This window comes from Dendropsophus ebraccatus, chromosome 1 (genome assembly GCF_027789765.1).
Source record: "Dendropsophus ebraccatus isolate aDenEbr1 chromosome 1, aDenEbr1.pat, whole genome shotgun sequence".
NCBI classification, from domain to species: Eukaryota; Metazoa; Chordata; class Amphibia; order Anura; family Hylidae; genus Dendropsophus; species Dendropsophus ebraccatus.
In genome coordinates, this window is record NC_091454.1 from 146,712,236 (window position 1) to 146,784,324 (window position 72,089).

At 44.5% G+C, this 72,089-nt stretch overlaps 1 protein-coding gene across 1 annotated transcript; it reads right to left on the bottom strand.

Annotated features, from left to right (window-relative positions):
- Positions 1-1,882: 1,882 nt before the first annotated feature.
- ARID3B (AT-rich interaction domain 3B) lies at positions 1,883-54,010 on the bottom strand. Its single transcript, XM_069981539.1, has 9 exons — positions 53,858-54,010; positions 50,186-50,737; positions 24,256-24,321; positions 22,442-22,514; positions 14,588-14,771; positions 13,330-13,574; positions 7,121-7,378; positions 6,931-7,014; positions 1,883-5,145 (listed from the first exon to the last, which is right to left on the bottom strand). The coding sequence occupies exons 1-9, from the start codon at positions 53,891-53,893 to the stop codon at positions 4,991-4,993; spliced, it is 1,653 nt and encodes a 550-aa protein (XP_069837640.1). The 5' UTR covers positions 53,894-54,010; the 3' UTR covers positions 1,883-4,990.
- Between the last annotated feature and the right edge of the window lie 18,079 nt (positions 54,011-72,089).

Consider the following 72,089-nt stretch of genomic DNA (forward strand, 5'->3'; position numbering starts at 1 on the left):
GCTTTTTAGTTTGTGTTATGTTTTTTCCTTAGCTCCCAGAGCTTATGTGGCGACATCATTTCTGTTGTCTATGCCTGAAATGGCTTTGCGCTATGTTCCTGTTTATGACACTGATATACTCTTTCTTTATAATTTTTTGTTTCTATATTTTCTTTATGACAAAATTTCAATAAAACCTTTGAAGAAGAAAAATAAATAAATAAAAACAGAAAAAAGCAGCTATTTTTACCTCACTACACTCACCGGGTGTCCTCAGGGCCCCCACTGCCACTTCAGAGACAGACTTGTCTCAGCAGCGACAGCCCGCTCAGCCAAACACTGGCAGAAGGGACAGTGCCACTGCCATTGATTGGCTGAGCGGGCTGTTACTGCCAAGACGAGTCTACCTCGGGGAAGTGGCAGCTGGATTGTTCAGTAGGGAACCCAAAGACTCTGCAGGAGGCATTGGTGAGGTAAAAATAGCATGTTTATTATGTTCTATGCAAAAACAGCATTATAAAGAAAGTTTTCCATGGCTGGAGTATATCTTTAAAACACTTGTAAGAAGAATTTAAATGTGAGTGTATTAGAAATTCAAAACCGGGTGCTACAAAACATGCTCAAACAAACTTGATATCGAAAAAAGAAAAAGGAGGGCATGTATAATTAAATGTGCACACCGAAATACTAAGACCGACCAACACAATTTATTAGATAGCACAAAAAACAAAAACAAATCAGTGCATCACTCTCTGGTACAGAGTGTGCACTCCACTGGGCAAGGATACAATAAATCCACAAAGCAAGGTCCAGGTGCAATGATGCATGTAAAAAAAGGATAGTAAAGTAATGAATGAAGCACAATGCATGAAATAAAAAGTAGTATATCTACTGTACAACCTATATACTATCGGGCCCGGTAGTACATAGGTTGTACGGTATGTATACCACTTTGTATTTCTTGCATTGAGCCTCATTCATTGCTTTATTGTTACTATAATTTTTTACATGTATCAGTGCACGAGAGTGTGACGCGCTAATTGTTTTTAGTGCCGTCTAACATTTTGTATTGGCCTCAGTATTTTGGTGTGCACATTCATTTTTACATGCCCTCCTTTTTCTGTATTGGGTTATATACCTTTAGTACAAGTGTGCAATATTTGTGATTGACGTACCATTCTTTGTACCCTTGCATTTTTCTTCATTTTTGCTCAATTCTTAAATATTGTGCAAACTGCCCTTTAAAGCTTACCTGTCATTAGTTAGTTTAACCAGATCTGCACGCAATCTGCTTGCTCCTGCTGCCAGCAAATTGGATAACCTTGGATATGACCACACCAGATTACATGAACGAAGCCTATTCTGATTCAATAGGGCTTGTGCATTGAAATGAACCATTATGATCATATCCAACGTTAATCAGGATGCAGTTGCTCTTGCCTTTAAAAGATTGAGACGAGTAAAACTGCAAAATGACAGGTACACTTTAAGATTCTCTTACATTTTTATAATGTGAGCTGCTGTGCAACTCTCTCCACCTCAAAGAGTGCAGAAAACCCAACTGACTTATTCTCAGTAGCAGCTGAACAGTAGGAAATTTCTAATGAAGACACTTTTTTGCTGCATGTTTGATACTTTGCCACAATTTTCACAATATTTTGCTGCAAATTTCACAATTGCAGTAAAATCGTACCAGTAAAAATGTGTGAACACAACCTTAGAAAGTTTCTATTTACAGGTACGCATTTAGGTATACTGCGCTCAGTAGTCTATAGGCACTTCCTGTAATTATATCCACGTACATCAAAATATTGTTTATTAAAATCCTGGTGGTGGCATTAGTAAAGAAATTAGAAAAATAAACATATGTATTTTGGGGTGGACAAATAAAGACACAAAGCAGTTGAACTTTTTTTCTTGTTTAATAGTGACTTTACTGCAAAAAAAAAAAAATCATTAAAAATTTCCTGAACAAATGTTATCTTTGTACCAGCGGCAAATTTTCCCTCCCTTTATTCCCACCCTCCCTCTCTTTCTGACGCCAGTGCATGCCTGGAATTCAGACTTTACTTCTAAGGCTGCAAATAGTGATTAAAACACATACCCCCCTTTCCCCGAGGTTCTTTGGTTCAACAATAAAAAATATACACACAGGAAAAAAAAAAATACACAAGACCACACAAATATTACAAAAAATAATCCTATTTAAAACCAGAGTGATGTCTCTTCTCTATCTCTGGCACTTAAAAGGCTGAAATATTTAAAACAATTTAAAAATAGAATAAAACTTTTTTTTGCTGAGGTAATGATTTCGGTTTGCAAGTCAGGCCTACAGAATAAGGATTGTGTCCATGGCTCAAGACTTCCAATGGACGATCTACACCCATTTTCCTTTTATTTTGGGACGATAGGCCTCACTGCAGCTCTTCTGGATAATTCAGTGTCTCATCTTCATGACTGAGAGAAGATGGTATTTGAGGTATGTTTAGTATATATATAAAAAAATAAAAATAAAAAAAAAGCACCATTTGCTCAAAATGCTTTATATATTTCACACAAATCGCTGTTTTAAATCACATTACCCAATTCTTCACTGCCCTGTACGACAGGATAATGGCTACAGCAGGTTTTAATTTTTTATTTTTGTAACACCCCTGTTTCAATAGGGTACCAATCCTCAGAGAAGATAAAAAGGGAATTCTTCTGAAAGGGAGTTCTTAGCAAAAGTAACATTTCAAGCTCCTGGTGCTTCAAGTATTCTTAAACACAAAATGAAATAAAACAAAATCTACACTTCAGAGGTAAAATAAAACATTTCCAAAAAGTTAAAATATGCATAAGCCAGAAAGAGTAGATTTCTCTGTAGAACTACACAACAACTGCTGGTGTCTGTCACTATTTTACATTCCTAAAATTAGCAGCAGAAAAGTGAACGTCTGTACCTGTTACAGAGGAACTAAGATCATTCTATGGTAACTGAAGCAACAGGAAAATCATCTTCTGTACACCAGAGGACAGCTAGTGTGCTGACACTTGAGGTAGACACACTATGGATAACAGTGACAGTACTGAGTGGACAGTGGAGAACACCCATTGACTGGGAGGCCTTCATGTAGTCTTTGGAACAAATTCACCACCCATGAATTTCAGATAAAAGTTTATCTTTTCAAGTTACTTTTCAGGGAAAAAGGCAGAAGATAATGTGGAAAGAGACGACTAAGGGGAGAAGTTACATAACGGGCACATTTCTGATACCCAGAGCCTCAAAGAACCAATTCATAAAGAGCTGCCACATGCATCTCTAGTAGGACTGAAGCACAAAGACTCTTATCATGGCTGATTGTGGAAAACATACCCGTTCGGCCAACCTTTCCATATAATCACCTGCCCACACCCCTTGTTAATTCTTTTCTTACATGTTCATTAGTAGGTTAACAAAACACAATAAATGACGTAAAATGTTCATAAACATGATTGAAGATGCAAGTGCCTTGTCAGGCAACAGGATTGTCATAAAGATGGCATCTGTGAGAATGTGCTATCCAAAACCCCCATTCCCCCCACAGTGCTTTCTGGGACCACTTGGGCATTGTATACATGCAGTGTATAGATCTGGCTTACCCAACATAATACTAACTTCAAACTAAACCGCCAGCTGATCATACACATGGGACCCATATTTTGGAAATCTAGCAAATATATCTTTCACATAAAAAAGCTAAAACTTTTTTTTTTCTTTTTTCTTTTTTTTTTTACTTCTAGCATATATATCTACATTGTTTGAACTGCTGCATTGAATATTTTGATATCAAATAATAATCCGGAATAGATTTGAACGGTATTGTGCGTGTTAAATAAACATGAAATCTATAAATATAACGTATACAGTAGGATTCCTGAGTGTGCGTAAAACCAGTATGCAAGTCAACATTAATCTAGAGCAAAATGATCCAGTCTATTTACTTTACTTCAAATATGGCGAGTGCGGCCAGACCCCATGCCCAATTTGAGCCAAGCAGAAAGGGTCACTATCAAGTCATGAATCTCACTGATATACAGTAGGATCAAATTGTCTGCCATTCTATCTTTAACACAGTGCCAAGTAAAATTTGGTGGTCGATATTTTTTTAAATGTTATCTTGTAATGCAAAAACAAAAGCTCAGCTCTGAAAGCATATATCTGGGCTGATATACAACATTTTCAGGATTTAGTGCCATCTGTAATATAGTTAAGCACACAGGAGGGACATAAAAAATATCACTTATATTCATCATTGTCATAAAATGTCAGCTCCTGCACAGACCTTCAAGTTGACTATATATGTAATTTTCTATTACTGAAAATGTAACATAGGAAACATGATTTAACTAAAGCTATAGTGTCAAACCAACACTACATCACATCAGAAGATACCAGGCATTAAAACATGAGCACTCTTAAAGACAGAGGATAGTTTAAAACTTTCTTTTGAACACAAGATCGAACTACGCTAAAACCCAACACGTCTTAGCCAGTTTTCCTAAAAAATGTCTACTGTCAAGCACTTGTCAGATTGTGCACCAACAACTGAGGGACATGGACCCTGGTGCTTAAATTAGAGAGAGGGCAGGGGCATAACAAATGTCCCCTGAGCCCCCATAGTGAATGCACAGTGGATTGCTGCCACTGATCAAACGGCAGGTATAGGTTACCTCTTATTTTAACAAAACATGGGAAAGGGACAGAAAATGATGCAGGTCTACTGCTCATATGTATGCTCCCAAAATGCCACACAGTAGGTAAGAGCTGACGATCAAAGGCAGGTTAATCACCAGGTCTTTGCCTAGTATTCCTCCTGCCCATTGATGAATTTATGTAATGCCATCACAGAATGAGGTAAAAATCGGTTGTGAAACCTTTTGTTAAGGTGAGGTAAGCGGAGTTGAAGTCTTCCTGCAAGCTGAGGTAGGTACGGTTGTGTAACGCTTTCTCGCAGAGGAGGTAAGTAGTATCATGCTTATTCCCTCCTATTCAGAGGGACCAGCTAGTAGAGGGCTCAGCTCCTGGGGTTCCCCTGGAAGAATTGGGGCTCTGAGATGCTTGGGAGGTATTGCTGCTGCCACTTCCCCCGCTTTGCCCAGTGTAACCAGCAATTAAAGGAACAGGCTTCTGAGCATACAGAATACCTACAAGAGAAAAGATGTATAGAAAAGATTTACAACACATATGCAAAGAGTATTTTATTAACACTTTCATTACAAAAGGTACAAGCTACAGGAAAACTGGAACAGCCTCAAATTATGCAAAAGCTGCCTTAAAATACAGATCAGTTAATACGTTGCATAGCATTTTTATTTTGTATAAAACATCAAAACTTGCCCAAACCACAGTTTTTCTTGGCAGCCCCAGATGGACCTGACTGGTAAAAACCTTGGTCGGGAAAAGGGTTTTGATACAACGCAAAAATGCTTTTTAGCTTTATTCCCATCTACTTATTTACAAAGTGTGCACTGCATTAAATCCTCTTTCAGCCTTAAAAAAAATACTGGATGGAAGACCGCAAACCTGGCAGTATGGCAAGCCTGAACCCAAGTACTAGTATCTGTAAATACCTTTTTCTATGTACAGTGGCAAGGTTTCTACTACTATATGCTTCTTTTGTAGGTTTCTAACTTTATGAGCGATGACAGATGAGCACACCGAACAGGAAAACAGGAAATGCTGCAGTGTGAACAATCTAAGGAGAGGGTCTAAGAAATAGACTTTTCCCTCAACATATGCTTGTACATGTTCTTTTGGACTTTACTATGTATAATATTTAATATATTATAATATTATAATATATAATTTTTTAGCAAATCTGACTATGGGTTTTAAACAGAAAATCAAAATGCAGGAGGAGATCAACATTATCAGTTCATCACTGGAGGAATATTTAGTGGGAGAAAAGTGACCCCTTTAAGGCAGGTCCTGTACACACAGAAAATTCTACAGACAGAAGCAATTTTACAGGGTGGTTGACATGTAACAAGTTGGCATCAGATACTCGGTATCATTATAGTCTATGACCCTGTACTCTCGCAGCCGATTTTCATTTTGCTGCACAAATGTAGTGATAGCCAAAATTTACCAGCTGCTAGTAATAATTATAAACAGCCCATCCTAACCTGCCCGGGCTCCTGATTGAGTCTCCGGGTCCCTGCATGCTGACAGCCCACTTAGCCAATCAGTAAGCCGTCCCACTACAGCCAGTGATTAACTGCGTCAGCAAGCAGGGACACAGACTCAATCAGGAGCGTGACAAGGAAGCATGGGCAGGTAAGCAGTTGCTGTTTAATACTTTTACTGGCAGCTAGTTAGTTAAATATAGCGGTCACCACACTCTTGCAGTGATATGAAAATCCGCTGTGAGAATGCAGAGCCATAGACTATTGAGTGTAACGTAGCAGGTTTGGTGTGAATTCGTACATGTGAGTGCACCCTGAGGCTGGGTTCACACTACGTATATTTCAGGCAGTATTTGGTCCTCTTGTCAGGTCCTCATAGCAACCAAAACCAGGAGTGGATTGAAAACACAGAAAGGCTCTGTTCACACAATGTTGAAATTGAGTGGATGGCCGCCATATAACAGTAAATAACGGCCATTATTTCAATATAACAGCCGTTGTTTTAAAATAACAGCAAATATTTGCATTAAATGGCGGCCATCCACTCAATTACAACATTATGTAAACAGATCCTTTCTGTGTTTTCAATCCACTCCTGGTTTTGGTTGCTATACAGCCTCAAATATACGTAGTCTGAACCCAGTAATCTGTAATTTAACAGCAGTAAGATGCACACACTTTACTGGGAAAATGTCTTTGAGATCAATGTCAAAATGTCTCTATGTAAATGACTCCACCATTGTAAAGCATTAACAACATGAATTTTTAAAAATCCCTTAAAATACACAGAAGACTGCAACTCACCTGTGTACATTGTGCCATTTATTTCAATGGACATGTTGATGCTGCCAGTGCCCAGGTTGAGTGAGGTGTCCTGTCGATCCTGTGCTGCTTACAAAATGGTGAATGTTTAACATTAGTCTATTAAGTCTATTAATTTGGCAAAAAAAAAAAAAACTTGAGCAATCAAACCTAGACAGGAAGTGAAACTCACCCTTCCCATTGATCTTTAACTTCATTGGTATCTGCCGGGCCATGCTCAGTAGGTTGTGCTGAAAAGCTTGCTGCATGAGTCTCTGCTGCTCTTCTATAGAGGTCCGAGATGCCCGCTTCTCTGGAGGCTCACCAGATTCCAGCCTTTCCTTCAGTTGTTCCACTGATGGGGTCCGCACTCCAGTAGGGGTCTGTTGCACACTCAAAGCTCCAGAGGCCATAGTTAGGCGGTTTGGCAACAAGCCTGCAGGGCTATCACCTACAATTAAAAAAAAAAAAAAAAACTAGTTACCAGTTATATATTTTGGGTTGCGACTGTTATCCTCTAATACAAATCAAACAAAATCAATTGTTGGTGGTGGTGGTGATAAATAAAAAAAATATAAAATAAAAATAAAATAATAAAAATAATAAAAAAATTACACCTTTTCACAATTTAAAGAGGACCTGTCACCGGGGGTGACAGGCTCCTGATCCCCCGTTAGAGCCCCCTATACTCACGTGATCCCGCCGGGTACCGCTTCTGGAGATGGTCGGGTCACGGAGATATCGGCGCCAGAAGCCCGGCGCGCGCGCTCCTCAGATGAGTCCAACACTCATAGAGAATGACAGGAGAGTCCAGCGCTCCGTCATTCTCTATGAGGGATGGACTCATCTCTCAGGTCACGCGCCAGGCTGCAGCGGCTGAGATCTCCGTGAACCTACCATCTCCAGAAGCGGGACCCGGCGGGATTAGGTGAGTATAGGGGGCTCTAACGGGGGGTGACAGGTTCCCTTTAATGATAAGCCTGTAACACATAATGAACAATGAGGAATCTTTCATTGAATCATCATTTATTTCCTGTAGTAAAATAAGCGGGTTGAAATCTTGGCGCTCGTGTTATTTTTTAACCTGAGTGCACTGTAAAGTACGTGTATTATATGCAACATAAGTGTAATACCTGACACCACCTTTTAGACGCACCAATCTTTGTTGCTGGTTTGCGGATGGCCAATCATCAAGATTGACGCTTGTTTGCAATGCCTTCAACGGACAAGGTTATGCAAGGAAGCTACAATGTTAAGCTATCATGTCATTATGTCGCCATTAGAAAATAAATAGAGTGGGTGGGTATAGCTGGTAATATCACTTGCCAGCTCATACACAACCCACTCCTTTTGGATGCAAAATTCCTAAGAAGCCAGAAACAGAGGCAAGGATTTTTTTTCTCTTTTTTGAGGCTAAAAGGGCAGAAAGGAAAACAAAATAAAACAGATGCTGTATACCAAGACCACATTTTTATGTACAATAAAATTAAACAAACTTAAGTTTAACAGAGTAACACAGTGCAAACCCAGCCTTATGCATCTTCAGTACTAACGTAAATATCCTTTTAAAAGGAACCGGTCACTAAATTCATGCTGCCAGAAGCACAGACATTATGAAACACTAGCAGCCTTCCCTATCAGCATGACATATGATTCATTCTAAACACCTGCAGAGTTTCAAAATAGCAATTGTAAGATCTTTTGAAATTGATGGGACTTCCAGCTCAAAAGAATGTGTGAGGCAAGAAAACTTGTCCTGCTGTTCTCCTTCTCAGCAGTAGAGGGAGCCAACATAAAGGATAAAAAAAAAAACAACAACACACACTTACTATAATGCCAGAAAATTAAAGGACACACAAACTTGATGTCTGTGTGAGCAAGATGGCCCCAAAACACTTGCATTACACAACACAGCAGAGAGAGACCTCCAATCCAGACGGATAAAAACTTTTGATATGTGTCAAACTTCTAATGACAGATGCCATTTAAAGTGACACTGTCACCCCCTTTTTGCATTTTGACTGTTCTCCACAGGTGTAAAGGGTAAATGTTACAGCTTTCATTACTTATTTTATATCACGGCTCATGTTGCTTGTTCTGGTAAAAAGTCGTTTTTATCTCCTGTGGATTGGTATATGTGGGCGGGGCCTCACTGCCTTTGTGCCACCCCCCACCCCAGCTCCACTTAGCCCTGCCCCCATCCGTGACGCCATTGTAGCATAGGCCCCACCCCATCAGCAGACATTGGAAGGGCCAGCCTAAAGCTCAAGGCCCCACCCCCCTAGATTGTCCTACACCAATGGCTGCTGAGGGTGCGGTGCCTATGCGGCAATGACGTCACGGATGGGGCGGGGCTAAGTGGCGCTAGGGGCGAAGCGATGTGGCACATAGGCAGTGAGGCCCCGCCTACATATACCAATCCACAGGTGATAAAAAGAACTTTACCAGAACAAGCACCATGAGGTGTGATATAAAATAAGTAATGAAAGCTGTAACATTTACCCTTTACACCTGTGGAGAGCAGTCAAAATGCAAATAGGGGGTGACAGAGTCACTTAAAGTTATTTTTTAAACTGTATACAGCTCTTCATATAATCACTTCTATTGCGAACCTAAAAGACAATAGGTCATGCAGATCATTTTTTCTTAGAGCCAGTTCACACGTGTCATACAGGCAGTGTATGGGAGGGCTTGCACGCCTCATTTCTCCTCTTGGAAGGAGTTGGGAGCATTGGCCCGTCCCCCAAAACGCTGATCTGGCCCGCTCCATTGATTATCATTAGAAGGGGCAGGCCTCCTAATGATTAAAGGACAACTCCCACAAAAATTTTTTTTTGCTCATTTAACACACATTACAAAGTTATATAACTTTGTAATGTGGTTAAATACCCGGCCTGGCCCCCTTCCCCCACTTTCGGACCCCCGACCCCCCACCCCGGAAGTTAAGGAATGTATACATTACCTATTACGATCGTCACGGTCCTCTTCTCCGGGGCGGCATCTGGTGACGACGACGTCAGAGCCGAGGGGCGGTCCGGGTCTTCTTCCTCCTCGGCGTCTTCATGCAAAGTGAATGGGGATGAAAAGGCTGCTGGTGCACATGCGCACCAGCAGCCTTTTCATTGGCTGGAGCGCATCACATGGCTTCCAGCTTGCTCAGCCCTGATTGGCTGAGCTTGCTGGAAGCCATGTGATGCGCTCCAGCCAATGAAAAGGCTGCCGGTGCGCAAGCGCACTGGCAGCCTTTTCCATCCCCTGGACCCGGAAGTTGGAGACATCGCTGGATGGCGGAAGGCGGCGACGGAGAGGCGGACGGCGGGCGAATCGAGTGGCGATCGTCACCGGAGAGATGGTGAGTATGGTGTCTGTGTGTGTCTGTGTTTTTTTTTTTTTTTGGGGTCCCGCGGGAGTTGTCCTTTAAGTGGACAAAAGCGGCACTAAGGATGAAGGTAAGAGACATACCTTCATCCTCGGCGTGTGCAATAGGGACATATCAGCAGGCTAGACTTATCCAACATACAGATAGTATCTTGTTGGCATTCTTAAACTATAAATTCATGGTCTAAGGCAGGGGTGGGGAAGCTCCTGCCCGCGGGCTGCATCTGGCCCCTGAGACCTCTCGATGCGGCCCGCGGCCCCCGTGACACGCGCCGCATTGGAGGGGAAGGAGCCGGCGCACACAGCATCCTCCGGTGTCTGTGATAGCTGCCAGGAGGATGCTGTCTGTGCCGGCTCCTTCCCCACTAGAGCGGCACACATCTTCCGTCTCCTGCGGGCCGCGCGCGATGACGTCATTTCATCGCGCACCGCCTGCAGGAGAAGACGGGTACAGGCTAGAGGGTAGAGAAGAGGACCTGGACAGCGTGGGAGCGGAGGAAAGGTGAGTGGTATGTTTATTTTTTTTATTTGGGGGTTAACTAGGCAACAGGGACATGACTGATGGGGGTTAACTAGGCAACAGGGACATGACTGATGGGGGTTAACTAGGCTACCAGGGGCATGACTGATGGGGGTTAACTAGACAACAGGGACATGACTGATTGGGGTTAACTAGGCTCCCAGGGACATGACTGGGGGGGGGGGGGGGGGTTAACTAGGCTACCAGAGACATGACTGGGGGGGGGGGGGGGGGGGGGGGGGGGGGGGGTTAATTAAGCTACCAGGGACATGACTGGGGGGGTAACTAAGCTACCAGGGACATGACTGGGGGGGGTTAACTAGGCTACCAGGGACATGACTGGGGGGGTTAATTAAGCTACCAGGGACATGCCTGGGAGGTTAATTAAGCTACCAGGGACATGCCTACCAGAGGCATGACCGGGGGGGTTAACTAGACTACAAGGGACAGGCACTGGGGGTTAACTACAATAGAAGGGGTACTAGGGGAACAATACTTTGCCTTGCCCCGGGTGCTGCAAACATGCTACTAACTGTCGCGCATGGCATGCGGCCCTCGAATGATTTTATTAATGCCCGACCGGCCCTCGATATGGAAAAGGTTCCCCACCCCTGGTCTAGAACAAGGCAATGTTTCATTACCACCGATAAATGATTGCAAACGAGAGCTTTTGGGAATGACCTGAAATCATTCACCACAACACACAGACCTATAGTTGTTTGTATACACTAGTGTACAACGACTATAATTACGAGGGAACGATGTGTACATGTACCCAACGATTAATGATGATTTTATGGTCAGCTCAAAAGATGCAATCAATTTCCGTTAAGTGTTTCATCATTGCCTGCATATACACAAAAAGATTACAGCTTAAAGAGGTTGTCCAACATTTTTCTCTCATTGGGAATAATGTGCAATCTGTCCCTTTCCCTTAGTCGTTTTCTCTAACCTTTTCTCGCCTCTGTCCCCCCGGGCCTCCTCCTCTTTTGCTGCTTTTTGAATTTGTGTGTGTTTACATAAAGAACTTCCAGGTCACAGGGGTCAGCAGTGACATCACAGCTCTGCAAGCCAATAGCCCCACCCCCTCTCTGAATCTAGCTCCGCCTACTCTACTCATAGGCAGGGAAATGTCTGTATTACAACAAGTGCTTTTTAAGCAGCATGATGGCTTAGTGTCTGCCAATTACTTATTTTATCAAACTAGTTTTCTGAATCTTATCCGTTGTAAAACTACAACCCACATACATGTGGAGTCCTGGATTACATATACACTACAGTAGCCATCCTACAGATGGGTGGGGTTTAATGAGACAGGATTCTATTACCTCAGCAAGAAATAGATAGAGTAGTGACTGACATGAGGTAAAGTCTCCTCTCTCCTCTCCATATTACAGACAGCAGAAGCACTGCCCTAACACTGTAAATCTTTACAGTACAACAACAATATTGTTCCTTTATTTATATAGCTTAAACCTATTCTGCAGTGCTGTACAGAGATTGTAGTCACTCATCTTGGCCCCTGTCCCAAATGGGGCTCACAATATTTTGGAGGGTGTAATAAAATCCATGCAAACATGGGGGGACATACATGCAGTTGTTATCCTTGGTGGCGTTTAATTCCAGGATTCAAACACTACAAAGCAACATGGCTAACCTCTGTGCCCCCACAACATGGCTATCAGCTCCTGGTCTTCTCCATGTCATGCTGCCCTTACTGCTGCAGTTTCTACTGGGCTCAGATCTTTGCCCCTCCAACAGGGGTGTGGCTAAATCAATGTGGATGCATAACCCCGCCCACCTGATGACTCACTGTTCCCTCACTGGCAGGAGCAGGAAACAGAAAGGGAACGTGACATCACAAAGTAAAGAAAACACAGACATATAAATAAAAATTAGTGTATGTAGAATATGCAAAACCCACAGAAGTCAATTCAATGCTATTTTAGTAAAAAAAAAATCCCGGACAACCCCTTGAATTTGAACGCTATATCGATTTTTCGCACAATAATCTTTCCGTGTGACAGGGTCCTCAGAATTGTGGAGAACTAAACAGAATACAAACGAAAACTTATGGTGGTGCACAACGAACGACACCAACAAGTCGGTGAAAGGAAATCATCTGGCTTCACATCCCTTAAGTTGTTCTGGAAGTTGAGTGTCAGATCCACGGCGCTCACTGGGGACCATATGAACCAGAACAACGGCGCTTCACGGCTTGAGAGTAGATATGGCATAACAAAATAATTTATTGGTCTTATAAAACAACGTGTTTCTGGGCAATATACCCCTTTGTCAAGTAAAAGAGAGACATCTTAGTTGTTCTGACACTTAAAATGGTGGTTTTACATGCTATCTACATTTGTTACCAGCAGATGATGCTTTCTTACCACAGTATACCTAGTTTATCTTGACTTTTAAAAAAGGACTATTTTAGCATAGCACCAACTGATGTTATATTATATAGGACTTTTTTCTGTAAGTTATGAGGAAATGGCACTGACCTTTTTTCAGCGGGTTAACTGGTGACATGCGTGATGTTGGGTGCACACCAAGCAAGGGCACAGGAACTTTCTGAGCGCCCATGAGAGAAGTGGGCCCTACTGGAGTTGGGGAGTAGTTAAAAGAGGTAGTGCCGTAGCTAGGACGTCTGCCTTCTCTTCGGTTTCCATCTATTGCAGCTTGTAACTCTGCAGGAGAGCTGAGTGATTTCTTCTCACACTCATACAGATAAAGGTACTTCATGTATCTGACAAGACAAGCAGAAAGAATGAGTGCACCACGTGTGCAAAGATCCTCCTCCACATCTCACTCATATGCAAGTATGCAAATTGTTCGAAACGAATACACTTTATCAGATCTGATTAGATTTGAAAAAAGTGACAGGGAACTGTCATCTGTAAAGCATATTTATTAGTCATAAGCTACCAAACAGAAAGACCCTAAAACCACAGAGCAATTAAAAGTACCAATTCGCTTACCTTATTTTTTCCTACACTACGTGGTCGGCGCTAAGGCGGAGATCCGGGCAGAGCAGTCAGTTTTTCAAAATGCCGCCCAGTTCTTGCCATTTGGACCGTTTTTTTTTTTTCATGTGCACTTGGACCTGCTCTATGCACGGAAGGCAGGCCCAATGCCCCCAGTGTATCAATATCCCCTGCCCCAAGAATGCAGCCAGACTTTATTCTAATGAAGGCACGTCACAGGGGGAAGGGGATACAGTTACACTGGGGTTACTTTACCTGCCTCCCATGTATACAGCAGGCCAAAGTGCACATGAAGAAAGCAGCACCGACTATGGGAACCAGGTGGCAATTTGAAAAATGGACCGCTCCATTGGGATCTCTGTGCTGGCACTGGCCAGGTAGTGTAAGAAAAATGTTAAAAAATGTGTAATTCAATTGGTACATTCGCATAAAGAAGAAGTCTACCCGTTTTAAAAAATCTGGCAGCCAGCAGGTGCAAAGGGAAATTTGATCAGGGGGTGTCATGGCTGATGGAGAGCCCCCTCAGCCAATCAGTGACTGGAGTGGCGTCCCGCCCCAGTCGTTGAGTGGCCAGTCCATCAGCTGGGTCGTGACGTGTCAGTGCCTGAGATCCCGGAGCAGGTCCCTCCACTCACAGGGACACGAGGAGAGGCAAATTCATACTCCTGATCAAATTCCCCCCTGCCAGATTTTTTAAATGGCCAGACTTCTCTTTTAAGCATGTATCTTTTGTGTAGAGAAATATAGGCTATAAGGCATGTATCATTGTACTCACTGTGTACGCAAGGTGAAGGCAGCACTGGTAATGGAGGTTGGTAAGTTCAGTCCCTTTGTGATCTCTCTCCATATTTTCTTATTGATCACCTCAACAAGGCCTCCCTTTTCAGTTACGAGTTTGTACAGCATATACAGGTCCAACAACTGCTTGGCCATTATGGGTATACGGCTGATAGGGGTGCCTGGTTTAAAAGAAAGAAAAGGAAAACACGACTGTTAGACATGAATTCTGAATACCAATTAAATAATTACCTGCATTAGTTACATCAGGTGGAAACTACATGGAGCCCTTACGTGTGCTTTTTCATATTGAATGAAAGCTGCACTAAACATTAGGAGAAGACACTAATGGTTATTTCATGCTGTAAACAAGGCTGTGGAGTCGGCAAGCTGCAGCTCTGACTCCAATTTGGACTCCTGAATTTTATCAGAGACAGACACCCGACTCTAGTTCCTTCATAAATGGCCAGTCACCAATGACACCAGTGGCGTTTATCAAACTGGTGTAAAGTATAACTGGCTCAGCAGCTTTTTTTATAATGTCCTACGTAATCCTGGAGCGACTTTTGAGTAAATAAGGAACGATATAAAGAAGCTTCTCCTGTGTGTGCAGTGGATGCAGCCAGTCTCCATGTCCTGAACTACTCACAACTAGACTAGATGGAGCAGGTGGTGTTTTCCTGCTGACAGTCTTCTATTTTTCTAACTAAATATTCACCACACACAAAGAAACACCGCTAACAATGCGAGATCACTGTGATTTAGAGGTCAGCCATAGGCCCAAATTTATCAGCTCTTGGTCAGCGACTGCGCTTCTGAATTATTGCAGCCCCAGGGGAACTACCTGCTCACTCACCAATTGCCCGAGTGGGGCCGTGACATCACAGGATTGGGAGCCCGGTGGGGGACCATGAGCCGTGATGCAGCACTGTAGGGGCACGAAGAGGGGTAAAAAGGACTTCTTTATTATCATCCCATAACCCCCTGTGCCCCTGAATTTTTCACTGTTGCACAGAATACCCCTTTAATTTTTGCCTCTCTCTCAAACACCCACGCAGCCTGCTGCAGCCACTGCACATACACGCGCAGCCTGCTGCAGCCACTGCACATACACGCGCAGCCTGCTGCAGCCACTGCACATACACGCGCAGCCTGCTGCAGCCACTGCACATACACGCGCAGCCTGCTGCAGCCACTGCACATACACGCGCAGCCTGCTGCAGCCACTGCACATACACGCGCAGCCTGCTGCAGCCACTGCACATACACGCGCAGCCTGCTGCAGCCACTGCACATACACGCGCAGCCTGCTGCAGCCACTGCACATACACGCGCAGCCTGCTGCAGCCACTGCACATACACGCGCAGCCTGCTGCAGCCACTGCACATACACGCGCAGCCTGCTGCAGCCACTGCACATACACGCGCAGCCTGCTGCAGCCACTGCACATACACGCGCAGCCTGCTGCAGCCACTGCACATACACGCGCAGCCTGCTGCAGCCACTGCACATACACACACAGCCTGCTGCAGCCACTGCACATACACACGCAGCCTGCTGCAGCCACTGCACATACACACGCAGCCTGCTGAAGCCACTGCACATACACACGCAGCCTGCTGAAGCCACTGCACATACACACGCAGCCTGCTGCAGCCACTGCACATACACACACAGCCTGCTGCAGCCATGGCACACACATACAACCTGCTGAAGCCATAGTGCGCGCACACACACAGCCTATGAAACGGGGGCTAGCGGTATTCCGCAGGTTTTACTGTGTGTGAACTGCCCTTACACAGGATATCTTCATATTACACTGCTGCTCATATACAGTCATCCAGCATTCAGGAACAGAACATTACAGATCTCCCTACACACAATGGACTCTTCCAGCTCAGAAACAGACTGCCAAATAGTGACCAACAACTTTTTTTACTGATACATGGAGAAAACTAAATGTATGGGAGAAAGTTTTTTTTTTTTTTTTTTTAATAAAGAGCCTTAGATTGATAGAACATAAATATATTGATGAGAAACAACAAAATTCATATGAAAATTCAATCATAAAAAGTGTTTTGCTTTGTTTTTTTTTTTTTTTTTTTTTTTTTTTATAGCTGGAGTCCGAACATTTTTTCAGACTCCAGCCAAAACTAGCTGCGACTCCACAGCTCTGGCTGTAAAATCTATAAAGTTTTACATTAAAAACTTAAAATAGATTCTAACAAAATAATCAGTCTTGCCTAGTCGGACACTTGGCTAGTCCCTTGATTGTGTTTCTGAACAGAAGATGGTCCCAATGTAATAGCACTGTGCATAAAAGGCAGATGCTAAAACGTGTCTAATCTAAGCATTTATAAAGCTTTAAATATGCATACTGACATCTGTCACAAAGATCACTCCATTTTATTACTATGTGTAACTATCACATTCTCTAGGTCCCCAGAAGTCCCTTGTGTAATGAACCTATGTGACCCCAGTGACACTAATCATGGGGAGTGTCCTATGACAGTCATCAATCATTGAGGTGATAGCAAGTCATTCCTGCAGTAAAGATGGGAGGGTCTGGAGAGGGATTCATGGACTCCCTTATGTCTCTTCTGTCCCTCATTATTTCCAGACCCGAGGCTTGCGGGGGAGGGGAGTGTGTGTGACAATCACAGCTGTGCTTGGCGTCACTAGGCATATCTAGCTTGGTGATGCCTATATATGCTACACTGTCCATTTAGACATGACATTAGTAGTAGTAAAAACATGATTGGATACATTACTTAACTTGAACATACATGGGGGTGGGGGGGGGGGCAAAAAACTGATTCCATTAGCTCTGACAGCAGCAAAAGCAATCAAACTAGGGGCGGCTGCATTTTGTCGTCCCTTGTGATATGAGGCGGGAATCTCTCTTGTAATTATGGGATATATGGTTCATTTCCCTTGAGGAGAGGATACTCCACAGGGTTAGAGTAAGTATCAAAAGCAAACTGTCCAAACATCAAGTTAACTCCATAAGGATGAATTCACATTCACACTTTTGTGCTGTCCTTAGTTTGCTTAAAACCTGCATGCATACGCAAAAAGGGGGGAAAAAAAACACACATGGAAAAACCTGAATGAGCTTTCAACCTAATAAATTTCCCAAACCCTAAGCCATGCTGTTTACATTACTTTTACAAGGTCATCCAAACAGATGTTTAACATACTGCTACTGCATGCAACAAAGAAAATATACATCTTTGGGTGATGCAATGGCAGTGTTCTCTCTTATGTGATATCCATGAATGTTATTACTGACCAGTGAATGTAGTATGTAGTTATATTACCCAACGCTGTACCAATACGTGCATCAATTTCGGTACAACAACTTAGGCTCTGCGCATATTGAGTTAGTTCTCTTCTGTCCCGCCTCCAAGACTTCTCTCATGCTGCACCAGTTCTGTGGAACACTTTGCCAAAAGACCTCAGACTTATTTTAAACATCCAGTTTCAAGCGTCCCCTGAAGACTCATATCTTTAAGTGCACTTATAACATTTCCTAATCTAGTCTCTCTCTGCTATCCCTTTCTCCATCCTCTTCAGTGCCATCTACTTTCTACCTAAACTCAGAAAATGGCGTGTGACTGGCTCGCCCAATAACCTAAAGGCACTTTGAGACTTTATGTACAATGGAACATCGGCAAATAAAGCAATTGTTGCCTCTCTTGGCACCCCCAGTCCTTCTAGTCTGTACGCTCTCGCAAGCAGGTCTCTAATTCTGTATTGTTTTTATTTAAATTTATTGTATATTTTTATACAAATATAAACTGTATTGTACATATATATTTTTTTAAAAAGCACTACGGAATCTGTTGGCACTATACCAACAAACATTAATATTATTCTGTCAAGTTTGTTGCTATTCTATATCGTAAAAGCTGTCAGTCCAACCCAAGACTTCATGCACATGTTCCGTATGCAGTCTACAATTGGACCCATTCATTTAAATGGGCCCATTTACACATCTGTTTTCTCTTTTGAATACGTTCATGCATTGTGAACTACCCACGGATGCACTTCTGTAGGCTGTCTGTATCTACGGGTAAGCGCTGCAGACAGCCTACTCATAAGGAGATGTTACATCGAGGATTTAAAACTGTGCTGTAAAATCACACTAAAATTGAAGACAAAAATGATATGGTTTCAGAAAGAAAGTAGTCAAAGCTTGGATAACCCCTTCAATATAGCCCTCCTGTACACCATTTCTTAGAAACATCCATTTTATTGATATTCTGATCAGGTGGTTCTGTGCAGGGGGTATTACTTAGCCTCTAGGTGCACTGATAGGGCCATCCACCTGCTCCTCTACCACCACCTCATTAATACTGAGCCACCCCTCTGCAGTCTCCTTCAGTTACCTTACTGCAGAGTAGTATTCATCAGACATCTCACCCAGCTAGCAAGTACCTGGTCTATATGGAAAAAAACTCCAAAAACAGCATCTCTGCTCTGACTGATATACCTTGACATTTCAAGGCTCTTCAATAGGATGGGCACATGCAGACTAGCCCATCAGAGGATCCTCCAGTGGATCCAACTATGACACATTAATGTATAGAGGCCCAAATGTCATTCAGAAGAAAAATTCTCATACACTTTATTATGCTGACCGACTCTGCCATGACTGGCGGGTTTGTCTGATCAAAGTCTAACGTGTATGGGGATCTTAAAGGGGTAGTGTGGCGGTAAAGAATAATTCACAGAACCACACACATTACAAAGCTATACAACTTTGTAATGTATGTCATGTCTGTGAATGGCCCCCTTCCCCGTGTCCCACCACCCCCACCCGTGTACCCGGAAGTGTGGTGCGCTATACTCACCTGTCACGTGCCGACTCGTCTCCAATCTTCAGTCAGCGATGTCTTCTTCGGCCGAATCCCTCCGAGCGTCCTGAGTGCCGGCCGCCCTCTTCAGCGTCATCAGATGCTCAGCCGCGATTGGCTGAGCACAGTTACGCTCAGCCAATCGCGGCTGAGCAGCAGATGACGCGGCAGAGGGCGGCCGGCACTTAGGACGCTCGGAGGGATTCGGCCGAAGCCGACATCGCTGACTGAAGATCGGAGACGAGTCGGCGCGTGACAGGTGAGTATAGCGCACCACACTTCCGGGTACACGGGTGGGGGGTGGGGGGGGTGCACGGGGAAGGGGGCCATTCACAGAAATAACATACATTACAAAGTTGTATAACTTTGTAATGTGTGTTATTCTGTGAATAATTCTTTACCGCCGCACTACCCCTTTAAAGTGACACTGTCAGCCTCTTTTTGCATTATGCATCTCTACACAGGTGTAAAGGGTAAATTTAGCAGTTTTCATACCTTATTTTATACCATATGTCATGGTGCTTGTCCCAGTAAAAAGTGATCTTTATAATCTGCGGATTGTTCTATCTCGGCGGGGCTTCCCGTCCGAAGTGCCACTTAGCCCTGCTCATAACACCACCCCGTGACATCATTGGTGTATAGGCCCCACCCCTTGACGGCCATTGGAACAGAACAGCTTAAAAGTCTAGGCCCCACCCCCTCTAGGTCAGCCCATACCAATGGCCACTGAGGGGGCGTGACCTATGAGTAGATGACATCACTGGGTGTGGGGTTAACAGAGACATTTTGGGTGAGGCTAAGTAGCGCTTCGCCCATGAACCCCCCGACCAGATAGCACAATCCGCAGATGATAAAAGATTACTTTTACTGGAACAAGCACCATAACGAATGATATTAAATAAGGTATGAAAACTGCTAAATTTCCCCTTTATACCTGTGTAGAGAAGTCATACTTCAAAAAGAGGGTGACAGTGTCACTTTAAGCTCTTTGCCCCAAATCTTGCTGCAGGAAAAAAAAAAAACCCTCAATAATTTTACTAAAAAAAAGTACAATCTCCTGCAGCAAGACAGGGAGAGACGAGTGATACTCCCTGCTTGCGCTAGAGGTCACCCACACTATGACCGATCAGAATTTATTTATTTATTTTTTTTTTTTTTTTAATGACTGATATTTTGAAGGGAATTTCAGACCAAGGCTGATTGGGTTTTGACTGGTTTACTTACAGGGTAGCTAACTATTGGCAGAGCTTTCATCATTCTGGAGGGAGAGAATTTGTGTCCACAAAAGGAGACACATCCAGTATATATATATATATATATATATATATATATATATATATATATATATATATATATATATATATATATATATATATATATATATATATATATATATATATATATATATATATATATATATATAGAGGGGGGGAAAAAAGCGGATCACAACAGATTAAATCATTATATCCGTAACTAATCCAGTAAAAACAGAAGCCACGATGCTATAGACTCAGAGTATAAGCGCAGATCAGGCCAGAATGAACAAGAACTTATCGTAACTACTTAAAACAATTACTTAATAAAAAAAAAAAAAAAAACACACACACACACACTAAACCATAGCATTATAGAAAGACGACCTGAAAATGGGTCAGCGCCAAGGGCACTGCATGATCTTGACTAAAATGTACATGGGTAAAAAATCTTTGTGGATATGTTTCAGGTATACAACACTATATTAACTTTACCAGAGTACAAGAATATGTACAAGTTTGTACCAAGTAAAACTCTTCAACAGTAGCTCATACACAGGAGAGAATCTAAAGCAAACTAATACAAGTAAACCTTGTGTAACTGGATTATTTTAAGTGACTGCACTGCAGCCCTGTACAGTATACCTTCATCAATTTCCGGGGAGGAAATCAAAGCTCAGATGCATATCACAGCCAACAGGAGCTAATGGCTTCATTAATCACATTCCAATGACAGATTCCACCCCCTATCTTTAACTCACCAAATCCTGCTAGCTTCATATGGCATCTCCCCTCCCCCAAGCACAAACAGTTTCCTCAATAAATGATAGTGACAGCTCCTTTAAGACTTATCAGATTTCAAGATCAGTTAAGGAGGGAGGGGGAAGCAATGGTAGCAGAATGGGCAACTCAACTCATTTAGAGGTCAATAAACATCTAAGGATGAGCCCATTTTCTGAGAACCAGAATCAGAAGAGATCAAGCATATTACGAGATTTTGATGGAAACAAAAACCAAACATTCCTCATCTTTGTAAACATCTGGCAAAAGAACAAACTTGAAAAAAATAGAGTAAATCCTGCTGCTTCAACGTTTTTACCAAAGTTGGGACACATTGCGCAACGATTTGTCAGCTCTATATCAGAGAGATAGACGATTTTCATAATGGGTGTTCACAGTGCCAAGGACCACTGCATCGTGTAAGCAATTTCCCCCAGTAGTAGGAAGGAAGTATGTTATCAAAATGGTCTTGAATCCAAATCAATATAGGTCATGCAAAACACATCTATAAGGCTTCTTTATAGACTTTACTGCATTGCTGCTAACAGTTTGGGTCATTAGGCCTGCAGTCAGGCCCAGACTTGCATCTGAAATGCATAGGAGGACTGGTTGGTGCTGGATAACTATAGTGAAACTGGTGTCAAAAAGGTATAGCTTTGCAGAAGATGAAAACCTGGCTGGCTGGACACTGCAGGACTACTCTCTAGAGCACTTAGTGTGAGCAGTAGTGTTCTGCCCCCTCTTAGGGATTGTCATCTCTGTAATGTATGTCTCTGTATAGAAAAGTACATCAAATTATGCCTTCATTAACAGAAACGTTGATAAATACGGGCCTTGTCGGATTAACTCTTGGCATATGCAGAGTGCATGCTGCAAAGATCAGTTAAACGGTGTGCTGCAGCATAGGAGTTTAGAGACAAATAAAAGAAATCCAAGAATACTGGCTGCCTTTAGCTCACCTTTCTTTTGCATAAACACAAAGAGGTCATCGAGAAATTCCTTCCGTTTTGGATCACTGTCTAGCTCATAAAGCTGCAAAGTAAAAAAAACAAGTACAGAAATTAACAAATGCCTTTCCACAAAGCTAGAAACTAAAAAAGGTAACAATGATGTGGATCTGTTATGAAAAAACCCTTAGGCTCCGTTCCCACTGAGCAAAGGTAGCGGAATTCCACGACGGAATTGTCCGCCGCGGAATGCCGTTAGCCTCCCGCTCATAATGGGACTCTATGGGAGGCGCGCGCTCCTGCCCTGTCCGCGCTGAAGAATGAACATGTTCATTCTTCAGCGCGTACAGAGCAGCAGCGCGCGCCTCCCATAGACTCCCATTATGAGCGGGAGGCTAACGGCATTCCGCGGCGGACAATTCCGTCACGGAATTCCGCTAGCTTTGCTCAGTGGGAACGGGGCCTTACCTTAAAGTGTCACTGTTGTTATAACTTTCAAACTCTAAACCAAAACTAAATGTGATATAAAGCAAGTTTGCAATTTACATTTATTATTTTTCTTTTAGTTATTACGGAAAACACAGCACTTCCTGTTCTCTGACTTTTTCTCAACAAACAGGAAACAGTCAGAACACAGGAAGTCCAGTGTTTCCCAGGCCATCTGAGCGCTCACAGAGAAGGCAGTCATGTGATTGACACATTGAGCCGTGCCTCTCTGTACTGGCCGAAATTCCTGTGTTGAGGCTGGGTTCTCACTATGTATATTTCAGTTAGTATTGTGGTCCTCATATTGCAACCAAAACCAGGAGTGGATTAAAAACACAGAAAGGCTCTGTTGACACAATGTTGAAATTGAGTGGATGGCCGCCATTTAATGGCAAATATTTGCTGTTATTTTAAAACAACGGCACATATCAGCCGGGAGTAGTGCCGTTCAAAGCGGGGTCCCGGTGGGACCCCTATCTGAACTCCCCCTTGCAGCACCATGACGTACCAGGTACGTCATGGGTGGCTAAGGGGTTAAAGAAGAAGTCCGGCAAAAATTTTTTATTAAAGTATTTTACTACCCTCCAAAAGATATACAAATCCACAATATATACTTGTTACGGAAAAAGCACATAAAGTGCTTTTATCCCTGCACTTACTACTACATCAAGGCTTCACTTCCTGGACAAAATGGTGATGTCACGACCCGACTCCCAAAGCTGTGCGGGCTGTGGCTACTGAAGAGGATGATGGCAGAGGGAAGCTCCGTGTCCCTCCAGTGTCCTGTGTCCCTCAGTGTCTCCCTGCCATCATCCTCTCCAGCAGCCGCAGCCAGCACAGTTTTGCGAGTCTGGTCGTGACATCACCATGTTATCCAGGAAGTGAAGCCTTGATACAGTAGTAAGTGCAGGGAAAAAAAGCACTTTATAAGCATTTCCCGTAATGAGTGTTTATTGGTGATTTGTATAACTTTTGGGGGGGGGGGGCAATACAAAACTTTAATAAAGAATTTTCAACTGACTTCTCCTTTAAAGTGTTGGCATCATTTATAGAAAAAAAAAAACTTGACATCTCATTACAAATGTGATCAATGATGAATTGAATTTTGAATTGAATTATGAATTGAATTATGAATTTTCCTTCGTCCTTTAATCATTTCCACAATTACACCAGAAAATTAGGTCAAACGATTTCACAATTTTTTGCACGATAATTGGCCTGTGTAAAAGGCCCTTTATATGCAGCCAGCACACTGCTCCCCACTGTAAAATGTCAGCATGTGAAAAGCAAAATACTTTAAAAAAAGGATAATTCCGGCTTCATCACAGAAGTAAAACTACCTTTGCAAAGTCCCGAGATGCTTCTCTGCTATGTCCATCTCCATGCTCAGACCAAGAGGCATTTTCCTGGGGAAACAAAAAAAGAGGGGGGAGGGACATTTAAACATATCATTCAAATAACAAATTGGGCTAAAGAGCAGTTACGTATAAATGACAACACACAAAAGATGATTTACATATCAAGCAGGATACATCATTCTTAGTAAATCATCATGTAATATCTTAGAAGAAAAAGTGACTTTTTAGGCATCAGTAGGCACGAGTCTGGTATGTGCCAAAAAAAATCAATATTAAATATTAGGCACAGACTTCTTTGGGTTTTTACATTGTCTAATCCCATAAATGTGGGTATTTCTTTTTTTTATAGGTTTATATATTTACCATTATAAATACGCAATATCTTTGGTAATTTATTTCGATTTTGTAAGTTTTCTGTAAAATGGTTAAAGCGCTAAAAACCACCCTGACTGGAAGCCGTAATGATGTATAAAACTCATTATCAGACCTCGACCTATAGAAAGCAGTTAAGAGTTGTTCAATTAGGATTCCCATTATATCACAAAGTTGCCGCCAGACTTGAGAAGGGATCAGCTTTAAATTGCAGCTACTAATCCTCTTTTAGCTCTAGTGCCGGTCAATGGACTGCTGTGTCTACTAAACATTTTGTTCAGCATTCACCAGTCACTTCCCTTCAGGCATTAACAAACAATTTTATTAGCCCAGTAAAAGAGATGGGGGTTGGGAGGCTTGACCAAATTTCAATGCTTGTTTACAGCCTGAAGGAAATGGGGAAATAAAATCACTCCCTGCACTCCCTATATGGCTGGAAATTCTAGTGTGAACAAAGGCTGGACCCTGCCAGCTATAAATCTTATATTACATATTTCAACTTCTTAAGATTCTCTTGCTAGGATGACTCTTTGAATAAAAAGCTTTTACTTGTAAAACAGGTATGAACTGAGCCCAAGATAAATCAAGGGCAAGTTAACCTTCTTTAGAGACTTTGATTCATCACTGTGGAATTATTAAAGCCGCAAGACTGTGGGGGCTGGGCAAGAACCCTGCAGCTCCAAAGTCTATGGCAGCTAGAAGGTCCACAGACTGATCAGAGCAGTATTGCCAAGACTCAGCACCTTGTTCCAGCAACTGGTGAGGGTCCCAGTAAGGGCCCTATTACACAGGACGATTATCGGGCAAAAAATTGTTATATAATTTGAATTTAAACAATAATCGTTCTGTGTAATTGCAGGCACCGATCGAAAAAAATCGATCGTTTGTTGTTGATTTAGATCTGAACCTTAAATTATCGTTAATCGTTCGCTGTAATTCAACATTCATTCGCTCAAGTTCCGCAGTTGTGCAATTACACTGAATGATTAGTGAACATTGTTCATTGTTTTGCTGGGATCAGAAGGTATAAACAAGCATAGTAATGATCGTAACTAACAACCATTGTTCTGTGTAACATGGTGAACAATTTTAGGTTAACTATAAACAATCTCGTTTGCGATAGTTTTTCGTTAGTTGTTATTCGGTAAAAAGGTAAAAATCGCCCTAACCCAGCATTTATAATTAGGTGGACTGGTGAAAAAGGTTTCTGGCCAAACTGCCCTTTTCAAGGCTTCATGAACATGGCAGCATTATGGTTATTGGAACAGAGCTGTAATAGGAACTAACTCTATATTGGCGCACTGTGTACCTGTTTGCATCAGCCTTCACATGAAGAAATTATTTTCTGTAGCATTGGACTCCATATACAAGGAGGGTCATATCTATGAGCCCATAGCTTCTAAAAGAATTCCTGCAGATCCTAGCACATCCCTGTCCTTAGAGGTTTCCAGGACCTAAAGTCATATTCTTTCCAAAATCCCATTCCATAACACTGATGACTGGGACTAGTGATGGAAGGGGACAGTATTTGCTTACTAACACATCCATGGATGAGGAATATGTACAGATGGCAATGTGTGAATCACACATTAGTGGGCAAGCATATGTATACTAACCCTGCCCCCTTCCTGCAATTACCCCCTTCCAGGACTGAGACTATAAAGTATCAGTCAGAGTCTCTGCTCATCTACATTAATGTTTAGAGGGAAAAAAAACACAGCATATCAGGTTTATAGGCTGTAAATGTGAGGTGAGGATCTGGAAGCCATACATCTGAACACCACCACACCCACGGTGATTTCTTTGGCCAATCTTTCCCTTAATTAGGCAGCAATCCCTACAAAACGCCAGTCAGCGATCCGCATTTATTGAGCAAAATCACTGAGTCAGCTTATGGGATTAGCCTTTAAAAGAAGCTGTATACCTTACCTTCTATATTAGGTAAACAGGGCTGACAAAAGAACTTCAAAAGGAAGGCGGTGTGTGTTTAGCACCTTGGAGGGTGGTATACAACATGCCATAGATGCCATAATACCAGCCACATCCTCCCCAATAAACTTTTCTTCTAAACAAAAACTCTGAAAAAGGAGGTATATTGCCCTATACCCAATAATCAAACAGATAAATATTATAGTTGACAATATCTCAACAAAATATACTACAAGTTTTAATGGCGCCCTTTATTTTACAAATTGTCCTTTGTCTTGAGTCTCATATTAGGCCCCCGCTACACAGACTCTGGTGGGATAGCATACACCTCAACATTGGTCAATATTTGACATTAATACTGATATGGTACAAGATGTCTTAGCCCACTGATCCAATATTGATGGCTTACCCCAAGACTAAGCAATGAATAGTGACTGTAGCAGTCCAAAGCTCTACCCTCTATTATATATTTACTTCTGGGAACTGAAGAGATCTGCACACAGCCAAGCTCCAGGCCAGATTCACACATACCGTAGATACGGTCCATGCATGGACTGTATGCTATAAAGTGAACCTACAAACTCCTAGCATCATCTTTCATTGAGATGCAATGAGCTCTTAAACAGTTAAATATCTGTACTACTGTACTGACACACCCATAGTGCAGCGATTTAACAGCTTCGGAACTTGCATCATCATAATGAACTATGACGCCAGGAATTCCCGCAGTTCAGTCCACAGAAAGTGTGAATCTGCCCTAAAGGGCCTTGAAGCCTTTGGCTAAATGCTGGGATCATGCAAAAATCATTGAATAGCTACGTAACCAGGGCTGTATGGGCAACAATGATGTAAGTGAAGGGCTGCACCATCAACCCAGCGATCACTCCTGCACGGACAATGACTGGGTGGTATAAGGGATATTTTTAATGGATGCTGATCTAGTAGATTAACACTTGTATTGGCTAGCAGTCTTCTCATTCTAAAAGGACCTTAAGGCATGCGTTTGCAAAGAGATTGAATGGCCTACACACACTGGCATACAGGCACAGTTAACACCATGGGGGACATTTATTAAGTCTGGCGTTTTTTACGCTGGACTTATAAATGTCCCCGCATCTCCGGCGCTATGGAGATTTACGTAGAGGCGGACTGCCTCTACATAAATCCCGTGTGCGTCGGTGCGCACAGCCGAAAACCTACGCCAGCTGAGGACTGGAGTAGGTTTTCGGTGTATCTTTTTGCAGAACGGATGGTGAATCGCGCGGACTCCGAGTCCGAGCCCTCCATTCCACCCCCTTCACACCCCCTCCCCGCCGGAAAGTGCCGATTTGCGAATATTGTATTCGCAAATCGGCACTTTCTGCCGAAAAACCCCTGTACGCCCGTTGATACATGTTCCCCCCATGTGTAAACACCAAGTATGGAGCCAATATCACTATACATATGGCCCTCAAATGTGCTTGCCAAAATATTTTTATCTGCATGCATTACAGCAATTTGCATTAGGGTATGTTCACAAGTACAGGATCTGCAGCAGATTTAAAGCAACTTTGCAGCTTCAAATCTGCACCATCAAATTTGCTGCACATCCTACATGTGTAAAACGCACCCTGAGGCAAGATTCACATGTTGCAGATCCACAGCAGATTTCACGCTGTAAATTCGCAGTGAAATCTACTGAGGATCCCTTGCCTCATAGTTTCTATGAGAATCCATACTCACAGCGAGATTGTCATCCCGTCGTGAGTATGTGAAAGCCCCCTTAACTTCCTGCCGACTGGAGCATACATTACCTGCTCCACTCTCCGTCTGGCTTCAGGGGTTCCCTGTGTCTGGACATCCTGCTCTGATTGAGCAGGACATCCAGCCAGGAACCCCCAGAGCAAACCGGAGCGTGGAGCAGGTAATGTATGCTCCGGTCTAAGGGGGGTTAAGGTGGCTGTCACTTACAGCGGGATGGCAAAAAAAAAAAAAAAAACACACACACACACACACACACACACACACACCACCCTCATCATGCTGCGTTTTGAAAAAAATGCCACAGAGGCAAAAACCGCCAGAGGGGAGAAAAATACCACAAAAAAACCTTGCCATGTAAAATTCCATTGACTCATGGCCACAAAGATTTTGGTAAAAAAAAATAAAATAAATAAATAAACTGCCATGACAAAAATTTTAGCCAGTGTAAAGCAGTGTAAGGATGCGTTCACATGTACAGGATCTGCAGCAGATTTGATGCGGTGTTCAGTTATTTAGTTACATTGATATCTGCACCATCAAATCTGCTGCGGATCCTGTATGTGTGAACCCACTCATAGTTTGGAACATGAATTGCAGCTGACAGATTCATTTTAAATACATTCTGGGATAGTGTCAGGATGCCCACAGGACAAAAAGACAAGGGAGCAGAAAGCAGAAGAGAATAAAGAAGTAAACGCTGGGATATATGGTTTCACTTATTTGTGAATTTCCCATGCTTAGTGTAATGTTTCCTTTCTTTGGAAGAGCCATACTGACTTAATTCCGTAAACACAGCAGTGGTTATACATATGCCAGCAGGCCACCAATTCATATGTATGTGAGGCTCTACAATAGGGTATTCAGCCTAGCACTGTGGGGCACACGTGGGAGAACAAGCATGGCAGAACTGTCCCCTGATAGAGATTGGCAGCTGCTACATGTTAAAAGGGGTTGTCCTAGGAATAAACATTAACATACTATGTTTGATAAGGTAAAATATGATAGTGTTCCTTAGTAGGGAGTCATCTAGCCCTGCATAACAGTTTTATCTATTTAATCTATAGGAAGAAACCCACAATGCACTACACTGTTCATCAGAGAACCAATATCATAATACCATTCAAAAGTGGAGAGAGAGGTCTAAAAGAAGAAAAGTATAAAACATTGAGAGGCAGTAAGAGATCAGTATGTTTTGTCAAATCACAAAAAAAACACACAAAAAACCCATCAAGACTGCAAACTGCAAACATTGTAAAAGATCTGAAGAAAGCCTAGAGATTTACCCAAACAGAATACTGAGGGATTTCATCAAAATGTAGTCGGCTTTATAGCCCCCTCCACATAATAAGAAACCTGAAATACCAACAGGCAAGATGCGCAGCAATTCTTTGTAAAAGATCAAAGTTCAAGTTAACATTGTCATTTAACCTTTGGTATAGTTCTCCAACTTTTCACATACTTACGGGAAGATCTAAGGGAAAAGGTGTCTTATTTTCCTCTTTTTGGCATTTATTTGCTTAATGACAGATCCTTTTAAGGCATCTTTTGTTTGTGCGGTGTGGAAGGCATCTCTCAGGTATGTGGCCATTAATGGCCAGAAGAAAATCTACTGCATCGTCAACATTGAAGGAGGATGAAAGAAATCCCACATCCATCAAGAGTAGACTTTTTTTTTTTACACAACCCCCATTCTATTGATCAAGATATGAGCCCTAGAGAGACATCTATTGATATATTTGAGTCCCATCAGATGGGCTTTAGTAGTTCATTATTAGATGCTAAATGCTTGTGGACAAAGGCCAAGCTAAATACCACTGCTACCATCCCAAGGAACTGATATTCTGGGGAAGTTATATTAACAGACTTCCAATTAATCGGGCTGTAGGATAAAAAGTGTCAATGTCATTATGGCATTCAAAATCTAAAACAACAGTAAATGATATAAAGCAAGTTTGCATGTTTTTTTTTGTTATGCTGTAAAACAAAGCTATACTTGTATCCAGGTCCAGTCTCCTGAAGGCAGCTTTATGGTGCGTTCACACCTACAGGATCTGCAGCTGATTTTCTGCAGCAGATTTCATTCAAATAATTGAACACAGCATCAAATCTGCTGCAGATCTGCTGCAGATCCTGTAGGTGTGAACGCACCCTTAGGCCGCTTTTACACGTCCACAATTTTGTGGACCTTATGGACAGGAAAGGCAAGTAATGGCTTAGTTTCCCACCCAGCATGACGTGTCAATATCTTGCTAGCAGCAAGGAAACTCTTTGAATCACCGCAGAACCTGTTCATTCTTTGGACAGGCGACGGAATCTGCCAGAACATAGAATGGAGAAGCACAGCCGCCTGAGCCCGCAAGCGGGTACAAGCTGCGGAAACCACAAAAGATTTTCCGTCGGGATTCTGTAGTGTGCACATACCCTAATGACAGAGCTGCGCGGCTCACTACAGTGCGGCGGTGATGCGAAGATTTTCCCCGCTGCCAGCAAGCTACTGACACATCATGCCGGACAGGGAACAAATCTATTTGCCTTCCTCGTCCATAAGGTCTGAAAAATTGTGGACGTGTTAAAGCAGCATTTTAGTCTTGTGCTGGCTGAAAAAGATTAATTACAGGGAGTCCCTTTTTTTTAACCAGCACAAGACTAAAAAGCTGCCTTCAGGAGACTGGACCTGGATACAAGTATAGCTTTGTTTTACAGCATGATAAAAATAAAATTTATGTAAATTGAAAACTTGATTTATATAACATACTGTTCATTTAGATATTGAAAATTATACCAGTGACACTTTAAAAAGCTTTTTATTAGGATAAAATAAACATGGTAAGCTCTGCTCCCCTGCCTAAGCCTCACTGCGTCCAGGGATGCAAGCAAAGCCAGCAGGGATGACAGGACAATGACTCGATTAGGGATTAATTAAGTAAGCATAGCTTGTATTTCTTTTCTGTTTAATGTATACATTTTGTACACTTAAAAAAAAAAAAAAAATGTACATCCATTTCGCATTGACTTCCCATTGAAGTTTAAAAAATGCAGTGTAAGTCTAGCACAGTTTCATTCTCATTCCTGTCAATGGCTATCGGCATCATGCAGCCTCTGTGGACACGACAGAGGCATTGGGAGTCTTTACAGAAGCCATTTTGTGTCTCTGAATAAAACAAAGCCTTAACAGGGATGTATGCATGACCCTCATTTTACTATTGCATTATATAAGCTAATGGAGCGTTTACACAAAGATTTATCTGACAGATTTTTTAAACCAAAGTCAGGAATGGATTAGAAAAGAGGAGAAATCAGAGTCTCTCCTTTATGACCTGTGTCTGGTTGTTGTGTGTGTCTGGAAATCTATCGACACATACATTAAATATATTCGTAGACCCCCAACAACAGCTAAGAGGCAGATGTGTCCACTGGGGGTCCCACGTACGCAAAAGACACAAAAAATGTGGTGTGTTTTGGGGCGCTTTTACCTTAGAACATGGGTGGGGAAATTACAACTTACCCCCCCCCCACCCAAAAGATCATCTGATGAGCCAACACACAGTATAAGGGTACAAACACACACACACCGTATACGCAGCAGATACGCAGCAAATACGCAGCAGATCTGATGGTGAAGATTTGATGCTGTGTTCAGTTACTTAGATCTAATCTGCTGCGTATTTGCTGTGTATTGCAGCAATAAATACGCTGCGTATGCGGTGTGTGTGTTTGTACCCTAGTACTGAGTGTGGCAGACAGACTCATGAGGGTGCCATGCATTGCATGCGTGCTACCCACACAGTCAGGTGCACTGTATCAAAGTAATGCCCCTTTGTTAATAGGATATAATGGACTACAACCCCCACTATGCATAAATTCAATGCAGCATGGTGGGGGGTGTAACCCATATGAGGATGTCCAAAAGGGTAAATTATAAAAATATGCAAGTTTTGGACAGCCTTATGTCGATAACATCCCCCACCACGCTGCTTAAGTTTATGAATGGTGTGGGATGTAATCCAGGCGAGGCTGTCCAAATGTAATGTTGAATATAAAAGGATGCTCAACTTTTGGATAAACTTTTGTGGATTACAACTCCCACCATGCTGTGTTAAGTTTTTTCATGGTGGGAGTTGTAATCTATGCAAGGCTGTCCAAAAGTTACATTAATTATAAATGTGGGCCAACGTTTGGGCCAACGTTTGGACCCCCCCCCCCTCCCCCCCACACTAGCGTGCACACTCACTGGCTAGAATAACACATGAGGCTACAAACACACTCACCGTATATGCAGCTTATTTACTGCTGCGATACGCAGCAGATCCGCAGCAGATTAGATCTAAATAACTGAACACAGTATCAAATCTGAACCACCAAGTCTGCTGCAGATCTGCTGCGTATCCGGTGTGTGTGTGTTTGTATTTACCTGACACTGCAGGAGCGCAAGTTTACCCAGTGAGCACGGCAGCTAGAGACTATTTCTGCAAATTGCCCACACATCATAATAATAATGCTTCTATTTGTATAGCGCACACAGATTCTGCAGCACTTTACATAGTTTTGCTAATTATTATGCTAATTATTATACGAGTTGTTACACAACCATCCTGTAAAGAATGAAAAACTTAGCACACCACGCTTTTGAGTGAGTAAAGACTTGAATATATATAAAGTAATACAAGAAATTACTTAGTCACTAGCTGACTACCTTTGGGCCATGGAAGTAAATAGGGTCTACGTCTGTTGTTGACAGGTTGTTGCCTTAGAAGGCACAATCATGGTGATATTTTTGTACAGACCACAAATGATCGTATAAATGCCCAAACGGCCCTCAACAAGACAAAGATTTTTCACCCCTGCCTTAGAACATGGAAAATGGCACCAATGACACATTAACTCAAGCCAACTTTTTATTATATATATATATATATATATATATATATATATATATATATATATATATATATATATATATATATATATATAGCCAACTTTTTATTATATATATATATATATATATATATATATCACACAACAAACGTGAAGGAATTGAATACTTCAGTGTTTGGAATACCTGCACTAGTTATATGCTAAGTAGAATGAGCACCAAGGCATATACCACTTAACGTGCAAACTATACAATTCCAGATCTACTACAGATCAAGGGAGTGTGAGATGTTTATAGCAATTAAAGGAGATGAGGACACAGCTGGGATTACCACCATACCACCTGGTCTATCTACTTAGAAAAGATCTCAGATGTCTGGAAATTTCCCAGCCCCCTCTTCTCAATCACCTTCCATTCTGTACCAAACAAGGAATGCACAGTAGAGAGCCACGAGAATATTTACTATTGTACTAATGATAGTAACACAGTCACATTAAATCTGACATTTATATTAAGTTACAGGAGCTGTCGCCGACCACCTGCAGATATGTCAAGCAGTACTAGGGGGCAGTGGAAAACAAGTCGATCTTATTCCTTACACAACTGTACAAGAAATGTGTTAGAGGGATACATTATGTTTACCTCCGTATACTACAGAAGGCAGAAATAAAGGGAAGACACCATTATAGGACATCTTCAGATAAGAAAGCTGCTGGGAGCTGAAACACTTGTGCCCCATGGTTCGTGCGACCAGTGGGGGTCTCCGCACCTGGACACCACCAATCACAACTTCTAATGTGTCAGACAGTTGTTAAACGATAGATACATTTAGAACTGCACATGCCTTCTTACTCACCAGTCATCAGAAAATAAAGTGACAACATGGGTGACAAATTCCATATGATGCAAATTTAACACCATGCAGCTTAATCTTACTAGGATTACTAAAAGCAAGAGCAATCAGAGGTAGCATTATAGCAAAATATGCAATTTTTATAAATCATTGAGGGTTCAGTTCTCTTTATTCTTGCAAAGGATTTTAATTCCGCTGTGAAAATGAAGTCCACTGCCTTCTAAAACCTAAGTAATCGTGCTACTGGTATAGCAAAAAAATAAATAAATTAAACAGCCATACAAAGGGTACTATTACAAGGAACGATATTTGGCCGATTATCGTTCCGTGTAATACAATGATAAGCCAATGACAACGATTATCAGCTGATCGTTGATATAGGTTTGAATCTATAATTGTTGGGGGCCGACCGCACATCGCTACGTGTAATAGCGGTGCGCGGCCGGCGACTGATGACATACATTACCTATCCAGGCTGCAGGGCGGCCCTTGCGGTCTTCTTCCCGCTATTAGTAATAGTGGATTTTACTGTGATAAACTTGCAGCATGAAACCCACTGTTATATAGTACATGTGAATGGAGCCTAAGGGTAGCTTCACACATACCGTATCGCTGCGTTTTTAACGCTGCGTTTTATACATGCGTTTTTAAAACAATGCGTTTTTGCTGCGTTTTTTACATGCGTGTTTTGATTTTCACATAAAAATCATGTGAAAATCAAAATGAGCATGTAAAAACGCAGTGTTAAAAACACATGTAAAAAACGCAGCAAAAATACAGCGATACGGTATGTGTGAAGCTACCCTTAAAGGGGTTATCCAGCGCTACAAAAACATGGCCACTTTTCCCCCTCTTGTCTCCAGTTCAGGTGCGGTTTGCAATTAAGCTCCATTTACTTCAATGGGACTAAGTTCCAAAACCCACCCAATCTGGAGACGAGAGGGGAAAAAGTGGCCATGTTTATGTAGCGCTGGAAAACCCCTTTAAGGCTCCATTCACATGTACCATATAACCATGTTTTTGTAGCGCTGGATACAGCGCTTTTAAAGTGTGTTTACTGCCCTTCAGAGATAAAACGTTGACCCATGACAACAGTAGGCAATCATAAGCTGCAGCTATCACATGGACCGGTGGAAGTGGTCATAACTGAAGGTTGGAGAACAGAGACTGAGGAAGTTTGGGAAACCTAACTATAGAAGTACCAAGGGGTCAGCCTGCTGTTATGCAAAGGACACGTAGAAAATAAACATGTGACAAACTGTGCCATATCGGCCATAGCATCCTTATAAATCCAACTTTACCCAGAAAAAACGTTCAGAAGTCTGAGTCACGAGGTGTCTACCTTCTTTGCAATCTGTAGTTCTCAGCTTGATGTCTGGACATTTCTGTCTCTTGTGTGAGAGACCCAAGACAAAAGACAGGAAGTGGGGTTAGCCACTGCTATGAGCAGGAGTGAGAGAGCGCCTAAGAAAGCCTAGTGTGTGTAGCTGCAAGCTGAGCAAATCTGTCACCTAAAGACTGTCAACTAAAGTAAAATCAAGGCTTTCCTCTCATCTCTGACCCATATAAAGTTTAGGGCAGCTGTTCCTTGTATAAATACCAGTGTACATACGGCTCTATATCCAGTGTTGGAATGGGATCTCATGCTTCATTGCAGTTTTTTGAATTTCTGTGTAAATCTTCCCCCAGCATGTCGGCCTGTTCAGTGCACTTTAATCAGCACTGTGTCATGGAATAGCAGTAAGAACTGAGTGTTTTGGCTAAGCAATGACTAGAAATTGTACTGGCCCCCACCTCTTGAAATGTGGAGAACAATGTGGAGGACAAAAATTACCTTGTCACCACATTTAAAAGTTAACCTAACAAAACCATGCTGGTTTTTTAAATCCTGATGCTTTAAATAGTAACATAGTAACAAATAGGAAAACACAAACCTGACTTTTTGTTGCTTACCCTTGGTTAACCTGTACAGCAACTACACAATTCTTTATAAAATGCCATCATGCTCATACAGATCAGAATTTTCGCAACAACAATCGCATTTGAGTGATAATCGACTTATGTAAACACAGCGAACAATCAAGCGATGACAGAGAAATTGTTCATTGTGATCTTTCAACATGTTCTCAAATTGTCGTTGGTCGTTCGCAGATCGCTTCGTGTAAACAGTCACTGATTGTTACAAAAATGAAATAGTTGCTTTGAAATTGTTAAATGATCGATTGGGCGAATTATTGTTCCGTGTAAACGTAGCATTAGATGCTAAATTCGGATGTTCCTTATGTGAGATTGTACAATGCCCCACACACAGCCTACATTCAGCCACTCTCTCCATAATGACTGCAGCTAATCAGCCTTTTGATGAGCAACATCCACCCTTGTCAGAGAGCAGAGGTCAAGACATCCCTGTTGTCCCTTCACTTGTCCTACAATCATCTCCCCTCCTCCCAGACACAATGCCTTGTAAATTACTGACATCTTCATGCCTCAACCACAAAGTCCCAAGCGGTTTGGCAGCTGCACCCCCAGGTATCAAGGAGCAAATGCAATAGTCATAACAACTATATTTAGCTGAAAGCCTAGAGAAAAAAAAAACACCTAAGCGCCTACCAATCCTATTTCATAGGAAACTAACCAAAATGCACAATGACACAAACAGATGTCTTCTGTAATCTGGTAAAATCTTCCACAAACTGTAGACTACATCCTATAGGCAATGATACCTTTGGCTCTACTCATCTGCTTTATTTTTTTAATGATTCCTAACTTTACATGGTTAAGGTTTTATGATTAAAGATAATTATTCAGACAAATTTTAAAACCATTTACAACATTAATCTTATATGTTGACGCAAATAAAATGCAAGCCATTTTGTGTGTGCAAATTCCTTCATCTATCTAGTATCACACTAGAAACAAAAGCCCTAAAATGTAGAATATGGCATGGAATACTTTTTTTTTTTTTTTTTCTTCCAAAGACTGTTTGAATCCACTCTAAGGGTACAAACCCACACACCGTATACACAGCAGATACGCAACAAATACGCAGCAAATACACAGCAGATTTGTTGGTACAGATTTGATGCTGTGTTCAGTTATTTAGATATAATCTGCTGCGTTTTTGCTGCGTATTTGCTGCGTGTTTGCTGCGTATTTGCTGCGTATCGCAGCAGTAAATACGCTGCTTATACGGTGTGTGGGTTTATACCCTAAAAGCAAATAAAGTGGGAGCAACTATGCAGTGTGCCAATAAAGGTCCAGAAGATGCACTCCACACCTAACACATAGAATCGCTATGTACAAAAGGAAGGGGAGGGTGTAAAACACAGCCTCTGTAAACCATGTGACTACACATTTCTAGGGTTTTATTAGAGTTTCCAAGATGTATGAAAAATTGTGGCAAAACAAAAAACACATGACTGCATAGTCATGTAGCTGAACTTGTAGGACTTGTCAAGTTAAATGGGTACTGTCACGTCAAAAGTTATTGATCAGTCTCGATAATAAATTTATCTGAATAAGCAGACATGCACGGCTAGAACACAGGTATCTCTCATTGGGCCCAATAGATAGGGAGGGATAGGTCTCCCAGGTATAGCATTATATGCAAAACTATTGCTTTATCTAAAACTGTATTCCCCTAGCTTTGGAGAGAGACCAGTCGCCATTATCTGAAACTAAAAAAGGAAGAGTGATGGCCAATACACCTAATCTCTCATAGTCACTCCAAATACTGGTGGCTCGCGTACTATTGCTTTCGTCCCTGAGAAGTCCCTATTAGAAACCTGTAAGCAATATGGATTTTACAGCTTTACTTTCCTGGTTCAGGGAGATACTCAGGAGGAGTCTGTATCCCAGAAAGCTCATGTCACATATTTATAAAACACTTATTACTCCTTGCCCTGCTATCTCAGTGCCTTTTGTAAGACAATAGGAAAAGGATCTGAGGAGGACGTTCTCGGAGGAAGAAAACAAGTCATTACTGTTAGCTCCACACAGGTCCTCCAGATGTGTACGAGTGGAGGAGAATGCCTTTAAAGTACCTGTGTGTTGGTCCAAGACACCAGATGTTACCTCCGCGTATATCCCCGAAAATCCCTCCATATGTTGGAGATACTTCGTCTCCTTTTTCCACATATGGTGGACCTGTCCTAAACTTCTTATTTGGTGGCGACATTTTTAAAATTAGCCACTTGGTACCAGAAATCGCTCTGATGGGCATGCGTCCAAAGAGATGCAAGCAACACCAGAAACTTCCGTTTGGGCACTTTGTTTCAGAGACACGAATGTTGGTCCCAGCTTGTCAATGGAATTGCCCTCAATGGATGAATGGAAGCTGAGTGTAGATCAATTGTATACAATGGAAGATATCTCACACTGCGAGACAATTTCGAGGCATACGTTACGAGCTATTTGGTTCTCTTGGGCTACCTATAGAGGTTTTGGAGAGCCAGTGCCTTGTGCGCACTCTGCCAACACTAATATATTTGGTGTAGGCCATGTTTAGCAGGAAGTAGTTGCAATATTTTCTCCCTTAACTGCTGTGATTGCCTAGGTTCACTTCAATATACATATAACTGGTTCCAGAGCTCATTACATAGGTATGTGATATTGTCTCCATTTACACTTTTGCACAGAAACGTTTTAACGTTCTATTGTTTTGATGTTACATTTTCCTATTCGGATATTTTACCGGCATGACGTTTGAATTGCTACTAACCCCTCTCCATTTCCCTTCCCCCACTGCCCTTGCCACCCTATGCTCATTCCGCTGCCCTGTACCCCTTTCCCTTCCTGTCCCCTTAAGAACAGACAATTGCTGTTCTCTACTGATCTATTGTGAGTACTAATGACTAATGCATTATTAGCAATACTAAACATTGGACAGTTTATGCATGTCTTTGTATCATGCATTTGAGGTTAAACATGTCAGTACAACATTAAAAACTCAAACAATTTTTTTTTTTTTAATTTTATTACTCAGTCTCACTGCTGAGACCTGCTCTCATCAGAAGATTTAGCTGGGGAAAGCAGGGAGACCTGCTCTGATCAATAACATGTCAAAAGTTATTGACGACAGCTTATTGTCTAGGTTACCAACCACCACCATGCTCTAAAAGCAATTTTTAGGTCAAGACGTATGTGCAACGATTATAAATTTAACACATAGTGTAAATTACCGTATAATCTATAAATGTGTACTACAGACATATACAACATGCAGACCACAACAGGCAGCTTTAAGCGGTGGTCAGTAACCTAGACAGTGAGCTGTCAACAACAGGAGGTGAAAAAGCAACATATCAAGTTTGCTAAATGAATGTATTTGCAAAAATATTTAATTTCATGGGCACTACAAGTATAACTGTTAACTGAAATTGAAATACCCTTCTAAAGAAGGGTATTTAAAGTAAACAATAGCCAATTCCTTTATAAAAAAATTTTTTAAAAAAAGTGCCATGTCTGCCCTCAGATTGTGTGTTATGTATTACAACTTTGCCCCATTTACTGTAACGGAACTGGGCCGCAACACCACAGACAAACCAAGGACAAGAGCGGTGCTGTTTCTTCAAGAAAACATGCTTTTTTAAGCCTAGAAAATCCTTTTAAGGGAAGTAGGTAAGTAGGTATATACAAAATTTATGAAATTCTATGAAGAAAAAAAAAACACATTCATAACACTTCCTTTGCTTCTTAGCACGATCTATACCAACATTAGTAGTTAGTTTACAGTTACTAAGGCTGTGCTCAACTTTGTTTAGGTACTCGAACATAGATGGTAACTTTTTACATGAAAATCAATGATGCACAAGCTAGATCTGAGTATACAACAATCTCCCCTTCTAAAGGTTCCCAAACGCCTTAGACTTTGGTCGGCTGTACCAGCTGCTCACAGTTGGTTCAGATGTCAATCTACTGTGTATGAGGCCCTCCCAAACAACTTCAGGTGTAATTGAAAAACCATCACCCGACCCCTTGGTTTTGAGAAGGATAATGCACAGCGAGAACTTTCCCCTCCCCATAGAGAATACAGGAACACTCGGCTGTGCCAAATATGCCTGTGCATGGGGAGGATAGGCGGGGAGTGTGCGAAATAACCGATGGCTGAATGATCGTTCAGACGAATGCTACTGAACAGGCATACGTCATCTATAGAAGGCATACGTCATCTATAGAATCATGTGTAATACTGTAAGTAATAGTACACTATGCTTTACAGCTAAAGGAAAAAAATACAAATGCAGACCAGACCAACCAAAGGTAAAAATATTTTTTGGCCTCTGTTGGATGAATGGTGGCCTAAGAATATATTTGACAGACATGCTGGGAGCCAAATGTGCGTTGTGAATGCATCCCAAGTCAGGCCTTCCGGGACTAAGAGGTCAGAAGAGATCAATTTGGAATAAGTAGTAAAACCAGATTCTGTGAAAGCATGAATTCTGTGAAACTATGTGGCCAGTTGGTCAGGCTAAACTGGTCTCTCAATCCATTTAATGTGTCTAGGGGTTGCATACCCAACATGTGGCAGCTTGTAATGAAGGAGGAGTTGCTAATACCAAAACTTAACCCCTCATTTACCATTTACTCAATAGTGCAAGCACACAAAGGATGGCATGTTTGTTCAAAGCAGAGTTCCTTAAAAGGCAGGCAGTTTTTATTGCACGGATGACACATGGGTGATTAAGACTTAGAAAAAGCAATACGCATGAAGTGACCCACACACAATAACGCTCAGGCTGAATTACATTTCTGTTATGCTGAGTTTTGGGTGGGTTACAGTACATCAAGCTTGAGGCCATTTAGCTTAGAAAAAAAAAAAAAAAAAAATGATGTCTTAGGGGCGATCTGATCACAATGTACAAATATATGAATGGACAATACAGAGATCTTTCTAGTGGTCTTTTTACTCCTAGACCTGTAAACATGACAAGGGGGCATCCTCTAAGGGTGGTATTACACGGGCGGATGGGGGCCCGATAATACCTGTAAACGAGCAGCGATCTGCTAGATCATTGCTCGTTTACTTGGCCTATTACACGGCCCGATAATCGTTAAACAAGGGCTGCAGGGACATAGTTACCGATGTCCTTGCAGCCTTTGTTTAACCTGTATACATACCTAATCCATGGTCCAGGGTTCCTCTTCTTAACTTCTCCCCGAGTCCGCGCACTTCACAGCGGCTTGTCTCTGCTGACAGGCCGCTCGGCCAATCACTGGCTGCGGCGGTTCCGGCCTGTGATTGGCCGAGGGGCCTGTCAGCTGACACAGGCCACTGAGAAGCCAGAGCGCACAGGACCCGGTAAGAAGCTCTGAGGAAGAGGAACCCTGGACCATGGATTAGGTATGTATTCTTCTTTGCAAATCGTCAGCGTCGGCTGCGCACCGCTATTACACGTAGCTGTGCACGGTCGGCGCCCGACGATTATAGGTCTGAACTTATATCAACGATCAGCCGATGACAACGATCATCAGCTGATCGGTGTCTTTAGTACATGGAACGATATTCGTCCGAATCGGCCGAATATCGTTCCGTGTAATAGTACCCTAAGTCTAGAGGAAAGACAATTTCACCATCAGCACAGACACAGATTCTTTACTGTACGAGCAGTGAGACTATGGAACTCTCTGCCACATGTTGTTGTCATGGCTGATTCATTAAATACATTTAAGGGAGGCCTGGATTCTTTTCTTGAAAAATATAATATTACAAGTTATGGGTGTTAGATCTCTGGTGATAGGACGCAGATCCAGGGATTATTCTGATTGCCATTGGAGTTGAGAAGGAATTTTTTCCTCCCTGTGATGTGGCAATTGGCATCTGCCTCATGGGGGTTTTTGCCGTCCCCTGGACCAACACAGTTGGGTGTGTCTAGGTTGAACATGATGAACTCTTGTCTTCTTTCAACCTTACTATGTTACTATAATTATCTATAAAGGTGAGAAATATACAATGATTTTAGATGAGACCCTTACTTATCACTCGAGTATAAGCACCAGGGCTCCAGATGGCGACCAAAATGGTCGCCAATGCGACTGACATCTTGCAAATGGCGCCCAGATTTATTAATCTGGGCGCCATTTGTGACTGGCCACGGCGGCGCGCTGTCTCTTTAAGGACTTCCGCCTTCCGCACGCTGCGCCGAATCACGTGGCGCCTCTGCGGCCGTCCGTCCAATGAATGACGGACGTGCTGGATGACGTGTGCGGGGACACGCTTCTCCAGTGATGTCATCCAGCACGTCCGTCATTCATTGGACGGACGGCCGCAGAGGCGCCACACTCCTCCAGCGCCTCTCTCCCGCCTCTCCTCACCCGGCGCCGCGGTTCTTCAAGTTCACCCCAGCGGCACCAAGCTTAGATAGTGGGTGAGTACAACAGGAGGGGGTGGCGGCCGGTCAGTAATGTGTGTGGGGGGACTGCGGCCTGGGCGGGGGATTGGTAGTGTGTCTGTTGTGATGGCGGCCAGGTGCGGTAGTCAGTGCGTGTGGGGTGCGAGGGGGGGGGGGGTATGTATAGACTGCACAGTACCACTTCCCTCAGTGTGTATATATAGACTGCACAGTACCACTTCCCTCAGTGTCTGTATGTATATACACTGCACAGTACCACTTCCCTCAGTGTGTATATATAGACTGCACAGTACCACTTCCCTCAGTGTCTGTATGTATATACACTGCACAGTACCACTTCCCTCAGTGTCTGTATGTATATACACTGCACAGTACCACTTCCCTCAGTGTCTGTATGTATATACACTGCACAGTACCACTTCCCTCAGTGTCTGTATGTATATACACTGCACAGTACCACTTCCCTCAGTGTCTGTATGTATATACACTGCACAGTACCACTTCCCTCAGTGTCTGTATGTATAGACTGCACAGTACCACTTCCCTCAGTGTCTGTATGTATAGACTGCACAGTACCACTTCCCTCAGTGTCTGTATGTATAGACTGCACAGTACCACTTCCCTCAGTGTCTGTATGTATAGACTGCACAGTACCACTTCCCTCAGTGTCTGTATGTATATACACTGCACAGTACCACTTCCCTCAGTGTCTGTATGTATATACACTGCACAGTACCACTTCCCTCAGTGTCTGTATGTATAGACTGCACAGTACCACTTCCCTCAGTGTCTGTATGTATATACACTGCACAGTACCACTTCCCATATACATTGCCACAGGGGCTATATGTCATCGGCTGCCGAGGGCTATATATATATATATATATATATATATATATATATATATATATATATATATATATATATATATATATATATATATATATATATATATATATATATAGTAGATCATTGCCGGTAAGATGGCAGCTGGCTGAGGGAACACACCGGCAGCAGGGGGGTATATGATTGTCAAGTTGCAAGTTTCCATGTTGAACGTTTTCAAACTAAGAAAAGAAAGAATCCAAAGGAGGATGCTGCCGTGGCCTCTGCACACAGTAAGTCCCATTTAACATAACATTAATTTTACATGTTTTAAAATGTTGGCGACCAAATATTCTATTTGGCGCCTAAATTTTTCAGGTTAGGAGCCAATGGCTCCTAGGTAAATTTTTTAGTCTGGAGCCCTGAGCACTATAGCTTCATACAAACTCCTTTCCATTATGAACATACAGTAAGGCCACCCGTGGTACAAAGGACCCCATCACACATCTATAACCTACGGATTTATCACCTGTTATTTCTAAGAAAACCAAATCTGCCTGCACCAAAAATCTTTAGCAATTTTTGGCAAAAAACAAACACCAAACCTGTATTTTACAACTTGCACTTCATTTTTATGACACTTTAACTGGGCATAAAACTCAGCTATAACTGGTAGAAAAAAACTAGATAGTGCACCATCACTCAAACAGCAACTGTGATGAGTCACCATTAAATAAGTGGCACATTCTTCTGTCTAGTCTTGGTTTACAACGTCTCAGAATGACACAGGTTTTGATCATCTTTCCCAATATCTACACAAACACCACATGTATAACATGTCTCATATGACTGCAGGCTGCTCCGCATACAAACAGTATATAGTTATGCAGTCCTATGCAAACATTTACAAATCAACAACATACCGCCTTCAGCTGGTCACAGCATTACCCAAGGCATTTCTGTCCATTAAAGGGGTTATCCAGCATGGGGGCACTTTTTTGGGGGGACCGGGGAGGAGGTGGCTGAAATAAAAGACGTCCCACTTACCTCCCCGATTCCAGCGGCCGGTCCCGCATCACGGCGCTCCGGTGCCTGGTTCCCGGCCGCTTCCGGGTGTCTGACGCTGCCCGAGACGCTACGTCTCAGGGCCGCTCAGCCACTCAGTGAAGGAGGCGGGATCCAAGCGGACTTCAAACGGATCCCGCCTCCTTCACCGAGTGGCTGAGTGGCCCTGACTGAAACGTAGCGTCTCCCGCGGCATCAGACACCCGGAAGCGGCCGGGAACCAGGCACCGGAGCGCCGTGATGCGGGACCGGCCGCTGGAATCGGGGAGGTAAGTGGACGTCTTTTATTTCAGCCACCTCCTCCCCGGTCCCCCCAAAAAAGTGCCCCTTTAAGTTGCGACTGATTCTTCAACTGCACTAGTTGGATTCCAGGCCATCATGTCACAGGAGCTGCAATCCTCAAAGAATGTGTTTAGGGTTCATTACAAGCTGTAAACACAATGGCTCACCATCACTACTGACACCTGCATTGCCATTACATGCTATACATTTCCAAATGTACACAGGATATGCCATAAATTAAACAAAAAATATAGGTCACCACTGGGACTATGGGCCCTATTACACAGAAATTTATCTGGCAGATTATTGAAGCCAAAGCCAGGGAAAGACTATAAACAGAGAACATGTCATAAAAGACAGATTTCTCACCTTTTTAAATCCATTCCTGGCTTTGGCTTCAAAAACCTTTTAGATAAATCTTTGTGTGTAATAAGGCCTTACCACAAATCCTGGGACTAAGGCCCACCAACCCACTTCTGCCTGTTTGCAGCCAGTTGAAGGGGTCAAGAAACCAAAAACAGCTGAACTGGTAGTTAACTCGCACTGACAGTAATGGGAGTTGCAAAAACAGGTTTACATCACTACCAAGTTACAGAAACAGCTTAGTATACGATGCTATGCCGATTTCATAAATCCTACTAATCTGTATGAGACTTAGGCTGGGTTCACACTGCGTTTTTGCAATCCGTTTTGATGCTTTTTTTAATGTTGAATTTCATTATAAAAAAACGGATCTGTTTTGATCCGTTTTTTTAATGGACACAAAAATGAGGTTGGCTACGTTTTTGTCTACGTTAAAAAAAAACGGATCTTTTTTTATAATGGAATTCAATGGAAAAACGGATCGAAACGGATACACACATGCTATTAGATTAGTTCTTTAGAGAGGTTTTAGGAATAGTTTTTGCAGCACAGGATGCACTCTCTGCTATGGTGCGGCACGGTCTACACAGGCTGGAACACTTTACTAAATTATACTAGGGTTTTAGTTCATAAAGATTGCTACTATAACATGCAATTCACAAGTTTGAAAGTGAATAAAATGCAAGTCTACAAAAAAGTGTTGTCTGGTGTATGCATGAGGTTTGGTATGTAAATTAATGCATGCACCAAATGCAGAAACACAAGTGGAGTTGTTTGGGTGCCCAAATAAATAGAGGGAATGGCTATAGACTGCAGTACAGGTTATCAAATTTAACCATATTTAGTTTGAAAGAGACATCCTAAGGGGTGGTCTAATCACAATGTACACATATGAATGGACAGTTCAGGGATCCTTCCACAGATCTTTTTATACCTAGGCCTGTAACCATGACAAGGGAGCATCCTCTAAAGGCCCTTTACACAGAGTTATTATCTGTCAAATCAGGAAGATATCTTACCTGTCATAGAACCAGTGATCAGCCAATTAACAAGAAAACACTCACTCATTGGCTGATCGTTTACTAATTATGGTACGTGGAGGGCAGCGCACTGATTGGCTGAGCACCAGGAGATGCCAGGAGCCCTTTAAGTAAGCCAGAGCAGGGACCCGGTAATGTATGTACCCGGGCCGCGGGGTTAAGGGCGCTGACTTTGACATACTTGCAGTGGGATGACAATCCCACTGCAAAAAAAGTCATCCCATTGAAGTGAATGGGCAGGTATCCACAACAGATTTTACTGCGAACTAGCAGAATAAAATCCGCTGCGGATACGGTACATGTGAACATACCCTAAAGGCAATGTTTGTGCAGCTTTGGACACAGATCGGCAGCTGTTCACATTGCAGGTTGGCCTGTGTAATACAGCCTTAGGTCTAGATCAAAGAAGGTTTCACCATCATCACATATGGGGATTCTTTACAATAAGAGCAGTGGGAGAACCTTGCTATAAGGGCAGTGTGACTATGGACCTCTCTGCCTATGCAATGTTGAGATGGTTGAGTTAATGAACAAGCACAAGAGGGGCCTGGGTGTCTTCATGATAACTTCTGGAGGTGGGACATTGATGAAGGGATTTAACCTCATTGCTATATTTGTAATCAGGATGAAACTTTTCCCTAAAAGGCCGGCCATTGGCCAATTTAGGTTAAACATAATGGACTCTTACTCCCCAACATTATGATCTGTCTGTTACCATGAGGACAATGACACCTGCATACACAAAGTAACTTCATATACACATTTTTTTTTTCTTTTAAAGATGAGCTGGAACATACAAAATAACTAACTAAATAACTGAAATATAGACCACCATTAATAAAAAATTCCAATCAAAACAGAAAGGATTAAACAAGCGAGGGGGTGTTGTCACTTTGCATTCCTCATTAATAGTTGTATAATGCAACCACAGTATTTATCACACAAAATGATCAGAATTGAAAGTTTATCTATAAAGCAATACTGATGTACAATTTAAGAAAAGCAATGTATACTAGGGCTGGGCGATAATGGCCTAAATCTATATCGCGGTTTATCGTACATATAACTGCGGTAACGATAATTGAGCGATAATTATGACACGCCCCTTTTACAAGCCACACCCACTTGGTTGTGCCAAACGCAATATTTAGTTTCAATAACGTAAAAAAAATAATAAAAATTAACTGAGCAGCAACCAAGGCTATGTACACACTACAGAACATGTATAGACAGGTATACAGCCACTACAGGATGTGTATATACAGGTATACAGCCACTACAGAATGTGTACACAGACGTATATAGCTATGTACACAATACAGGACGTGTATACATAGGTATACAGAGCATTGTCTACACTGGATACAGCTGAGCGCAGGACTAGCCATGTACAATGTATCAGTCTGGAGCTCACAGAGCATTGTCTACACTGGATACGGCTGGGAGCAGGACTAGCTATGTACAATGTATCAGTCTGGAGCTCACAGAGCATTGTCTACACTGTATACAGCTGGGAGCAGGACTAGCTATGTACAATGTATCAGTCTGGAGCTCACAGAGCATTGTCTACACTGTATACAGCTGGGAGCAGGACTAGCTATGTACAATGTATCAGTCTGGAGCTCACAGAGCATTGTCTACACTGGATACAGCTGGGAGCAGGACTAGCTATGTACAATGTATCAGTCTGGAGCTCACAGAGCATTGTCTACACTGGATACAGCTGAGAGCAGGACTAGCTATGTACAATGTATCAGGCTGGAGCTCACAGAGCATTGTCTACACTGTATACAGCTGGGAGCAGGACTAGCTATGTACAATGTATCAGTCTGGGGCTCACAGAGCATTGTCTACACTGGATACAGAGCAGGACTAGCTATGTACAATGTATCAGTCTGGAGCTCACAGAGCATTGTCTACACTGGATACAGCTGAGAGCAGGACTAGCTATGAACAATGTATCAGTCTGGTGTCCAGGCTGTTTGTATCCAGTGTAGACAATGCTCTGTGAGCTAGACTGGGGCAGGATGGCTCTACTGGCACTAAACAAGCTAGGAACAGACAAGGATCTGATCATGTAGGGAGGGCAGAACACGTGTGCGGTGTGGACTATGGGACCGGGCTGAGTCGCGCAGCGCTCCGTGTGGTATCCACGGGACATGAAGGGCCGCATCGGACGACTGGGGTCTGCTCTGCTGTGGCGGGCGAGTTGGGGCCAACTGTGCCAGCCGGGGGCTGCTCTGCCATGTGGGGTGAGTGGGGACCCGCTGTGCCGGCCGGCCGGGGGCTGCTCTGCCATGTGGGGTGAGTGGGGACCCGCTGTGCCGGCCGGCCGGGGGCTGCTCTGCCATGTGGGGTGAGTGGGGACCCGCTGTGCCGGCCGGCCGGGGGCTGCTCTGCCATGTGGGGTGAGTGGATGACCGCTGTGCCGGGTGGGCGGAGGGCTGATACCTGTGTCGGGCAAGTTGATGACCGATATGCCGGGCGGGCGGCTGCTCTGCCGTGTCGGGCGGGTGGGGGCCGCTCTGCTGTGCCGGGAAGACCGCTGTGATATGCCGGACGGGGGAGGATGGCAGGGGCGCTCTGACACACGGTGCTGGTCTCCTATGTGCAGTCCGTGCATCCCTGCACAGACTGCACATAGGAGGCTTCCTCCGGCCTGTGCAGCGCTTAGGGCTCAGGTAGGAAAATAGTAAAAATACCGCAGATACCGTCCTGGCAAAGTTGAGGTCGGTTAACCGACGCCAGAGACGGTATCGGTATTTTGACGGTATACCGCCCAGCCCTAATGTATACTATTCAGATTTGTAGAGTAGGAAATGAATAGCATGATGACAAAATCCATCTGATCTGATTAGACTGATTCCTGATCACCTCACAAATGTGGATAGACCAGAACTAGTCTCCAAGCTTAATGCCCTTAAGGCCGTATTACACGGCCTTACCCGCAGTGTTATCGAGCAAAGATCTGCTAAAACAGCACTTGGAGTACGTTTACACAGAAATTTATCTGACAGACTGTTGAAGCCAAAGCCAAGAACAGACTATAAACAGAACAGGTCAAAGGAAAGACTGAGATTTCGCCTCTACTCAGATGCATTCTTGGCTTTGGCTTCAAAAATCTGTCAGCTAAATCTCTACGTAAACACACCATTACAGAAGCTTATTACATGCCTTGATGATCCAGCAACCCTGGCTTTGCTAAGTTGTTTGCGTAGCCCTTTCTTTTAATCGGTCATTGGCTGCACATCTATTACACTGAGTGATTTGCAGCTGACTATGTATTTTTTGACAATTTCAAAGTATATGATCAGCCAATGAGAAGGCTCACTGTTTGCTCTCTTACACAGGATTTGGCAGATAATGACTCTAATATGCCCTTTATGTATGCTCTGTACCATATCCTAGAAATATGCCATCACTTCCTATGGTAAGAGTACTCCAAGCTAAGCCATTTGTCACCCATCCCCTGGAGAGGTGATAAATGCTAGATTAGTAGAAGTTTGACCACTGGAACCCTCAGATCGCCACAACACTGTGCTCGGCTGTTTATATTGGTTCCACAGACTTTGAATGAGGTAGAAGTCAAAAATGCACCTTGCTGTTCCATTCTGTGGCACAGACAGAATCTGACAAACATTCAAACTGGTCCTCTCTATGGTCTTCCAGCTGGAGGAGCAGGGTGCTGAGGTCTCCATAACCAGCAATCAGAAGCCCTGTAGAAAATGAATGGAGCAGTGGTCCACTGCTTCTGTCACTGAGGGGACAATTAACCCCAGGTACGATGATCAGTCAGCAAACTTAAATGTCATCAGTAAAATCTGAAATATTCATTGCCAGAGATCAAAAATAAATACTCAAATTATAGATATAAAACAGGCTTCTAACAAATAATAGCCACTACAGGGGTTGTGCAGCACCTCTCTCTCCTGTCTGATCTTACATCAGGCACAGAGGAGCTTTTGCAGCCAGGAGGGACAGCTGTTGAGGCAACCCTGTGCCACCCATGAGATAGTGTGCACATGCTCTTTTCTAATAAATAGAACATATATGCATGCCTTCCACAGCAGCTGTTCCTCCTGGTGTGCAGCATCATTTCTTCAAAGCAGATAGTATGGATGGAATAGAAAAGAAAAGCACAGCACAAGCAGCTTGAACAGCCTTTTCTACAGATGTTTTAGCCATATGGTGTATTTGTACCTTATGAATATCTTACCGGTTTTATGTGCTCCTCCATGTTTTGCTTTGGATGTTTAGAGGGTGAAGGATTAAAGTTTTCATCTTGGGGCTCCTCCTTTACAGCAGGATGTCGCTGACCAAGGTTCCCTTGCGCATTAGGAGTGACTATACCCTGCTGCTCTCTCTGAGCCTGGAGATACTTCTGTGCCAACATAGATGGCTGGCCTTCCCTGCGATCACTGTCTTCATCATACGAGTCTCCTTCATCACTTTCTTCATCATCTTCCATCTCCTCGTCTTCATCTGGATCACTAGCAACCTGTGGAGGTGCCATGGGCGGGCGGGCCTTAGTAGCTGACAAATTGGCAGGACCAGGTGTAGATTTCATTATATGCTGGGACGCCAGCTGTTGGGCATACAGCAATTGAGTTTCTCTTATTTGTCGCTCCCGTTCCTCCATGCTGCGAGCAGCTTGCTGTTGTTGCTTTTGGAGTTGCTCCATCACAGCCTCCAATTTCATGCCCTGCTTGGTGTGCATTTGTGAAGTTCCCGAAAGGGCAGGATTTAATCCACTTTGTATGAGTGAGGGCTACAATAAAGAAGGAAAATAATAATGTTTTAAAAACTTTTTTTTTAATAATTATTGGTGACAAACAATAGCAGATCTAGACAAACAACATTCTGCTCAGTACTGTTCTGTATGAAACATTGTTGATATCATCCAAAAACACATTTTGGAGAACATAAGAACAATCCAGGATAGTAATGGTAAAACCATCAGCTATAGCACTTATTAATGTATTTATAGTCATAGCTAGGAATACAAAAACTACAATAGGTGACATCCATGTAGACAAGCAGATGTCTTCCTGGTGTCAAGAGAAAAAAATTTCAAGTAAAACATCCACGAAAGCGCAGTGTCTATTCTAATAATCTGGCAGCCGTCATGCATCATATACATTGTACAGCTGTGAAAGGACATATGCTATGCAGGCACTGGAGCAACATGGACTTCCAATGCAAATTAATTCTCTAAGCCGACAGCATCAAATGCAAGAATCAAGTCAAGCATATTGTGCTGTTAAAAGGTCATCTGGCATAAGATTTATTTATTTTTAAATTATACTCCCAAATCAACCCATGAAATAACACTGGGAAATAAAATAGTGTTATCACTAACAGTACTGGCTTCAGCAGGCGTTTGAGTGCTTTGCCCCAAAGGTAATAGAAAGTAGAAGAACTACAAAATTGTGTTGTCTGCAGCTCCCTGTGACCCTCCCTCCCTTAGTAGACAACACGTCATCCTCTGATGTCACATCTGGTCTCAGACCTCTAGCCCAATCCCTTCCAGTCCCCTACTGCTCCCCACTTGTAGCCGCTTCTGAGGTGACGTGATTGAGCAGCACATCCCTGCGGCCAGTGATAGGCTGAGTGGGCAGGCCCTGCTCTCAGGTGTCATCTTGGAAGCCGGGAGAGGAGATGGAACAGCAGGGGACTGGAAGGGGAAGGTTCCACAAAGGTTGCTGTGGGGGATTAAGGACTGTATTTTTTATCTTTTTTGCAGACACCCATAAAAAAAATTAATTTTATTCTGGAATATCCCTTTAAACTGGTTCGCTGTTTTGGATCAGACATACATGATGAAAGAGTCCCTTGACAATAAACTGATTACAAAGTGCCCTGTGTCCCCTCCCCCTGCTGGGACAAGCAGCTGGAATCTGTAGGGGCATGATCACCCCACACAATATAACCGATTCTATTCTGACCTGGAAACTATTGTGATTCCCGTATCAAACAACATGCGGTGTCCCTGCCAAAATCCCCACTCCTATGGACTTCAATAGAAGATGGGAAACCATGAATAAAAGTGCCGTCACTGAGGTCAATAGGAGCTTGAGGACTGTGTAGAGCTGTATACCAGCATGGATTATGGCCATGTGCGCACCCCCCATTTTATACTGCACCTATTAACACCAATGGGCAGTGGAAGTATTGCAACCAGTTTGGAGACCTGGCTGGTGCCACCATAGCAGTCACACGAGCACGGAGACCTGTCCGGTGCCATCCCAGCAGTCACACCAGTATGGAGACCTGTCCGGTGCCATCCCAGCAGTCACATCAGTATGGAGCCCTGGCCGGTGCCATCCCAGCAGTCACACCAGTATGGAGCCCTGGCCAATGCCATCCCAGCAGTCACACCAGTATGGAGACCTGGCCAGTGCCATCCCAGCAGTCACACCAGTATAGAGGACCAGTATGGAGCCCTAGCCGGTGCAATCCCAGCAGTCACACCAGTATGGAGCCCTAGCCGGTGCCATCCCAGCAGTCACACCAGTATGGAGCACCAGTATGGAGCCCTGGCCGGTGCCATCGCAGCAGTCACACCAGTATGGAGCCCTGGCCAGTGCCATCCCAGCAGTCACACCTGTATGGAGCCCTGGCCGGTGCCATCCCAGCAGTCACACCAGTATGGAGCCCTGGCCGGTGCCATCGCAGCAGTCACACCAGTATGGAGCCCTGGCCGGTGCCATCGCAGTAGTCACACCAGTATGGAGCCCTGGCCAATGCCATCCCAGCAGTCACACCAGTATGGAGACCTGGCCAGTGCCATCCCAGCAGTCACACCAGTATAGAGGACCAGTATGGAGCCCTAGCCGGTGCCATCCCAGCAGTCACACCAGTATGGAGCCCTGGCCGGTGCCATCCCAGCAGTCACACCAGTATGGAGCCCTGGCCGGTGCCATCGCAGCAGTCACACCAGTATGGAGCCCTGGCCGGTGCCATCGCAGCAGTCACACCAGTATGGAGCCCTGGCCGGTGCCATCCCAGCAGTCACACCTGTATGGAGCCCTGGCCGGTGCCATCCCAGCAGTCACACCTGTATGGAGCCCTGGCCGGTGCCATCCCAGCAGTCACACCAGTATGGAGCCCTGGCCGGTGCCATCCCAGCAGTCACACCAGTATGGAGCCCTGGCCGGTGCCATCCCAGCAGTCACACCAGTATAGAGCACCAGTATGGAGCCCTGGCCGGTGCCATCCCAGCAGTCACACCAGTATAGAGCACCAGTATGGAGCCCTGGCCGGTGCCATCCCAGCAGTCACACCAGTATAGAGCACCAGTATGGAGCCCTGGCCGGTGCCATCCCAGCAGTCACACCAGTATAGAGCACCAGTATGGAGCCCTGGCCGGTGCCATCCCAGCAGTCACACCAGTATAGAGCACCAGTATGGAGCCCTGGCCGGTGCCATCCCAGCAGTCACACCAGTATAGAGCACCAGTATGGAGCCCTGGCCGGTGCCATCCCAGCAGTCACACTCAACTACTGAAACTTTTGTGAGGAAACCAGCGGGCGCCGCGCAGCCCAGTGCCGGCCTCTACCTGCCGCGGGACACCACACTAGACCATGGGCGGATAGGGCAGCACATTCCCGGAGCCCCTGAGGGCAGCAGCACCGGACACCTCCGCTGGGAGCACAGACCACACGGGGCCCGGAGCAGCAGGCGGTGAGGTGACAGCCCGCGGGCAGCGTACAGCGGGTCGCACGTTAGGGCGCAGCGGTGCACGGTGGGAGCGGTGCGGGTCGCCAAGGTGCGGTGTGTTTGTGTGCAGTGACCCCCGCCCTCCTCCTTCTCCTCCCCCCATCTCCGCTCCCGTACAACCCTCTCCATATGCCGTGGACACACGGTGTGTGCCGGGCGACCCGCTCACCATAGACTCTCTCCCGCAGCCGGCCTTCTCCACCATCCCGTCAGTCTGCAGGCCTTTCGGCACCGCACTCTCCTGTAGCCACTTAGCCGCCCGCCCCGGCTTCCCCTCCGTTTCCGTCTCACTCCAAGCTCCCAGGCTCTGTTAGGCCCCTCCCGTCTGACGTCATCGCGCTCATGCAACGGCAGCACGTTCTCTAGGGAGACACGCGCGTGGACGCCTGAACCGCCGAGGCCATATTACTCCACCCAAAATAGAAGCCGATCTCGTGGGCCGCCTGATAATACGAGGTGTTTGTGCTCACGCATTCAGGGGCACGCGGTAACCTATGGAAACCGCTGTGCACACAATACTAAGCATTACTTAGAGGGGGAGAGCAACAAGATACTTCTTGTACCATGCATTTATATATAGCTGTCACCTAGCCATGATGTCGGCCATATTGGTACACCTGCGCACTGAGAGAACCCCTGTACTTTGCATGCCAGATGTCCAGGTTGCAGCACACTGTCTTTCTGACCCATTCTAAAAAAAAAAAAAAAAAATATAGGAGTAAACTGTCAAATGGTGATTTGGTAATTAGAGATGAGGGCAACTCCAGCATGCCTGAGTCCAATGGTTCAGCATTAGATTACCAGTGGCCGAAGAAGCTGGATGCAGCCCTGGGGAGTCAGCCATGAGCTGTATCCATGTTTTCCCAAACTCCCTGGGGCTGCATCCAACTTTTTCAGCTACCGGTACTTCAATGTCGAACGATCACACTCGAGCATGCCCAAACTGCGCTCATCTATAGTAGTAACATATTCTTCAACTGGTCTATGTCGTCTCAACAAACGATAATTTACTATAAGTACTGTAAAAAACTTGGGAGGAAAACCAGGGCTGTGCAGTGGGTAAGCCGCAGCTCCAACCCCGACTATTGAATTTTATCAGAACCGACTCCGCTCAGCAGCTTCTCCCTAATGTTCAACATGATCCTGGGGCGACTTCTGAGGGAATAAAGGAATACTGTATATAAAGCAGCTTCCCGTGTGTGTGCAGTGGATGCAGCCAGTCTCCAGCCTCCATGTCCTGAACTACTCACAACTAGACTAGATGGAGCAGATGGTCTATTCCTGCTGACAGTCTTCTATGTTTCTAACTAAATATACTTTATACACAAAGACACACTGCTAATAATGCCAGATCCCTATGATATAGAGGGGTCAGCCATAGTGATATAGAGGAGGTCACACATAGTGATATAGGGGTCAGCCATAGTGATATAGAGGTCCCATATAGTGATATAGAGGGGTCAGCCATAGTGATGTAGAGGTCACATATAGTGCTATAGAGGGGTCAGCTATAGGGATATAGAGGTCAGAGATACCGATATAGACATGAGCCATAGTAATCAAGAGGGGTTAGCCATAGTGATAGAGGTTGTCAGCCATAGTGATAGAGGGGGTCAGCCATGGTAATATAGAGGGGTCAGCCATAGTGATATAGAGGTCACAGATAGTGATAGAGGGGGTCAGCCATAGTGATACAGAGGTCACACAAAGTGATATAGAGGTCAGCTATAGACCCAGATTTATCAGCTCTCTCTCAGTCAGTCAGTGACTACAGCTGTGCCATACCTCACTCACTAATTGGCGTAGCAGGCATTTCTAAATGGGGCCAATGACATCACAGGACTGGGAGCCCTGCAGTGGACCATGAGCCATGACGGTGCACTATGGAGGCAAAGGAACAGGTAAATAGGACTTCATTATTATGAACCACACCGCCCCTGTTCCCCCTGGATTTTTCATTGTTGCCGAGAATACCCCTTTTTATTTCTGCCCCTCTCTATAACACACACACAGCCTGCTGCAGCCATAGCACACACATAGACATAGCTTGCAGCAGTCATAGCACACACAGCCTGCTGCAGCCATAGCATACACATAAACATAGCTTGCTGCAGTCATAGCACACACACAGCCTGCTGCAGCCATAGCACACACACACATATAAACAGCCTTCTGCAGCCATAGCACACACACACAGCCCTGCTGCAGCCATCAGGGGCGGATTAACTTTACCATAGGCCCCGGGCTGTTTACCAAGCCTGGGCCCCCCCACCCCACTGTAACTATGGCAGCACTAGCCTGGCGTTCATAGTACAGGACAGATAATGTCATGATGTCCTGATTTGTGCAAAATTGCCATAAAAAACCTGTGATTTTTGCAAATCATGGCGGAAGTGTAGCCAGGAGACAGTACACCACTGAAAGTATAAGTCTTTTTGGGTGGTCATGGGCCCCCCAGGAGCTCAGGGCCCCGGGCTGCCACCCGAAACGCCCCTATTATAGTCCACTACTGGCAGCCATAGTGCACACACATGTACAGCCTGCTGCAGCCATAGTACACACACTCATACACACACACACACACACAGCCTGCTGCAGCCATAGCACATACATGCACACAGAGCCTGCTGTAGCCATAGCACACACACACACACACACACACACACACACAGCCTTCTGCACCAAAAGCACACACACGCACACACACACACACACAGCCTGCTGCAGCAATAGCTCACTAAAGAAAAACAATCTTCTCTCAGTGAGAAAACACCACATTGCTGCAGTAGCTTACTGCTACACTATTTATGGCTTCTTCTTCTTCTTCTCTATATTACACAGGATATCTTCATATTACACTGCAGCTAATATACAATCATCCAGCATTTAGAAATCATCCACCAAAACTAGCTCCAACTCTACGACTCCGACTCAATGACTCTGACTCCACAGCCCTGGGGAAAACAGCACTATTCGGTCTTGTGTTTACAAGGTAGACATCGATATCTCTGAGCGATTATATTACATGTTGCCTGCTTAATTCTATGGAAAAGGGTGATTAGGGAGAAGCATGTGGCTAAGTGCCTCTCTCCCTAGTTCTTTGTAATATCTGTCTCACTACAGGCTCCATAGAGCAACAGTGTAGCCCATCTACTGCAGTAAGATGGTAAATGCAGCCAGGGAGAGAATCGCTCAGGAGCATGCTTCTGCCAGTTCTTTTTTTTTTTAAATGTAATTTTTATTAACATTTTACATATAATAAACAATACAATCAGTAGTTCCAGAGAATGGCATCACAGTGATGCAGACTACACCAGCCCAAAGCAGATTGCATTTCCCCAATATAACAGGACATTTCAAGTTAAGAGAACACAACCGTGGGGACCAACAATTCAAGGTAGGTCACCAATTGAGGCCGGTGAGGCAATGAGGCAAGACGCCCTTACTCAGGAGAAAGGATGAGACACACAAAGGGGAACAACAAGAAGGAGGGGGGGGGGGGGGGAGAGAAAACCGGTAACAGTAGGGAAAGATCTGCGAGCCAAAGAGGGAACATCTCCCTATCAGTTAGTTAGGCCAGTGCGAGCGCAATATGCCTCCCAGGGAGCCCAGACGGAGTCAAAGAGCGGCATCTGATTATTCAGTGATGCCATCAGTCGCTCTAAGCCCCTGATATCTCTGATTTTAACAAGTAAATCATCTGCGGATGGGGGGGAAGTTTGCTTCCATCTGTGGGGGATAAGTGACTTAGCGGCTGTCAATAGATGCAGCATTAGTTTGGTGGATTTCTTACCCAGAGTTTTTGGTGTAACATTAAACAGGAAGACTAAGGGATCTAAGCTAAGTTGGATGTCCAGGACCGATGAAAGCAATGTCGCCACATGTGTCCAATACCCCCTGATGAGAGAGCATTCCCAGAAGAGATGGAGCAGAGAGCCCACCGAGCTGTTACATCTCCAGCACACCGAGGGGATGCTAGGATTTAGCTTGTGGAGCAATTCAGGGGTATGATACCAACCCATCATGAATTTATAATGACATTCTTTATAATTCGTGCAAATTGAGGAGGAGGCGGCTCTGCTCCATATCACCTGCCACAGCTCAGGGGGGATAGTCCTAGCTAATAAAGACTCCCATCTGTCCATATACTTATGGCGGATCAAAGAGTCTCCCACAGGTGAGTTTAGAATTTGATAGCAGAGATGAGACCCCTAGTCGATCCACCCGCCCTAATCAGCTGTTCAAACAGTGTAGGCTTCGAGACCGTAAGGGACCCAAAAACCGTCTGCATAAAGTGTCTAACGCCAAGGTAGGAAAGATACTCCGAACTAGGCAAGTCATGTTTCTCCCTAAGTTTCTCAAAGGGTAAGAGAGTACGTGTAAGCGGATCAACCAGATCCGCGAACTGGAACAGTTTTTTACTGAGCCAGTGCCTCACCATCAAGGGGGACATGCCAATCTGTAAGGAAGGAGAGAGTAAGAAAGAGATGAGAGGGGAGTGTCGGCTAAATAGGCTAAACCTCGCTGAGCAGGTGGACCATATATGTCTGGTGAAGAGGATAGGGCCAAGCATAGGCAGGGCAGGGAAGGCAGGGGGGGAGGAAGACCACAGGAAGGAGTTCGGGTGGATGGGGGCCAACCACATCTTTTCTATCACTGCCCAAACTTTATATGTGGAGAGAGAGGCCCAGCCCATGACCTGGCGGAGATGTGTAGCCCAGTAGTAGTGAAGAATATTAGGGGTAGCAAGGCCCCCCTGGGACTTGCCTGACATCATTACGGACTTGGGGATCCTATGACGCTTATGCGCCCAAATAAATCTAAATATCACCCCCTGCAGGGCCTTCAGTTCGCTCAGGGGCACCCGGACCGGAAGGGTCTCAAAGTGGTAGAGGAGCTTTGGCAAGATGGTCATTTTCACAGACGCAATCCGACCCAGGAGGGAGATATGCTGAGAAACCCATTTCCCGAGGATGGTCTTAAGGTCTCGGAACAGCGAGGGGAAATTTACAGCGTACAGGGTGGAATAGGTAGGAGACAGTTTAACGCCCAGGTATTTGAGGGACGAGGTGGACCATTTGTACTTGAAATTGGCCTGCAGCTGAGACACCAGGGTATGTGGTAGATTAAGGGGAAGGGCTTCAGTCTTAGTCGTGTTAATTTTATAGCCAGACAACAAACCAAAGGAGGAGAGGAGGGCATGTAGGACAGGCAGGGTAGTGAGGGGCTCAGTCAGCGAAAGCAAGATGTCGTCAGCGAAAAGCATAATTTTAAAGTCTCTGTCGCCCACCCTCACCCCCCGAATGTCAGGATTATTCCGAATGGCACACGCCAGGGGCTCAATGCATAGCGCGGGGAAAGAGGACATCCCTGGCGCGCGCCATTCCGAATCGGAAATGGGGCAGAGAGCTGATGAGGTAACTTTACCAAGGCCGTAGGATTAGAGTAAAGACCTCGGATCGCAGTCAGGAAGGGGCCCGAGAAGCCATATGAGTGTAGGGTCTCAAAGAGGAAAGGCCAGCTAAGGCGATCAAACGCCTTTTCAGCGTCTAAACTTATCAGGGCCCTTCCCGACTGTTTATTCACCACGTCAATTATGTCTATAGCTCTACGGGTGTTGTCAGCCCCCTGGCGACCAGGGACAAAGCCAACCTGATCTTTATGTATTAGGGCGGGAAGCCAATACCCCAAGCGCGTGGCTAGCAATTTAGTGTACAGTTTAAGGTCGGAATTCAATAGGGCAATTGGCCTGTAATTTGAACATTCCGAGTGATCTTTGTCTGGTTTAGGGATAAGGGTAATGTAGGAGTGAAGGAGGGAGGAGGGTACCTGCTCACCCCTCAGAAAGGCGTTAAACAAGGTAACCAGCTTGGGGGCGAGGACGGCAGAAAAGGTCTTATAATAGAGGTACGTAAAACCGTCTGGACCCAGCGCCTTCCCCAACGGCAGAGACTTCAGTACTTCCTGTAGTTCCTCTGCAGTGACCGGGGCATTAAGTTCTTCCAGGGCCTCTGAGGACACGGTCGGAAGCCGACAGTCCCTCAGAAAGTCCTGTATACGCTGTTTGCAGGCCTCCGGGTCAGAGGGTAGAGTGGACGGGAGAGAGTACAGTTTGGAGAGAAAGGTAGAAAAAACTGAGGCAATATCACGGGGATGGTATTTAGGGTTACCAAGGTGGTCTTTCAGAACATGCGGAGTCTGAGCAGCTGAGCGGTCAGAGAGGGTCCGTGCCAATAGAGTATGGGCTTTGTTCCCCTTCTCATAGAATCTTTGTTTGGAATAGAGCAACATCCGCTCCACTTTATGCATAAGCAGATCCTTAAGGTGCGCTCTTGCTGCTACAAGCCTGCGCAATGTCCCCAAAGAGGAACACCGTGCTAGTTTCTGTTCCAGGGCTGTTATGTCAGTTTTAGTCGTCCGGATTTGGGCCTGCGTATCTCTTTTAAGTTTGGACCCTAGTGCAATACAATGCCCCCGAACAACCGCCTTATGGGCCTCCCACAGGGTAGAGTGGCGCTCAACTGTACCCTCATTCTCCAGAAAATAAGTTGTTAAACAGTCCTTCATAGAGTCCCTAGTGACTTGAGTCTTCAGGAGCGTTTCGTTTAATCTCCAATGGCAATGTCGAGTGGGGGAGAGAAGGGAGGCCAGGGTTATAGCCATAGGGCCATGGTCAGACCAGGATATCGGTCCGATGGAGGCATCCTGCAATAGGCGCACAGTAGGTATATTGCCAAAGAAATAGTCAATCCTGGTATGTGTTTTACGGGGATGGGAATAGAATGTATAGGAACGATCCGCAGGGTGGTCAAGTCGCCACAGGTCATAGAGGTTATGGAGGCGTATCAGCTTCCTAAACTCCTTAGAAAGTTTCAATTGGTCAGCGGTCAGAGGATTGCCCACCACCGAATGCCTATCCATCACTCCAGAGAGCGGGAGATTAAAATCACCTCCAATCACTCGCGGCGAGGGGGAGTAGGCAGCTACACGCTTGAACACCCTGCGGATAAAGGGGATTTGGGTACGATTGGGAGCATACACATTATATAAAAGAATGGGCTTCCCCTGGATGGAGCCCTCCACAATTACATATCTCCCCACTGGGTCCGAGAACGTGGATGACACTTGCATTGGACAGCACCGTGAGATTAGAATCGCCACTCCCGCATGCTTGGTGCCCGCTGAGGCTGAGTACACCTGGGGGTATTGATGGTGGGCAAATCTGAAATTAGCCGAGTGGTCGAAGTGAGTCTCCTGTAGGAAAGCCACATCCGCCCTGGCATCTCTTAACTCCTTCAGAGCCAAGCGACGTTTGACATTTGAATTGAGCCCCTTCACATTTATAGACACGCACTTAATCATTGGGAGGGAGAGAGTGAGAGCACCCGCCTATGTGAAGACTTACCCAGGTCACGATGGAAGAGACTGACCATTGCAGGGATAGTTGTAGGTGAGGTAGCGAATAAGAGGCTGCGCAGATCAAAGCAAGGAGAACCAGGACCCAAACTGTGGAAAAAAAGGGCAGGGAAGGTCGGGGGAGACACGGACACCACAGACATACAGAAGAAGAAAAAAAAAACGTTGTTAACAGTACAACGAAGGCACAAGGCACAGAGCCCTTACTCAAGGTGTAAGGAAGGGGTTGTGAGAGAATCCAACAATATGAGTACTCAAAGAGACAGACAAGACCCCAGGGGGGGAGGAGGAGAAGAGACAGAAAAATACAGACCATAGGTAATGCCATTAATATCGGTCCACAGAGCGGACCCACGCAGCAAGAAGAGTAATGAAACAGCAAATGGAGAAAAATGGAAGACCCCATAAGTAATAGTAGGATATCAATGATACTAAGGCAAATATATGTGGAAGCAAGGTATCAGGCTATAGTCAGGGCAAGATCAAGGAGGGTTCCTCGGGGAGGACCCGTGACCAGCAGACCGATTCCCGGATCTGCGCCTACGCCTTTTCTGGCCCACTGGCTGCCACACTGGGGGGAGTGGGGGTGGAGGCGATGAGAGTGTTCACTCCGTGATCTTAGGTACAGAGATATTCAGCGTCTCACAGAAATAAGTAAGATCCGACAGGTCTCGTAGTACAGCAGAGCGTCCATCCTTACGCGCCATGAGAGCGAACGGAAAGTTCCACCTATAGTTGATATCCTTATCACGGAGCAGGGTCAGGAGGGGGCGTAGGTGACGCCGTTTCTGCAGCGTAATCCAGGAGAGGTCTGGAAACAGCTGAATAGGTGCCCCATCGAAATCCAGATCACGCATAGACCTAGCCTTAGCCATTATCCGCTTTTTTAGTTGAAAGTCATGTACACAGCAAATGACGTCTCGAGGATTTCCAGAGGGAGAACGCGGTTTGAGGGCCCTGTGCGCCCTGTGCGCCCTGTCAAGCTTCACTTTGTGGGAGGCCGACTCCCCCAGGATGGAATTAAAAATAGCCTCAAGAGTCTCTGGAAGGTCCTCGTCCCGGGTGGCCTCAGGAAGGCCCCGGACCCTGATATTATTCCGCCGTCCTCTGTTATCCAGGTCCTCTACCTGTCTTTGCATGTCGTTAATAGCGGAGGTTTGAGAGCAGACTGTAGATTGAAGTTGAGCAATGTAACCCCTGGTAGCGTCATGATCCTCCTCCAGGGTTTCCACCCTTGTTGAGATCAGCTGAATATCTTTCCGCACCTCCGAAAGTTCATTGCAAGCCCTTTTAACCTCTGATATCAGTGAGTGGAAATCATTTTTTGTGGGTAGTTGAGTCAGGAGCAGGCGTACCTCCTGGAGTGAGGCGCCTTTAGCTGTAAGGGAATCACCATCCGAGTCCTGCGACGTGGGCCAGACCCCTGAGTGTGGACTGTCTCCACCTAGTGGATACAGGGGGTCAGCAGGAGAAGCATGGATCTCAGCGTCCACACGGGATAAGGTACGCGTGTTTTGGCGCGTCTTGTCTGCCCGCTGAGGTTTGGGCTGGGACGCCATAGCTAGGAAGTGGGCTGCAACTGCTGATCTAGGGTCTGTATGCTGCGGACGCGGGGGGGTGCCCTTTATGAGGCCAGAAAGGGTTAATGGCGGACAGTCCACAGGGAGGGCCCGGGCTAATGAGGGAGTTTCTGGCAAGGCAGGGTGCCTGATCCTGTCATCCAAAGTCACTGTCACAGAGGGGGGTGGGCTCAGGAGGCAAGATGGTGGGCCTCCGACAGGAGCCTTATCCCCCTCACTAACCTCTATGCCAGGTGCAGGTAAGTCCGGTTGCGGTGCGGGGTTCCCAGACGGAGTGCCGCCGGGCTGCAGAGTCCGTCCCACGTGGCAGGAAGATGGCGCCAGCCCTGTAGTATCGGCGCCCGGGGACCGATCAGCCGCTGTCGGAGCCTGTAGTCTTCCCGAGGGAGGGCAGTGCGCCGTTCCGGGATGGGTCCTCGCCGAGCAAGAGGCAGATAAGGCAGGCTGCAGTGCAGGGTTGCCAGACGGTGCTTCACCAGGCTGCAGAGTTAAAGATGGCGCCCGTTCCACAATGGCGCCCGGGTCCGGAGAGAAGCAGTGGGCCTCTCTGACTGACCGAGCAACGCGGGGGTTCCTCACCGCGGTCGGGGCTTTCACTCGTCCCGGGAGAAGGCAGGCTGCGGTACCGGTGCGGGTTCTAGCCGATCTCCTCGGCACTGATGGAGGAAGGTCCGAGGAGAGAGGGACAGCTGCTCCCAGACGCACAAGGTATTTCCTGATGGGGGAAGCCCCCAAATCCGGCTTGCGGGGTGCGGGGGGTGCCTGTGAGGATCTCCCGGTCGTCTTCCCCATGAACGGGGTGCCTTAGCTTTACTGGGGTCTTATAAAATTGCTGCGTGGGTCAGGAGCTCCTCACCATGCGTCCTTCTCCATCGGCAGCTCGCTCCGCCCCCCCCGCTTCTGCCAGTTCTATCTAAAGATCAGTGGGGGGTCAACACGCAGACTCTGCTCAGTCATAACAGTTTTAACTGTTTGTCAAAAGTTTCTTTTAAATCTTTAGGGTACAAACACACAACAGATCTGTAGCGGATTTCTCGCTGTGAATTGTGTTTACAATTCGGCAGGCAGGGCAGCACACTGATTGGCTGAGTGTGAAGTCCACCCCTCGAAGCAAGCCGGATTGCGGAGCAGGTAATATATATGCTCTGGCCGGTCGGGGGTTAGCAGGGCGGTCTCCCGACATACTCGCAGCAGGATGTCAATCCCGCTGTGAGTATGTCTGTCCATAGGGCAGGGATCCGCAGCAGATCCGCTGTGGATCCATTGTGTGTGTTTGTACCCTTAAAGGGAACCTGTCACCCCCCGTGCCGGGGTGACAGGCTCCCGACCCCCCGTTAGAGCCCCATATACTTACCTAATCCCGCCGGGTCCCGCTTCTGTAGGTGGTCGGGTGACGGAGATCTCAGCCGCTGCAGCCCGGCGCGCGCGCTGAGAGATGAGTCCAACGCTCATAGAGAATGACAGGAGAGTCCAGCGCTCCGTCATTCTCTATGGGTGTTGGACTCATCTCTCAGCGCGCGCGCCGGGCTGCAGCGGCTGAGATCTCCGTCACCCGACCACCTCCAGAAGCTGGACCCGGCGGGATGAGGTAAGTATATGGGGCTCTAACGGGGGGTCGGGAGCCTGTCACCCCGGCACAGGGGGTGACAGGTTCCCTTTAAGCTTGATTCACACATTGTGACTGTGTAGTAGAAGTGTGCCATGCAGACAAGAAATGTGAGGCAAAAATGTTAGAAAGTAACAGTTAAACACACCAACTACTGGCAGAACTCACACTTGTATTTAGGCATTTTATCTAGGTTAACACATGGTCACCATATACTTTTATTAAAGGAAAACATTTAACCTGCTGTTATGTCCCCATAGCGTGGGGGGGGGGTGTTAAAAATTAAGGTAATTTTCTTACTTTGATCCTCAGCACTGTTTTGGGGAACTTTTTAGATTACTAGATATGTAAATGAGGTGGTTTTGGGCACTGGGGGTGGGATTACCACCCCCAGTGCACCAATCCACCCAGGCGGCCCACCCTGCTAATGAGTATTGGGGCAGCACTCTGCAGTGACATCACTCCGGGGCTCATCACTGCTGAGCACCAGAAAAAAATTCATTAGAAGGGATGGAGCAGATTGGTGGAAGCCCTACCCCCAGTGCTCCAAGCCACCTAATTTACATCTAAGAAACTACAAAGTTCCTGAAAACAGTGCTGAGGATCAAAGTAAGAAAATTACCTTCATCCTCAGTGTCCCGTGCATTACAGGGACATAACAGCAAGTTAGATCCTTTTTTTTTTTTTAAAGGAAAACTAACACGCATCTATCAGTTTCCTGACAAGGGATTGTGGCTTTATCTGGGGTTTACTCAATGAGCATTCACAAGATCCTTTATATATCAATAAATCCAACACAAAACTCAACATTTACTATCATAAACATAAACACTGTAAAAACTGTAGTATTCTCAATAATATTAGTAGTATATATGAAAAAAGATGTTTGTACCACGAAAATCTATATTTTTGGCAATTCACTCTACAGAATGTAAATAAGTCAGATGACTACTACCCAATCCATAAAAAAAAAAAAAAAAAGTAAAATATAACTTTTATTCAAGGGTACTCCGGCCATTTGTGCTGTGGCTTCATAGAAAATAATGAACATGCTATCTGCACTGCTAAAGGAGATGTTTGCTGATGACACAAAAGTGTGCAATAGGGTGGATATTCCTGGAGGTGTCAGTAATATGGAAAATGATTTACCTATGTTAATTAAGTGGTCAAAATAATGGAAACTGCAGTTCAATGTTTCCAAATGTAAAATAATGCACTTGCGGAGGAAGAATCCTCTATCTGAGTATCATATTGGCAGTTCTGTGTTAACAAAGACTTCAGAAGAGAAGGATTTAGGGGTAGTGATTTCTGACAGCCTTAAAATGGGTTACTGTTAGGAACCGGACAGCAGGACAAGACAAACAGTGAGCCCTAAGCTCAGCCCCGCCCACTGTCCTCTACCTATTTGCCACAATCCGCCCTAAAATGGCGGCGAGCAACTGGGCGGCAGTCCCTGCGCTGGCTAGGTGGGACACAAGGACAAGACAGACAGACAAAACACAATAACGAATGGTCAACAGTCCGGGTCACAACAAACGGGCAGCAAAAGTACAAAATCACAATCCGAAGGCAAAGTCAATATACAGGCAGTATGGTCAGGGGCAGGCAGCAAACAAGAATGGTCAGAAAGGCAAAGCAGGGTCAGAATCAACAGAGCAAGAATAGAACCACAGAACCAGGCAGAGACAAGCTCAATATCCGGCAATGAGAGCACAGACTGGGTTAGTTATATAGGAGGCCAGGATTCTGGTCCAGAATGTAATTGGACCATCCCCCTGATCTCCAAGCACAGACACCTGAGAACAAGACAGATCCACTGGCAGGATGACCTGTCAGTCACAGCAGAACCCAAACACAGATTAACCATGACATGGCCAGACAGAATTCAGCAGGTGAAGTCGGGTGTGTCTCCCAACAAAGGTGAGCATATAAACCAGTGTTCACACACTGCAAACAAAACACAGAAACAGGATAAGAAAATCAGCACCTTCTCGGCCGCACAGCATGAGCAGAGGGACGCATGACGCTCCGCAAAGATACCATCCTGACAGTACCCCCCCTTTTATGAGGGGCCTCAGGACCCTCACCAGACGAACCAGACCTGGGAGGAAACGGACCTCTTACAATACATGTCTCAACATCGCTAGAGATCTCATCGTCCGTCTCCCATTCATCAGAATCAGACTCCAACTGATGGACAACTGGTCTCCTGACAGATCTCCCATAACCGCTCAAATCGGTACCAGACACAGAGCCAATTTCAGCATTACATGAAGACACAGATATGGTATCCTCAGTGGGATACCCAGAGCCAACTTCCACATTACATGAATTCATAGAGATGGCATCTTCAACAGGACAATGCACACAAACTCCACCCACCTGCGCGCCCAGATGACCCTCCTGGTAGTCATCTGGACGCCGATGATCTGGACGCCGATGATCTGGCCTTGCAGGACGCTTGGTACAAAAGCTGATGAAATGTCCGCTGTCACCGCAGTAAAAACAGAGTCCATTCCTTCTTCTGTGTTCTTTGCGTACCAGGGAGCTTTTAACTTGGTCCAGTTTCGAAGGTTCTTCCAGAGTGACCAGAGGACGAGTTATAGAAGGCAATGGTTTAGAGGGGACAGAGAAAGGCACATCAGTGACACAGGGGGAATCTTGGTTTGATTTATTTTTACGTTCCCTGAGCGTGCGATCAATAGAAATCGCTAGAGCAATGGCCTGTTCAAAGGAGCTAGGGGTGGGGTGACTAAGCCAAGCCTCTTTAAAGGTAAAAAATGTGTTCAGGTCCCCTGAACCCTTGTCAGGCTCCTTGAGCGTGACCACTGGGGTGGCAGGAGTGGTAGCTGGTAGCTGCTGGGCCAATAGCCGGACCTGTTTGGCCAGCTCAGAAACAAGGGTAGCAAGATCTTCCACAGTAGCCATGGCACCAGAGGGGGCAGTATATATATTAGGCCGGATATTCTGTTAGGAACCGGACAGCAGGACAAGACAAACAGTGAGCCCTAAGCTCAGCCCCGCCCACTGTCCTCTACCTATTTGCCACAATCCGCCCTAAAATGGCGGCGAGCAACTGGGCGGCAGTCCCTGCGCTGGCTAGGTGGGACACAAGGACAAGACAGACAGACAAAACACAATAACGAATGGTCAACAGTCCGGGTCACAACAAACGGGCAGCAAAAGTACAAAATCACAATCCGAAGGCAAAGTCAATATACAGGCAGTATGGTCAGGGGCAGGCAGCAAACAAGAATGGTCAGAAAGGCAAAGCAGGGTCAGAATCAACAGAGCAAGAATAGAACCACAGAACCAGGCAGAGACAAGCTCAATATCCGGCAATGAGAGCACAGACTGGGTTAGTTATATAGGAGGCCAGGATTCTGGTCCAGAATGTAATTGGACCATCCCCCTGATCTCCAAGCACAGACACCTGAGAACAAGACAGATCCACTGGCAGGATGACCTGTCAGTCACAGCAGAACCCAAACACAGATTAACCATGACATGGCCAGACAGAATTCAGCAGGTGAAGTCGGGTGTGTCTCCCAACAAAGGTGAGCATATAAACCAGTGTTCACACACTGCAAACAAAACACAGAAACAGGATAAGAAAATCAGCACCTTCTCGGCCGCACAGCATGAGCAGAGGGACGCATGACGCTCCGCAAAGATACCATCCTGACAGTTACGTAGTGGTAGGGAAAGCTATTTGTATGATGGGCTGTATAGCTAGAGGTATAACCAGTAGGAAGAGGGAGATTGTGACCCTGCTGTATAGATCTCTAGTGACACCACATCTGGAATACTGTGTCCAGTTCTGGAGACCTCACCTACAAAAAGAATATTCATAAAATAGAACAGGTCCAGAGACAGCTACAAAAATGGTTGACGGTCTAAAGCATAAAACCTATCAGGAAACACTTCTATATCTGTACAGTCTGGAGGAAAGAATAGAAAGAAGGGATTAAAACATTTACATTTGTTAAAGGACTAAGGGCCCTATTACACCAACAGATTATCTGACAGATTTTTGTAAGCCAAAGCCAGGAATGGATTTGAAAAGAGGAGAATTCTTAGTCTCTCCTTTGTTACCTGTTCTCTGTTTATAGTCTGTTCCTGGCTTTGGCTCAAAAATATCTGTCAGATAATCTTTTGGTGTAATAGGGCCATAAGTAAGATTCTAGAGGGAAGTGTTTTTAATTTTTTTAAAATTGAAAGCGAGAACAAGAGGACACAATCTGAGAGGGAAAGGTCAAAAGCAACACAAGATAATGTTACTTTACTAAATAAGTAGTTGATGCTTGGAACAAACTTCCCGCAGATGTGGTTGGTAAATGTACAATAACAGAATGTAAACCTGCCTGGGATAAACATATATCTATCTGTCCCTGCTTTACACTAGACTAAGTGCACTAGACCTAGGCAGAGTTATCCTGCTAAAAAGGGTTGCCCCTCTCTGCAACCTGAACCTACAGGCTCTGATGTTCTTATTGCTAGGGAAAGTACTCGCTATAAAAAAAGCCCACTAGCGCCTTCCCTAACTGCCTAAGCAGATATACCACAAGGAGGACCAGACCTCCAGAACTATGTCTAACCAAATAACAAGTTTAGTGGTACCCATGCAAAGAGATTTTGGACTCCAGGCACCTACTAGTCACACCAGTGTGTATTACATTCAAACTATAACACTCAGACTAGCACAGTACCAGTTTCACCCAGATCATGAGTCACAGGTATTGATGAGGTATTGATGAAAGACCTACAAAATTTCCCTTGCATCTTGCACCAGAGCTCTAAACAAGGATGTGAAACTGATCATAGATGAAACATACATCAGGTATACATCTCACATTACATATATATTTTATACATCTCAACGAGTTTCTTACATTTCCCCCCATTAGTTATGATAGGGTTCATCAGGAGACTAAGAACCCCTTAACAACCTATGATGCTTATTTTCATCCATTAACCCTTTTTTCCCTTCTTTAAATTGCTTAATTTCCCATGTACAGAACAGTATGAGGGCTTATTTTCGGGCCTGTACATATGGAGTAAACTTTTCAGGCCTAAGGGCCCTTTTAGACCAACAGATTATGTGACAGATTTTTGCAGCCAAAGCCACGAACAGACTATAAACATGGAACAGGTCATAAAGGAAAAATGGTGATTTCTCCTCTTTTCAAATCCGTTCCTGGCTTTGGCTGTAAAAATCTGTCAGATATCTGTTGGTGTAATAGGACCCTCATGGTAAATTTAACTGGTTATTGATGGTAGATAAGCGCTCCGATGTGCACAACAGGTCATGATGGACCTGAACCACAAGATGGGTGATAAGTGACAGACTAGTGGGTTCTGACTGCTGGAACCCTCATTGATCACAAGAACTGGGGCCCTGAAAGCAACCTGTTTGAAACGTAAAGCAGCCAAGGAACTGCCGAAAATAGCTGAGCCCTCCCATTGGTAGTTTTCACTTTTGGAAGTTCAGATCCTTTAGCTGGAGGTAACTATGTCATACCTATGTGCAGGCATTGTTCTGATTGAAATGACCATCCAGTGTTAAAAAATAACTGTTCAACCCATATTGTGGTTCACAAATGTTAACATGTAAATGAATCTTAGCTGAAAAAAGTGAAGAACAAAAACAATTTCAGGTAATTTTTTCGAATGTGGGGGAGGTACCTTTTTAATATTTTATTGGTGTCCAGCAATCTCCATAATACTATTATATGTACATTGTTGAAGATTTTGATTTGTTGACATGACACATGTTAACAATTTAGTTACTGAGACATTAGATTTTTTTAAGTCATTAGGTTTTGAACAGCTGGACATATTCTTTGTATGTGCATTAAATGCATTTAAGTGCTTTAGTTCCTGGGGGATTTAATGTGCCAATGCGTTCTTCATCAATTAAGCCGTTCAAGGCACTACAGAGCAGCAGGGAATCCCAACACTGCCGTGTATTGTTCCTTGCTTCTAGACTGAATGCCAGCTTTATACAGCATAACATTTTTCTATCATGATGCTATTAGACCCTTTCTATGTAATGTGTGAACTCATTTTCCTCTGACAGTCATTTCCAGCAAATACTTAGTGCTTAACCCATTGCAGACATGAAATAATTAATTTTGCCTAAACCTATTGGTTAAAAAAAAAACAAAAAAAACCTATATAGGATCACTAGTAGAGTTGAGTGTACCTGAGCGTGCAGCATTTGATTACCGGTGGCTGCCGAAGTTCACTCAACTCTAATCACCAGGTTATTTATTTTCTATTATGGTTAAACTAGTGAGTAATTTTCCACCACCCTAAATGTTTTTGTTTTTTTCGTAAAAATTTGATTTAATTGAAAGTAAATCTTTCACATAACAACTTAACAAATAGTATCTAGCAAATTTTCAGAATCTAAAACAAAGGTTTTTAAAACAATAAGGCAAAAGGTCAGATAAACATCAAGCACGCCCTGAAGAAAAGAAAGAGAGGAAACAAGAGAAGCAAGAAGAAGAGAGAGAGGTAGAAGAGAGGAAAAAAAAGGGGAGGGAGGAAATGTGAGAGGAGACAGATAACTCCTTCCTACCTATAAAGCAAACCAGAGAACTACAAAATAGTCGTGTAGTGTGAGGAAGACTCTTTAACTCAGGAAGGAAGACCAGGCAGGCTTTGTTGGTTCACACCAATTCGCGATTAGACTAGGTAACCAGCGGACGAGGAAAGAGCCTGCCTTGAATGTTGCACGTTCCACCTTATTGCCTCTGTCATATTCCTCTGCTGTCAGGGACTCCATTTGATATAAGAAATCCAATTCCGCCACCCACACCTTAAATGTTTTTTTATGAATCTTGCCTATAGACATTGCCATTCAGGTAGATGCATGAGTGGGATTTCTACAAACTGTTGCCACAAAGACAGAAATACATTTTTTTTTAAGAATGTTAAGTTATGTAGTGTATTAAAGGGGTTGTTCAGTGCAAATATTTTTCTTTCAAATTAACAGGTGTCAGAAAGTTATATATATTTGTAATTTACTTCTGTTAAAAAATCTCAACTCTTCCCATACTTATTAGCTACTATATGTCCTGCAGGAAATGTTGTTTTATTTTTTTAGTCTGACACAGGGCTCTCTGCTGACATCTCTGGTCAAGACAGGAACTCTCTAGAGATGAAGAGGCTTTCTATGGGAATCCTTATGGAAAGCCTCTCCTGCTTTCGACAGTTCCTGTCTCGGCCAGAGATGTCAGCAGAGAGCCCTGTGTCAGACTGAAAATAAAACATTTCCTACAGGACGAAAAGTAGCTAATTAGTATGAATATTTTTTAATAGAAGTAAATTACAAATATATATATAACTTTCTGACACCAGTTGATTTGAAAGAAAAAGATTTTCACCGCACAACCCCTTTAAGGTGGCTGTCTCATCAACACTGATTATCCCCCAACAACAGGACAGGATATAAGTGTATCATAACTTAGTGTTCACATGCTAGCACCTCAGTCCTGTTAAGACCCCTGGAAAGTCCCCAGGGGCTGTCAGGGTATGATAGGAGTTGTAGTTTTGCAACAGCTTAAGAGCTATGGGTAGAGGTATCTATCTTCCTACCTACCTGATCTTTGTACCTATCTATTCACAGGGTGTGCCAGAGGCACAAGCTGCAATCTACGTGCGGCTGTACCAGGCATCCCCTACGGCACTCCAAACTTGTATGGGGTGTGTTGCTATACAGGTTCCAGTGCCGAACAGAAGAATGCTGCAGGAGGTGTTCCTCTATCCTGCAGGTTCATGGATCCAGCGTCACT

Coding starts and splice junctions, on each gene's coding strand:
- ARID3B (XM_069981539.1), bottom strand. CDS start 53,893: ATGGTGGAGAAGGCCGGCTGCGGGAGAGAGTCTATG. Junction 50,738..53,857: donor GCTGCGGGAGAGAGTCTATG/GTGAGCGGGTCG, acceptor TCTTTATTGTAG/CCCTCACTCATACAAAGTGG. Junction 5,146..6,930: donor AAATGGCACAATGTACACAG/GTGAGTTGCAGT, acceptor TTTCTCTTGTAG/GTATTCTGTATGCTCAGAAG.